At 36.1% G+C, this 72,089-nt stretch overlaps 1 protein-coding gene and 1 non-coding gene across 2 annotated transcripts; one reads left to right on the top strand and one right to left on the bottom strand.

Annotated features, from left to right (window-relative positions):
* Nucleotides 1-28,102: 28,102 nt before the first annotated feature.
* Nucleotides 28,103-30,113, top strand: LOC140006853 (uncharacterized). Its single transcript, XM_072049520.1, has 4 exons — nucleotides 28,103-28,406; nucleotides 28,600-29,033; nucleotides 29,136-29,494; nucleotides 29,744-30,113. The coding sequence occupies exons 1-4, from the start codon at nucleotides 28,103-28,105 to the stop codon at nucleotides 30,111-30,113; spliced, it is 1,467 nt and encodes a 488-aa protein (XP_071905621.1).
* Nucleotides 30,114-53,432: 23,319 nt separating this feature from the next.
* LOC113722776 (small nucleolar RNA R71) lies at nucleotides 53,433-53,539 on the bottom strand. Its single transcript, XR_003456825.1, has one exon. It is a non-coding gene; the product is annotated as a small nucleolar RNA R71 (small nucleolar RNA).
* Nucleotides 53,540-72,089: the final 18,550 nt, after the last annotated feature.

Raw genomic sequence — 72,089 nt, 5'->3', positions numbered from 1 at the left:
ATCTTCTGAGACTGCACATGTAATGCCATTGATAAGCACATGCTAAAGGCCAAAAAATATAGATTAAAAGATAAGAAATTAATGTCATTGGCCACATTTTTTGGAATTGCTAGGTCACTGTAGTCAACTATGGAATTTTAAAGATGTTTCCTTCAGTTATCTACCCCAAAGCCTGTTTCTTCCACCCCCCCCCCCCCCCCCCCCCCCCCCCCCCCCCCTTCTCTCCAACGAAAAAAAAACCACCTCATATTATAAATGGCTGCCCAAGGTTCAAGACAACACAGCAATGAAGCACAAACTAGTTACTTTGTATAAATCTATGACATTCCACTCCACTGCCAATGAACCATGAAATCAGGAAATTTTTCTCTGCTACAAAAATCCATAAAACACAGCAAAAATCAAATGACAGCCCTGTAATAACTTATGTTTTCGCAATAGCATTGCACCAACAATCTGATGCTCCATTTAGATTCAAAATATTTTTGTACTAACTTTTTTTTTTTTCTGATTAAACTCTCTTGATTCTAGAGATCTCAAAGAAGAAAGTACCTGAAAAGCTTGGGTCTGCCAGATAGCACTTTGTCTCTGTTATATAGGCTCGAGCAGAAAGCTCCAGACCGCCATGACCAAGAATCATAGGGAAAGCACTATGCAAGAGGGCTAAAGCCCTTTTTGCATGATTTGATCCCAGTGAAAGCCATAGGTCAGCAAGTGTCAGTGTTGCAGAGGCTTTAAGAAGATCCAAGTTAAAAGACTGGCAAAATGAAAGACTAGCCAAAGCATAAGGAATTCCGAGAGCAGCATTTCCTGATCTCTATAAGTGAGAATAGAGGAGGCATATCAGATTAAAAATCTTGGCCGTGATAAAGAAAACAGAGATGCAATTAGTAGAAACGTAATAACTATCAACAACAAAGCACATTATAAATAGACACATGCGAACTATGAACACTTGATATTAACAGTTTGAACAATGGCATATACAAGCAAGTACCAAAATACAGGCTTGTATAACATCCAAATATCATAGCAAATATCGTCAAAGGATTAGGAAGCAAACAGTTCTAAAAGCACCTGAATGGTGGAAATCATAAAAAATGACAGAAAAAAAAGCCAATAAATTTAATCCCAGCAAAACTAAAATCTAGTACCTTGTGTATCTCAGCAAGCAAAAGAAGAACAGTGGCATTCTCAACCTGCATATTGTATTTGTAACACATACAGAAGAGGGAGTTTGTGACAGCTGCAGCCTGAAACAACCTTTTGCATCAGACTTGGTACCAAATGAAACAAGAAAGAAGACAACCTTTATTAAACATGCATTTGAATCATCAATGATGAACAATAGAACCAGAGTGATTTGCACTATGCATCAGGGAAGATGCTTCAATCTCCACAGAATTAACTGTAGCACAAGACTCTGGAAGGGCAATGGTGACAATCCATAGCAAAGAGAATCAGATAAGAACATGAACTAAAATAGTAGAGATTCTGAAACTAATTAGTCAGGTGCTGTCAGTTTTATTTCGCAGAAACAAGTCTTCATCCTTGGCAGCACCATGGACTGAAATATGAAATACTGCAGAAAATATTCCTTCGCAAGCTTATAGTAATCCTGATATGCCACCAGAAAAAATCTTGCACTACTGCTTACTAAAGTTTATTAGAGGACATATCTAGACCACAGCCCCAAACACCAGCAAGAAAACATTTGCCTAAAGTTCTTTGATCAGGACTCTCACAGATCTAAACACCAAATCTGAAAGCTAAGCTTCTCTATATGACAAAACTTGTTCTTCCATACAAAATGATCGTGCATTTGTGGCAAACCAAAACTAATCAAACCTATATCCTTCATCTTGTCAATTTAGCATCCAAAGATGAACAGAATTCTTGAGTTGAATGGAAGAAGATTTTCTTTCGTGCTGGCTTCATATTATCAAATGGCCATGTATACACCTGAGGAGAAATGAGATCGCTGGCAAAATTAGAAATATCTTCTGAAGACTACATTGATTTAGTTTGGTCCAGGAACGAGTAAAGGCCCAACCACTAGTTGATCAATTGGTCAATACAGTAGTGAAGAAGCATTCTTGCAACCTTTTTGAAACAAGAACAAATCAAAGAAGATATGTTATTGGGTCTCGGTCTCCTGATGCTGCTACTTCTATCGAGACAGTCAAAATTGGAAGTGAATTGATAATCCTTTAACAGTGCTTGCATAAATTGTGATCTTTCTGTTTGCAGACAAATTAGCATTTGACTTTATCATAAAAGATGACTTTGGCAGAGCTCATTAACACAGTTCCAGCTGACATAAAAAAGTCCAAAAAGTTCTACACAAAAAGATGGCTATTAAATATCAGATAGCTATGGATTCACTGTTTAAAATTTGTTGGTTCAAATTGATCCTAAACTTGAGTAGTTTCAGAGAAGAAACTATGTACTCTTCAACCATGGATTGAATATACTTAGTGAAATTGAAGCTCCCAGAAATTCATTTTAAACAGCTCATTTTTCTTTCATACTCAAAGAAGACAAGGTGATGACCTAGCTGGCATGGCAGATTCTGTAAATTATCAGATCTTTGGTAGTTAGATCATGAATACATCATCCAGGATGAATAATGGTATTCCATCACCAAATTTGGATCTTTTTGTTGATTACAGCTAAAGACCCCCAAAAAAAAAAGAATAGAGAAAAAAAAAGGAATAAAAGGTAGTGATGGTAGTCAGTGATCGAACATAATTAACCTGGTTGAACTGGTTTGCTGCAAGCAGTGTTCGAGCATGTCGTAGACTTGCTTCAGTCTTCAGCTCCATGTCCACACCACTTACAGAAGAAGCTAAAGCTCCAAATTCATTGCATATTCGCTGAGCGAACTTCAAATCCCCTCTGCAAGATAACCAGAGATAATATATCATAGAAAATCAAGAACATAATGTTTGTCGTGACTCCATGACTAATTTTGAAAATACTGTCATAGCAGACAACAGCCTTACCTATGCAGGGCACGTTCATGAAGTAGCTGCAGTTTTACAAGGTGGACTCTTGACTTTGAAACACATAAGAACTTCTCTTCCGCTATTTTAAGAGCAGCAAAAGCTTCTGCAGGCAGTAATAGGAAACTTATATAATTATATGACAGCAAAAGCCACAAATATGCTCGACAAGTTGCATTAGGCACATTCATGCTTGTATTAGAAAAGGAAATTCTGTCTTTTCTCCATTTCTTTTATTTTTCCTGGATAAGTCAATGAGTGATAAGAGGGGAAGTATTTATCAAACAGGCTAACTGAAAGAAGACTTAGAGGGGAAGTATTTATCAAACAGGCTAACTGAAAAAGACTTCAGAGGGGAAGTACTTATCAAACAGGCTTGTAAACAGGTATCTTGGGAGGAAAACATCTAGTCACTGTATTATGAGTGACCAACTAATATTTATAGGAGTACAAACCTAACGGACTATTTACAAGAATACCCTTACTAATATATTATCTACAAGAATACTAATATTCTCCTAACACTCCCCCTCAAGTTGGAGCATATATATCATAAGCACCCAACTTGTTACAAAGGTATTTCACCCTAGAGCCCCCTAAACTCTTGGTAAACAAATCAGCCAATTGATCTGCAGACGGTACATGAGATGTCTTGATGACTCCATCAAGTAATTTCTCTCGAATGAAATGACAATCAACTTCAATATGTTTTGTCCTTTCATGAAACACTGGATTAGACGCAATATGGACAGCCGCCTGATTATCACCCACTAAATTCATAGGCTGTTTATACTCAAACCCAATTTCAACTAACATGCTTTTCAACCAAACCAACTCACACACAGTGTGAGCCATAGCACGGTATTCAGATTCTGCACTTGATCTGGAGACAACTGTTTGCTTCTTACTCTTCCACGACACTAAATTACCACCAACAAACACACAATATCCTGTGGTCGATCTTCGATCTGAGGCAGAACCGGCCCAATCTGCATCACTATATCCTTCAATATCAGTGTGTCCATGATTTTGATACAGCAACCCTTTTCCAGGAGCACCCTTAAGATACCTGAGAATCCGTATAACAGCATCCCAATAACTAGTACGAAGGGTATCAAGAAATTGACTCACAACACTCACTGCAAACGAAATGTCAGGTCTCGTTACAGTGAGATAATTTAACTTACCCACAAGTTTTCGATATTGCTTAGGATCATCAAGTAATGCTCCTTGATCTCTTGCTAATTTCACATTGGAATCCATAGGAGTATCCACAGGTCGGCAACCTAACATCCCAACTTCACTCAACATATCGAGTACATATTTCCTTTGACATAAATAAATCCCATATTTAGACCGAGCTACCTCAATACCCAGAAAATACTGTAAATGACCTAAATCCTTTGTCTGAAAGTTTGCCTGCAGATTGGATTTAAGTTTCTGGATCCCCACAACATCATCACCTGTAATCACAATATCATCCACATAAACAACTAATAAAATTTTACCAGCATTAGAATGCCCATAAAATACAGAGTGGTCTACTCCACATCTCGTCAGACCGAACTCCATGACCACACTACTAAACCGGCCAAACCAAGCCCTTGGAGACTGTTTCAATCCATATAAGGATTTTTTCAAACAACAAACCAACTGCGAATTCTCCCCCTGAACAACAAATCCAGGAGGCTGTTCCATATATACCTCTTCTTCCAAATCTCCATGCAGAAATGCATTTTTCACATCCAACTCATGCAATGGCCAATTGTAAGTTGCTGCCAAAGAGATAAGAAGGCGAACCGAGGTAATCTTTGCAACAGGAGAAAATGTTTCTAAGTAGTGTACTCCATACACCTGAGTAAATCCTCGAGCTACCAGACGAGCCTTCAATCTATCAATAGAACCATTAGGCTGCACTTTTATAGTGTACACCCATTTACAACCAACAACAGGCTTACCTGAAGGATGAGGGACAAGATCCCAAGTACCATTTTTCTCCAAAGCAAGCATCTCTTCCCGCATAGCTAACCTCCAACCAGGATCATTGAGAGCATGGGTAATAGACTTAGGAATGGATACCGAATCAAGAGATGCAACAAAAGAAGAATATGACAGAGAGAGACAAGAATAAGAGACAAAATTAGAAATAGGATGAGAAGTACAATGTCTCTTACCTTTACGTAAAGCAATAGGAAGATCTGACTCACAAGAGGGCGTCATACCTGGATCTGAAGATTGAGAGTTAATTGGTGAAGTGCGTAGCATATCAGGAGCTTTCTCAACCATGGAACGACGAGAATAAACTTGAAGATTAGGACGAGATAATCGAGTGGTGGAATCTGGTGAACCCGATAACTCAGGTAATAAAGATGAAGGGACTGGTAAAACAGGAGGAGAAAAAGAGGAACACTGGTCTAACTCACAAGACATACCTTGCTTCATAAAATAAGGAGTGGATTCAAAGAAAGTAACATCAGCACAAGTGAAAAAACGATTTAAAACTGGACTGTAACATCTATACCCCTTTTGCGTTCGTGCGTATCCTAAGAAAATACACTTAATGGCACGAGAATCTAATTTATCCACCCCGGGAGCAAGCTGATGAACAAAACACACACAACCAAAAATACGAGGAGGTAATTTAAATATAGGGTCCTGAGGAAAAAGAATGGAGTGAGGTAGTTGGCCTCCAAGAACATCGGATGGCATGCGATTAATTAAATAACATGCAGTTAAAACTGCATCACTCCAAAATTGTTTGGGTACATTCATGTGCAACAAAAGTGTCCGAGCAACTTCGATTAAATGTCCAATTTTTCTTTCAGCAACTCCATTCTGTTGTGGAGTGTGAGGACAAGAGGACTGATGAAGAATACCGGACTTAGTCATAAAGGTATCAAAAGGAGTGGAAAAATATTCTTTCGCATTATCACTGCGAAGTATACGTACAGGCACACCAAATTGAGTCTTTATTTCTGTAACAAATGCACAAAAAATGGAATATAGTTCTGAACGATCTTTCATTAAATAAAGCCATGTAACTCTGGAAAAATCATCAACAAAGATTACAAAATATTTAAAACCTAACTTTGAAGTTACTCGACTAGGACCCCAAACATCAGAATGAACTAACAAGAAGGGTTCCGAAACCCGTTTATTGACCCTAGGGACAAAAGAAACACGATGATGCTTTCCTAATTGACAAGACTCACATTCTAATGAAGACAACTGACTCAAGGTAGGGACCAACTTCTTCAAATTTTGTAGAGACGGATGACCCAAACGACAGTGAATTTCAAGAGGAGAAACAGTAGCAGGGCACGCAATCGGACCATTAGAGTTGAGAAAGTAAAGACCATTATGCTCATGTCCTCCACCAATCGTCCTCTTTGTCTTCAAATCCTGAATGACAACAAAATCAGGAGAAAAAATAACTGAACACTGTAGAGATTTAGTAAGCTTACTAACGGACATTAGATTAAAAGGCAAACTGGGAACGTAAAGAACAGAAGGCAGCGGAAGAGATGAGTTAATTTCTACAGTGCCTAGTCCTTTAACTTTAGTTGTAGATCCATCAGCTAAAGTAACATGAGGGAAGGAAGTAGACTCTTGAAAATTAGAAAAATTTCTAGAGGTACCTGACATATGATCAGTAGCTCCGGAATCAATGATCCATGAGTCAAAATTAGATGATGTGGAGAGACAAGCCATAGCATTACCTTTTTGTGCTACAGAAGTAGAGGGAAGAGATGCGTGATTTGCAATTTGGTACTGCAGAAATTTGATATAATCTTCCTCAGATATGGTAACAGTCTTCTGAGACCCTTGTGCTAAAGAACTTGATTCAGTTTGGTCAGTGGTAACCGTATTAACAAACCGAGGTGGTTTTCGATTTAAATCCCAACAAGTATCACGAGTGTGATTCTTTAAACCACAATGATTGCACTCACGGGTGCCTCGACCTCCTCTACCCCCACAACCTCCTCTACTTCTTCCTCCACGAGAGCCACGTCCAAAATTAAGTTGCTCTGTCCGATTATTGTTAGCAATTAAAGCAGATTTGTCATTAATTAAAGCACCATCACCCTGTGCATTGTCCTTAGATGCAGAACGTAAGACCCGAGCATACGCCTCTGCAAAGGATGGTAATTGTTCACCTGCTAAAATTTGAGATTTGATTGGTTCAAATTCTGGCTTGAGACCAGCCAGGAATTTGAGCACAAGCATTTGTTCTCTTTGCCTCTGCATAACCTTGATATCACTTGAGAGAGGCATTACAGCATTTAATTCCTCTGAGACTCGCTTAAGATCAGCAAAGTATTCAGTTACTGTCTTGTTATCTTGTTGCAACTGAAAATACTCCAAAGAAATATCAAACATCCGTGAGAGATTACTGCAATATAATAACCGGACATAATCCCAAACTTCTTTTGTTGTCTCACAATGAGAACACATGTAAGCAATTCGTGGCTTCATAGAATTCCATATTGCTCCAAGAATTTGGGCATCCTCTTGAATCCACATTAGTTTCTTGCTATCCTCCGTAGGAGAGTCATCTGTGAGATAACGTTGCTTTCCTAAGCCTGTCAGATAAATCTTAACAGCTTTTGACCACTGTTGATAATTGGTATCATTCAACTTCCAATTTGTGATTTGAGGCATCACCATTGGCATAATATTAGTGGACGTCACAATACTTTTTGATAAACTTTCAGCCATAGCGAATAGCACTTCAAACCCAAGAAAGGGTCAAAACTCGAGACGCGTGAACAGTACGCGTGAACAGTGCCGCGATGAACAGTGCGCATGAACAGTGCGCATGAACAGTGCTTTTGCTAGATGTTTAACCTAAACCCTAGGACTCTTGCTCTGATACCATGTAAACAGGTATCTTGGGAGGAAAACATCTAGTCACTGTATTATGAGTGACCAACTAATATTTATAGGAGTACAAACCTAACGGACTATTTACAAGAATACCCTTACTAATATATTATCTACAAGAATACTAATATTCTCCTAACAAGGCTGACTGAAATTCAGTCCTGAAAGCTCCAGATTATTTCTGGTTTGAGAAGCAGAAGGCGTTGTCATTCAACAAAAGCTTATACATGTCAAATGTCAAAACCTTTTTGCCAACAACAAGGTCTCTTTCACTAGAGAATATTGCATTTTGTGTCTACACAATAAGTGGAATCTGATGTTGCGAAGTTGGATTTTTTTTCCCTGGTATGTTTGGCGTGGTTAATGGTTTTCGAATATTTGTATAATCAAACAATCTTGGTCCTTGCTGGTTACCCCGGCCCCCCTCCCCCAACTCTTTTCCTGCCTGCATCAACATTCTCACATTCCATTCAGTGACAACACAGGATAATTCCTAAATTCATAAATCTTCCTCCTACTTATTATCCTCTTATTTGTTGCTTATTACTTCTAAAAAACTCTCCATCATGAAATAACCATCTTATTGAGTTGATTCTAAAACCATACTCAACTTTTGATATCCAGCATCGGGAATGAGTTCTGAAATATGTTCTTTTTCTTAATGAGTTTGTCTTCACCTAAATCTAATCTCTCTTTGGTACTTCTCAACTTTAAAAATCCTTGTAAGGATGAAGGGGTTCAGAGGGTGCTGGGGTAGTGGAGGGGAGAAGTTGCAAGGTAGTCGAGGGGAAGGATGCAGAAGGGAGGGTGGTCGGGGGAGGTGGCAGAGTGGAGGAAGTGAGAGGGTGGTGGGGGGGGGTGTTGGAGGGAGAAGGGTGGTAGTGTGTTTTTTGGGGTGTTTTTTGGGAGATTACCATAAATTTTGTTGGAAAGAAACAAGTTTTTGGAAAAACTATCAATCCAAACTGAGCTTATATTGCATTTCATCTGTTTTAGTGAACGTTTTTTTTTCCCTGGTGAATATGAATTTTCCTTTTTTCCATTCGAGAAAGACTTCAAGCCTTACAATGGGGAAAGGGGAGGTCTTGAGAGTTGAACCAGGAACCTCACGGTCACCTGGCTAATGGTCCTTATCAGCTAAGCTGGGTCTTGGGGACAGTGAATATGAATTCAAAAACTCTTTTTACCAATTTATTTCAGCAATATTACCAAGAACAACAACATATTCAGAACTGAAAAGCAAAGAAGTTGGTGTAGTATAGGATAGGTGTCCACAAATTCGAACACCACCAGGTGCATAATATGGACGGTAAATGAGGGATCATGTGAAAACCAAATGATATTGGGTACATCTGAATCTACCCAATTCTAAACAAGATTAAACTAAGTTGCAGAAGCAACATTATACAGTTTAAACTGAAAATTCGTGTATTTTACATTGCCTAGGTACTTGATTTCTCATCCCACATTTGTGGTGCTTTAACTGTTGCTTTTTGTTAATTTGTTGGTGATTTCTTTTTTTTCCCCTTCCCCCCCTTCAGATTGGCATGCCAATACTTAGACATTCAGAAGACTGGCACATCTAAAATTCAGAAAACTGGCACTTCTAAAATGTTTTGGAAACCAAATTCATGTATAATTCCTGTTTTAGTAAATTAAGACTTCTCCACCTTAAAAATTGCCTAAAAATATACATCTTACAGATACAGTAATCTTACCAAATGCATCCTCTGTGTAGCTTACCTTTCTACACCATGCCTACTCTAGAATATTATAATGATGTCATTCAAGCAAATCCTTATGCTCCTATTGATGAGAGGACAGGCGACACTTCACTCAAGTAAGCAGAGATGTAAAAACCGTCATAAAAGTGGCTCATATGTCAGTTGTTGCTAATTAAAACATGATAAAAGCCCTATATACTCTATAGCATTAGGAATTCCTACTTAATTGCAGAAAAACTAAAGGACAAAAGAAGGTGCATCCAAAAGAAATGTCCTCATTCATAATAGACTATGCTGATAATGAATATTTAAGGCGGTGATCAATCTATCATTTTTTAAGTCCTATTTTTGTCAAGCATGTTAGTACATTTGTTTCAGTTCCCGATCAGGCAACTGCCTAGCAAATATTGATATAGTGAGTTTGTTTGGATAGGAGGTTATCCGAAATATTTATTTGAAATACTGTAACACTTTTTGTGATGCGATGTATGTGAGGTAAAAAGGTGGTTGGAAATTGTGTTTATGATGTAAGTAAAATAAAATTTGAATTTTTTTTTTTTTGCAAATCTTCCTATCCAAACAAACTCAGTGTTTTAACATGTAGGAATGCAGGACAAATGAGATCCTCAAACACGGCAAGAACAGGATTTGGGTAAAGGGAGAAGTGAACTGTCAAACACTAATGAACCCTGGAGCTTTTCAGGTCATATTTTCCTGATTAGTTTTGAAAGGTTTCATATAGGATATATCTTTCATATCTCTTGCTAGTTGCTTACCCAAAGTAAAGCCTTTAGCATCATTTCCACTTGTCCAATGTGAAAATACACTTGTCCTAAATCTGCTTTCCCCCTTTCCTTGTATATAGGCTAGACCAGAATTTGACTTTTTCTTTTTTCAGAATTTGACGTTTTAGCACTGGACAATCACTAGAAACCTTAGGAGTGTAGAAACTAGAATTAGAAAAACCATAAACCGATCTCAATACTGTCTCTTTTACTTGAGTGCAAATTTCATTTCAATTTGATTTATGAGGAAGAAGAATACCATTAATTTAGCAACTGATAACAAATTGGTGATAGTCCGATAAGCAAAGAAAGATTAGACTTCACAAACCAAGAGAAGAAATAAAACATGTTCATCTGAGAACTGCATCCTACTGCATGCTGCAAGTTTAATTTATAAACACTCAAAGAACTGACCTTTGTGTCCTTTAAAAACAGCCAAATGTTGGATGAGCTTGGCATAAGCTAAGGCAGCATCAGCTGAACTGCAAGTTTAATACAGCAGTTGAATAACTGATTCATGCAATAATATATGATAAATGAAACAGGAACAGCGACATTTTTGGCATACAGTTTTGCGGCTTACCTCGATGAGTCAGCAAAGCATGCTGCAAAAACCAGGGTATTTATTCGAGCAAGAGAGGCACTGAAGAAACAAGATCCAAAGAGAGAAATTAATCAACCAAAACAGGAGATTCAAGTCTACTGAGATCACAAATGACAATCAATCTGGATTTCAATAGCATAAGATTGGATTCCAAGTCAAAACAGATTATTGAAAGAAAAGGTATATCATGATAGAACCCGCATGCATGCAAAGACTCAAACTTGCCGATATCTGTTGATGTCGCAGAAAAGTTAAGCATCTAGTAGCAGAATACCAAAAAGCAAGAGGAGGATCAGATCCCAGAAAGGTCAACAAAGTGACATCCAACTAGGAGAAAGGAAACCAAGAAGAGAGTATTCAACAGGTAAACAAGTACAATTGACACACACAGAGAATTGTGAACAGAGCCTGACACCTCCACAAACAAAGGGTCAAGTTTACCATAACCACCCCAAACTGTGCCCATTTTATGAATATGCACCCAAAACGTGCCCTTTGTACAAAATTTCCCTATCATCTGGCAATGGATTCTTAATGACTTGATTTACTGTATGATATTAGGCCTACATACTGACTTAACCGAGCTGCTACAAACTTTTGTGGAATTCACCAAGTGCTACTCATCAAGTGTCTACACATCAATTTGCAATTTCAAGAAACTTAGTTGTCCCAATGTGTAATACCAAACAAGTACTCTCACCCTTGGGGAACTTGACTTCTCAAACACCATAATGTAATTGAATTGCATAAGATTGTGGAAACTTGGCAATGTAAAATGGTATGACTACAGTGGTATGACAACTGAGGCCAATAACCTCTTCTTTAATATCCTTGAATATCTAGCTAAAGTTATAATCATATATTGTAGAATACAAGCAGCACATCAGTGTAGCGGTGGGCAAATTCAGCGGCAGCTCCAAAAAGACTGCTCTATGGGAAATTTTCAAGATAATTTAAAGCATATGCAAATTGCATGCAAATTGAACATAGAGTTCATAGCAGGATCATTGTTTTAGATCACCTGCCATATATCTCCCAGGCAGTTGCACGAACCAATGCTGAAGTCCCCAATAACTGGACCACAGAACCAGGAAGAGAATTTGGTTGTGCACAAAACTGGAAAGTATCCAAGTTCCGCCTGGATTCGTTTTCTTGAGAGAAAATCACTGAACCAATAGGTTTCTTCAAATTCTTAAGCCACATAGTGCACAAAAGACCATCAGTGTTCATTATAGAACTTTCATCACAAAATTCATGGATCAGACGGGAACTCGATCTCAGTTCCTGTAACAAGATAGGCAAGAGAAAAGAGTAAGAAAATGTTTCAACAGAACAGGGCCAGAAAATACTTCCGCACTGCAACAAATCAAACAATGAGAAGGCAAACCTTGCAGACATTAATGGGGCATGTTCTGAGCTTCATGGGACCCTTTGGACCAAAATATGATAATGGTCTTTGAACATGCTGCAAATGATACAAAAGGATTCTGGTTAACCAACTACAAACGTGGAGATAAAGAAAACAAAAAACATTTTGTACTGTTCCTGGGTATCCAGCATGAGCAGTATAGCCCAATGACTAGTGTCGCGATCAATAGTACCATGCTAGTACAGCCGTGATGGAGAGTAATTCTTTTTTCTTTTTCAAAAGCAACAACCTTTTTGCCTCCCAGTATTATGCTCTAATACCATGTCCAATTATTAGGGAGAAAAATCAGTAAACGCAATGTGGATCACCTACTTGTTTTTACATATTACTATAACATAACTATAGCATATGAAGATGCCTCTACTTCTCCAAACACTATACAACCTAGGCGCTCCAAGATGTATTGAGAACCTTTTCATTTTGCCCTTCACAAAGGGAACATATATAGCACTCACAGAAGAACAACGATGCCAATGTATCTTTAACGATCGATGACTAGCAGTTATATCAGATTTAGCCCAAGAGGGAAAAACTTTACCAGCTCTCTTACGTGTACAAAACCACCATCAACAAGAAGGGAGAAAAATATAAAATAGAAAATACTGAACACAACTTTACAATTTTGTCACAATCAAGAAGAATTGCAGCCAACAGGATATTAACTTATGCTAATCAAACAAATGCAGGCAGAAAGCGCCGTAACCTTCTACGAAAGGAATTGGCTTGAATTATTTCCCTAAAAGAAATTTTGAATCAACCTATTAATACTGTTCTATGAGTTCAAGTTCATCCCAGTTTATAATTTTTCTGCAACACAAAGATGTGCACTGACCATCATCTTGTGACATAAAAGAGTCAACATGCGACAGAAATTATTGTTCTTGTAAAATTGACGTGTTAAGAAAGTAAACATAAACGCCAAAATCATAGTTTTAACTATCTGATCCTTATTAAACTCTAATATCCATTTTAAGTGATGTCTTCACTCTCATTTAAAACATCCCAATGCTAATAAAAAATTAACACAGATGTCAATAGAGATTAGCCCTATTCATACCTCTATATGGCCTTTCCTATGCAAGTTCCACATTGCCTGAGCTAACATTCCAGCGCTCATTAACTTTAAAACACAATCTCACTTCCTTAAAACACAATCTCATGAATTTAAACTTTAAAACACAATCTCACTTCCTTGAGGCATTAAAAAATTTTCAAGTCTTAGATGTGTAATGCAGGCAAAACTCTTATAATCAACAGAAATTTGAAGCAGTCTGCATTTCATTCATAGTTAGAGTTCTTACTGTTAGCTCAAATTTTGCCATTGCAATATGATTGGAGGCCACCAGTCGTTTTAACTTTAAGCCTTCTGCTCTTTTTAAAGATCTCCTCAAAAGCACAAATAATTGCTGTTGAATGGACAAGGAAGTTCGCATGGTGACAACTGACGAGCATGCTGATCCAATAATTCCAGTCATTCTTGAAATACCAACTTCAGACAATAGGTTGCATATAGCTGCTAAAGTGTATGCTAGACAAGCGTCATCACTGTGCTGCAGATTTGAAATTTTGTGATATTAGGACAAGATGTAACATACAATTCCAACAGACAACAAACTAACATATATTTTGTCGCAGAAATTCCTGTCCTCTGCAGAAATTGCTGTCGCAGAAATTAGGACAAGATGTAATATACAGTTCCAAACAGACAACAAACTAATATTTATTAGGACAAGATGTAATATATATATATATATATATATATATATATATATATATATATATATATATATATATATATATTAGTGTTGCAGAAATTCCCGTCGTCGTCTGCAGTTTGAAGAAAGAGACTATGCAAATCAACAATATTGCACATAAAGACTACACATAAGACAGATGTGCATAAGAAAACAGCAATCGACCATCAATTATTAATTAGCACAAGTTTAATATTTTGTCTATCTTTCAAAATTCTAACTAAAAGAGAGACAATGCTACCTACATGATTTTGTTCTCTTTTAAAAACCATACTATAAGTAAACAAGTAAAGGACCTCAAATTCACACAAAATTACAAATTATTCCTACTGCAAACTCATGCACTCATAGTAAGACAACAGTTCAAAAGTAGAAATGCTAAGCTTTCTTCTAAGTGAAATTCATATAACATCAAGTAAATTTTTCCAAACTAAAATAATACCTGCTGAGAAACTCTAACTGCTTCAGTTAAGACCTGAAATTATTGAAGTCAACCAATTGTTAGAGTAACTTGCAGAAAAGTAAATCTTAAAGAACCAACTAACATGCCAATGAAAAGCACACCAACTCCATACCAACAACTGACAATATCTAAATGAAAATTGCAGAATGCAGAGAACGAAGGTATAGGAGACCAACATAACATGAAACAAAAGAGAAATCACAAAAGGAGATGGCCCTCTTATGGCTTACCTCCAAAGCTTGCTTTGGGTGCCCAAAGTGGAAATGCATCATTCCCAAGCATAGTAAAGCAACCTCATATCTCCCAAAACTATTGCAACCAGATGAAGGCAGACCAAAATCAATTCCTTCTGTCCCTGCACTTTAACACCGACATTTCTCAGCATCTTTGTCCGTAATAGGTTATGTTGAATTTTGACAAGCTTCATATTTCAAGGTATGCCAAGAATCCAGAAAACTCACAAGAGGTAAGATATTAAAGTTATGAAGCATTTAACCCAAAACGATGGGGAACAAAAACCATGGAACCTAGAGGATTTTAATTTCTGTAAATAATTAGAATCAACATATTATTTTATTCCAGACACAGTGGTTGAAGAATTGCACTTAAATAGCAATTAATATTGGTAGATATGACTTATCCTCTTTTTCCTTGAAAGGGACTAGAAAGTAATATTTCTGATAACGCACAACATATAGCAGCTAAAAGAGAATCCCTCAGACACCACATGGAAGAAATGTATAACAAAAATTCAAGCCGTCTTAACTTGCAAAACAAAGAAAATCGAAAACTCCAAAACCTTAGGGTTCACTTCTCCTGATGCTGCACCATCAGAAAATACCAAGCCGCCACCGCCGCCTCACGAAGGACGGGCAAATCGAGTTTTGGCAATTTTCGGCAATCTTTCACTGATTTGATTTCGAGCTTGTAGCTAGAAGGTATGGCTCAACCTTTCTGGTATAGTACACTTAAAGTCTTTTCTTGTGAGCTTATTGTAATTTATGTTTATTAGCACTCTAAAGAATCTACTGCAGATACAATAATTTAATCATTCTACCAGAAAAGAAAATTTATGACCGAAGGACCTCTAGTGCTAAATTTTCCAAGATTGGAAACAAGGAAATATCAGAGAAGTTATGATATCCTTTTTTCAATTAAAAATTTAGAGTATGTTTCTCCAATTCGTAACTATAAGCATGGAATTCTATCTCTTCCTTGGTTTATGACTTGTGACCTCAATCCTCTCTAGAACCAGGAAATTACATAGGGCAGAACTCTAGTCTGGCTTTAAACTTGATGTCCCATTCCTGTTGCTGGCAGACAACACCGAATCATCAAGATATGGATTATGTTCTCTTTGTTATGATCATATAAGCTCTTTGTTATGTTCTCTTTGTCAAGGGTTTCAACATGTACAAGATTTCTATTTTGTGAATTTTGTGAGTTTGGATGGATTTGGTGAATTGGATATGAATATGGATTTTTACTAGTGAATTGTATATGGTTCTTGGTTATATTTTGTGACTTTGACATGTAGGAAAAATGAATGAGGGTGTGTGTGTGTGTGTGTATGATGTCATGCTGAAGTCACCCTATTCTTAAAATCGGTCCAACTTGGTTGAACCCATTGATCCCTGAACCTTGGGCTCAACCGAATCGCTTGCTGATCCCAGTTTCAAAACATAGGTCATAACCCAAGAAATAGGAAGAGAATTCCACGTTTATAGTTACAAATTAGAGAAACATACTCTAAATTTTCAATTGAAAAAAGGAAATCATAACTCGTCAATATTTCCTGATTTCCAATCTCAGAAAATTAAGCACCAAAGGTGCTCAGGTCATAAATTTTCTTTTCTGCTAGAATGATAAAATTATTGTATCTGAAGTAGATTCTGTAGATTCTTTAGAGTGCTAATAAACATAAATTACAATAAGTTCACAAGAAAAGACTTAAATGTACTATACCAGAAAGATCAAAACCATACATTCTAGCTAGAAGCTCGAAATCGAATCACCGAAAGATCACCAAAGATTGCCAGAACTTCGATCTGCCCATCCTTGGTGAAGAGGAGGAAGCGGCTTCGTTTTTTCCTGCAGTGCAGCAACAGGAGAAGTGAGCGGCGGAGAGAAGTGAACCCTAAGGTTTTGGAGTTATCGATTTTCTTTGCTCAACTTTTGCCTTTTTGGTTTCAAAATGAGAATTAGATAGTTTTTTAAGATTTACCTTTTCTTTAGACTTTTATCGTTAGTCAAGAGTCAAAGAGTCAAAGACCCCAAAAAAGGTCAGAAAAAAAAAATTAAAAAACCAGGCTCTATCCGGTTCTCGATCAAACACAATCTACCGGGTTGGACCAAAATTTTGACTGCCGATTCTTTAAACTAACTCAGACCGGAATCCTAGCCAGTTCCCGGTTTGGCCGGTCCAGTCCGAGTTTAAGAACATAGTTGTCTGGTGAAGGAGGGTGGTGGTGTAGATGTATGTGTTTTAGGGTGGTTTTGGGTATTTTGAAGTGTTTGTTTTTGCGTGTTTTTATTAAATTTTAGGGTGTTTTGGAGTTGTTTTAACTATTACTGTAGATGATGGTTTAGAAAAACAAAAAAGTTTGTATTTCTAAAACAGGCCAGCCGAACAGGCCCACTAAAACTCATAAAACAGGTTTTAAAGGTATCAGACAAGGTTTTAAGTCCACCTCAAGCAACTGAATCTTCTATGGCCAGCTAGTCACAATTAAAATTGAAAATTTATCCAGACTTTTGAACCACTAAAATTGCTTGTGATGTTTCTAGTGCCTATGCTAGTCTGACAAGAAAATCCTAAGCAGTGCACCAAGAAAACCCTATGCTTTGAAATTGCTTATGAGGCTTTATATCGCCAAGTGTTCTTTTAACAATCCAACGCTATTCTGACAAATAACTCCGTGTACATAGGTACAAATAATGATCCATTTGGACTCCATGATTATCATAGCATAAGAGTTCCCAAAAAGAAGAAAAAACAAAAAAAAAAAGGAGAGAGAGACAGTCCAATGTTCTATAGCTCTCCATAATTCCACCCTAAGCATAAAATGTAAAGGAGCTCCATAATCTGTAAAAGACATGAACATTTTCCTTAATGCAAGACAACCTATATGCTTTGAGGATCAACCAGAGAACTTGGAAGCAGAACTCAAACAAGATAATGAGCGAATGGCAGATCAATCCATCTTCAGTTTAAACAAGAGGAAGGCATTAAATTCAGGGATACATAAAGCATTACAATGAAGTACATAAACAACCAAAGTCAGCTGTTGCCCATATAGTTAGAATAATGGATCCAATACAGTAGAATCAAGTGAAAGAAAACATACAGGAACTTCAGGTAAACATGAAAGACAACATTTACCTGTAGTCAAAGTAACGGTGAAGATTTTCCAAAGCCACAGGATAGTCATCATGATGAAGACTATTCAAATAGCGCAAGAAGTGAACCTGCATTTAAGTGCCCAAGGAAATTACAATTGTTGTAAGGAAAACAGTCTCCATTTTAAGGCAATCTGAAACCGTGTCACTGTGGAGTGTAAAGTACCCGATGCAGTTCTGGGGCCAGTTTCTGCAGCTGCTTAAGTATGGATTCAAAAGCATTCAAAGAGAATGAGCTGCCATGTCTGGTACACATGACATACAATGAATTCCCAGAAATCAACACTGAAAACTCATAAATAAGCTAGCTGCAAAGAAACACAAATCAAATACGAATGAGGAAACCCAAAAAAAAAAAAAAACCTTTCAATTGCATCAGCTTGATCCAGTAAGTTTCCCTGTATTTGCCAGTTTGTACGGAGGAAACTGCCAACCTGGGGATCAATGATTCTCTGTGAATAACTTGAAGAAGGTATACATGAGCTACCTGCTCTAAGTCTATCAAATTCTTTGACTTTTGATCCTGAAGAAATATCTGATTCTGCAAGCATCAATAACCTTCTAATTTCAATTACAAAAACCAAAATGACTGAAAGAACATGAAACAGATACATACAAGACCTCATCAAGCAAGCTCTGGATGAATCCTCAAAATTTACATGAATTTCAACAAGACCACTTCAAAAACCCATGCAGCAATATTGCAAAAGCGGTTGACTAGTGCAGAACTTCAGATTATAACATTACTCAAGTCATTTATTTGCACTCATCCTTTAACTTCATCAAGTGCATACTGACTGTATGACCTTGTTCATTAGAGATACAACAAATCAAATCAAACCAACATATCTGAAACTTTCTCAAATGGTAACTAAGACTTGATTGGCTGACAGAAGCCATCATTCATATAAGAGTGATTCTCTTCCTTTAACATCTACATCTGATTGAACCTTTCTAAGTCAAACAAGGTGCTAAAGACTACAGTTGAGCTGAAGATTTTTCCCCAGAAAGACAATTGCCACTCTCTAGACAACTGATTTTCATGCCACATAATTGAGAAAAAAAAAAAGAATAGGAATTAAGTTTGGCTTGCAGGAGCAATTCAAGTGAACCAAGTTGCAGGTGGAACATTTGCGCTATGTGCAGAAGTTGGTCATCAAACATACAATTGAACCGGATGCAGAGCTTTAACCAGCGGTGCAAGCCAGCAAATCCTTAAAATATGGAGAAGGGATGATGAGAAACAAAAAAAATAAACATAAGAATCAGACTTCTAAGTGAAAATTTAATGGAGGAGAGTTTATTGATGAGTTTACCATAAATCAGCACCAGCATTTTAATTATAACATAGCAAACTAAGTAATAAAAGGGCAAAGCATGTAAAAGCTCAATAAACTTTAATTACACAAAGAAAATGCACACCAATCATGCTTGCCAGTGGCTGATGCTAGTTTTATTACTCAATCTAATCCCTCAGCCACAATTAATTAGTTAAATTTATATGCTATCACATGGAACAAAATGTTCCAACTAATCAATCACCCATTTCAACTGTTTGAAACTTTAGAGGAGAATTTACAATGCACCACCAAACACAGCCAATGGAGGACAAAATAAGATTGTCATTGCGATACTATCCAATGAATCCAAAATTGCTGCTACAGTTTCTCCCATTAGGCCAATAACCATATTCAGCCAACATATGGCTTGAGCAATGCGCAACAAGGGAATTCTCACTGGTCTTTTATCTATTTATAAGCAATCAGTGAGAAATCAAACTCAATATGATTTCAACACATTAGCTCCATGAGAAGAGATGGAAAAAAAATAAAAGGAAGAAGTAGGTGTAACTTCTACCCTCAAAATGCCTCAAAATGTTCACCTACCCTCAAGTAGGTGAACACACATTGGAAGAATGGTCCTGAACGAGTACCTTCAATAAATCCGATAAGCATTTTGGGTGCATGATTATGAAAAACAAAGCTGTCATTAGCCCTTTTTTGTGCTTCAAACTCTTTGCTGACTTTGTCAAACACAAGACCCTCCAATTCCATATTCTCATATTCCATTGATGATTCCGCCTCATTAGCACAATCTTCTATATGTGACAATTCATAAGGACAACTTGAGAAAGATTCTTTACAGTATGCACCTACGTTTGTTAGAAGATGGCAGACACCCTGCACGCAAATGGCAGATCAAAATGAAAACCAAACAACCACATAATATTTCACTGCTTACTAGCCAAGAACCAAGAAAAGTGCCTGTATAAGGATGCTAGATGGTGTCAAGCTGATGAAGAGTAATAGCAAACTCTGGTAGCCAAAACTCATCAAGTCCCATATAAAGTCTCACAGTTCTTTTAACTTGTCAAAGTTTCCATTATGTGGAGATTAGAATGCGCACCTCAAATGGCAGAAGATTGAAAGAAAGTAAGCAACGGCGCACAAAGAGCCCAAGGTTGCTACTTGGATCCAGCATGATTTGATCATCATCCATGACATGGGATTCGGAGCCACCCAAAATTCCTAGTTAGAAAATCACAAAAATTCAGGATAACCGGTACACATTAATTAACACTCGTAACAAGTAATTTATACTTGAAGAGTAATCTATACTTGAAAAGTAATCTCTAATTCCCACACTCAAAACTCCACAGCCAATATTGACATTTTCAATAATCTGATACAGGCAAAGATCAAAAGTGATTACTTTCTACACTAAGACCATACCTCTCAAATCATTAAAGAAGTTAAACAAGTCATCAGGTGAGGCCAATGATGATAGTCTACGAGTTAAATGATTGATCAACCAATCATTTAGGAAGTCACCGAGTTCCTTCAACTGCCCAATGAGCTCATCCAGCTTCGGCTCAAAAATATCATCACATGACTACAATTCACCACCAAACACAAACATCAGGAGCAACCCTATCCCCAATCTAAATGCTGCAAATGTAGCACATCCTACAAAAATCGTGGTTTATTGCTCTGGAAGCATTAGCTCATTCTACGAAAAATGTCTCAAATTCTTTATTTAAAAAAAACTCCCTTTTTCTATAAATATGAAGAGTCAAAGACTACACATTAAAAATTTTTCTATAACCGTCTGGCAGTTGAATCTCTAGAGGACAAACTTAATCAAGCTGAAGAAAAAGAAAAAAAATTCAAGTGAATTAACCTTGTACATTGTGCATTGACTATCATACCTCCATATTCACTTGAGGGATAATTAATTCCTCACCTTAGAGAGAGCAAAAAGGAACAAGCCGAGACGGTTGTGATGAGAAACGGAAGAGAAGGGAAACGGAACAGAAATCTGAGTTGGCGGAGCATAGACTTGAATCAAAATGCAAATGGAAACCTTGTGCGGTGTAACAGTGAAGGCCCCCGGCGGCTTTAATATTCCGGCCATTGCAGATTTCACTGTTCTAATCTGCTCTGCTACAATAATCAGCAACCAAATTGAAGCTTCAATAATGGAGAATTGAAGATTTTGCAAATTGGCTGTATTTAGGGTTTCTAAAATGCAGGAGGATGAAGAAGAGGGATCCTGTATTGGCGCTATGAATTTAAAGCGGCATTCTACTTTAGTTTAATTTTAAACGCTCCAAGTCTAATGTTGGTGGACATTTTGGTCCTTAACGTTAAGAGCTGTCAAAATGAGATCAAACGAGTTTAAGCATGAAACAAAATGAGTGAAATAAATGACCAATAAAATGCACAACACATAAAGAGCTGTCAATAAAAATGCATAACACATAAAGAGTGAAATAAAATGAAATGATTAACTCCAAGGCTTTCATTGGACATGCAATGAAACTACGCGCTCGCAGACCACTTGATCACATGAGACAAAATATAAAGTAATTAACTAAAAATTGAGGAAAACAAAGCAAAAATTTTAAAAAAAAATTGCAAAAATTAAATGCACTCATGCCCCTTATGAGTTATATCAGGTCTAAAAAGAGAGAATAAAATTAATTACAACTTGACTTGGCAATTGGAAAATCTAATTGATCTAAAAGCTAACTAAAATAACTGCTAAGGACCTTATTGAAAACATAAAAATAAAGTTCTGGGGTCAAATTATAAAGTCCTAATAATTTGGGGAATTAATTACAAGACAAGTGAAAATTGAGGGGCTGAAGCTGTAAATTCCTGGAAATTGATCATCTTCTCCGCGACAATATTCCAGGTCGCTGCTGCGTTGATTCCCTTCAACAAGAATTCGCCAGAAAATGGAAATTATTACCTCCGGCTAACATTGGACTAGCCGGAGTTTGCCCTCTCTCCCACGCACAAACACACCATACACACCCTAAACCCTCACAAAATGCAGAAAAATAGCAGAAATGAAAAAGAAGAAAACGCTCAAGTTTCAACTCCCTCAGTCCTCTTGGTTTTCTGGAGACGCTCACAGGCTCCGATCAGCGTTGGACTGATAGGAACTCCTCCCTACGTGCACAGATTCAGGAAATTCATGCCTTTAGTTTAAGTTTTCATTTGGGGGTTCATTTGAGCATTTCGTCAAATATGTGATAGACATGACAAAACCCACAGCTGAACAAGTTAGAGTCAATCCAAAATTCTCAGAAACACAAGGGATTTCAGTCCAATTAGCACATAAAGCATGTATGTTCACAAAATCGTTGATAATCAATAGAAAAATTGCAAAGGACAAATTCAAGAAAAATGTGCTTTAAGAGCTTCAAGAATCCGAGCTTAAAGAAAAACTGAAATTAAAGGAAATGGAGAGCTTACAAGGCTCTCTCGGTGAAGATTTGCAGGTGGTGGTGGTGGTGGTGGTGGAAAGTTCCGATGGTGGCAGCGGCAACAGCAACTCCCTGCTGATTCCTCTGTTTATTTTCGTTTTGCTCTTTTCTGCCTTTTCGTTTTCTCTTTTTTTCCTTCCTTTCTGTGTTTTTTAATGGGGCCGGGAATCCCAGGTATTGGAAAGATTCTGAAGATTATTTCAGGAGCTGATGAAGAAACGCAACAATGATTTGAAGATGATCATTGAGAGGCGGTAGGCTCTGGTTTTTTTTATCGTGATTTTATGAATGGGAAAAAGGGATGTTCTTCCCTTGACTATGACCGGAAGAAGGAGAATTCCCGGACTGCCAGTGCAAAAGGAAAAATATGAAGATGATGACACGAGGGCAAATTTCGACCAAAAATGCTCAATTCAAAAATCGGTGTTTTGCGACAATCTCTTTTCCCGCCCAGAGTCGCCGCATATCTGAAATGCAACGACCATAAAAATAATTCCTTTCGAAGAATCAAACAGTATTGGATTATGATTCTAATTTCTTATTACAAAAAATGAAAAATAAATCTCATAAAAAATATTTTGATTTCCTTTGTCTTTGCTTGTTCTCATTAATAATTCTCTTTAATGTTTAAATATATTGATATTTTCTTTTTAAAATATTTGAATATCACAACTTATGGTAAAAATGTGAGAGTCCAAAAAATTTCATGTCTTATTTAAAATTTAACGCATGTTATATTTTCTTTTGTTATTAATTGACTTACATATTTATTACTCCTTTTAATAAACAAATGAATTGATACACCTTAGGAAAAATTCTTTACACCATGAATTATTAATACTAGTGGAACTAGGAATTTGTTGTGGCATTTGCATAAAAAAAACAGAGAGAGAGAGAGAGATGAAAGACAACTTGTCTTCTTGCATGAGATATTGCGTGCAAGTCTAGAGAAATATCACCTTCATTCTTGCCATTAAAAAGAAACAACCTTCCTTCTTGCCATTAAAGAACCATCTTCTTTCTTAAACAACAAGAGCCAACAGAAAGCTAGGAAAGGAACGAAACAACCAGTAGTATCTCCTCCTCTCTTTCACCCTTACACAATAAAACAAGAAACTTGTACTTAACCTAGTTCAAGAACCGAAAGGGAAAGCAGAAATTTGTTTCAACCAAGAAACTGTGAGGAACTAGAGGAATCAAATTTAGCCAAGATCCCCATGGCAAAAACAATGCGTGAATTGAACCTCTTGGATATGAGGGTGAAAGAAGTCAAGATAACGATAGCTTGAATATGAGGTTCCTATTTTGTATTTGTTGTAGACAAACTTGTACTATGAGAATTAGTGGAAAAATTCTTACTTTAAGCCTGTTGGTTTGTATATAAGTGTGAATGTTATGGTCAAATTGATGGAGTAAATGTTACTTTGGGAGTGTATTGTAGTGAGTTCTAGCGAGAGTCAGACAGACAGTTCGCTAAACCCTAAAGTATGCTCTAGGGTGAGGTAGGGCCGTCACAGCTGGTATCAGAACTAGTTTCGCGTGGTCTCTACGCAGGGTGAACCTAGGCCAGCGAATTAGGGTTCTGTCTACACAAAGAAGTGCAAGGAATTAAGTACTGTGCGGGACTAAGTGCCACGTTTGACGAGACCACCTCTAGCGCCTACGGCACTAAGTGCCACGTCGAACGGGGGCCATCTCTAAAAACCATACAAGCCAGTCTGAACATGGTCAAGTGGATAGTCTAAATTCCAATAGATTTTACAAGAATGCAAAATCCTAAATGTGGGGAGAATGTAGTATCCCACATCGGAAGTAGGAAGGAAATGGAATGGGTATAGATACTTGGGTCCAATGGCTATTGAGTAATTTGGGTTAATTATTTTGGACCAGTGGATTTCGATTGCCACATATTGACAAGTATAGAAAGATGGAGGATTGAAACTATGTATAGATCATTGGGGTTTTGGTTTAAATAATGTTACAATTAAGAATAATGACCTCTTGCCACATATTGCTGAACTATTTGATCAACTTCAAGGAGTTGTAGTATTTATAAGATAGATATCAGGTAGGGATATATTATCAACTACGAATTAAGGAGGAAGATGTACTTAAGATAGCCTTTAATACACAATATGGACATTATGCATTTGTAGTGATGCCCTTTCGACTAACTAATGCCCCAACAGCATTCATGGGTTTAATGCATCGGGTTTTTAGACCATACTTGGATCAATTCGTGGTAATTCATCGATGATGTTTTGGTGTATTCAAAAACTTGAGAGGAACATGAGCAGCACTTGAGGATAATATTGCAAACTTTAGAGGAGCATCAATTGTATGTTAAACTCAATAAGTGTGAGTTTTGGTTAGAGAAAGTGTCGTTTCTAGGGCATATCATTTTTAAGGATGGAAGCACTATGGATCCAACTAAAGTAGAGACTATTGTTAATTGGAAACAGTCAAAAAACCCTATTGAAATCCATAGTTTCTTGGGTTTAGCAGGATCCTATTTATCCAAAACTTTTACAAGCACAGGAGAGAATTTAGAAGACAAAATTCTTTTAAGGGGGAGAAAGTGTGAGAGATCGAAAATTTTCATGTCTTATGTAAAATTTAGTGCATGTTACATTTCCTTTTGTTATTGATTGACTTACATGTTCATTGCTCTATTTAATAAACAATTGAATCGATACACCTTAAGAGAAATTATCTCTTTTACACATGAATTATTAATGCTAGTGGAACTAGGAATTTGTTGTGGCATTAGCATTAAAAAAAAAGGCAGACGCATAATACACTTGTCTTCTTGCATGACATATTGTGTGCAAGACTAGAGAAACATCACCTTCATTCTTGCCATTAAAAAGAAACAACTTTCCTTCTTGCCATTAAAGAACCATCTTCTTTCTTAAACAACAAGAGCCAAGAGCAAGCTAGGCAAGGAACCAAAGAACCAGCAGCTTCTCCTCCTCTCCTTCACCCTTACACAATAAAACAAGAAACTTGTATTTAGCATAGTTCAAGAACCAAGAGGGAAAGCAGAAATTTGTTTCAGCCAATAAACCGTGAGGAACTAGAGGAATTGAATTTAGCCAAGAACCCCTACCCCGAAGACAATGCGTGAATTGAACCTCTTGGATATGAGGGTGAAATAAGTCATGATAACGATAGCTTGAACCTGAGATCCCTATTTTATATTTGTTGTGGGCAAACTTGTACTATGAGAATTAGTGGAAAAATTCTTACTTTAAGCTATTGGTTTGTATATAAGTGTGAATGTTATGGTTGAATTGGTGGAGTAAATATTATTTTGGGAGTGTATTGTAGTGAGTCTTGATGAGAGTCAGGCAGGTGGTCCGTTAAACCTTAAGGTATGTCCTAGAGTAAGGTAGGGCCGTCACAAAAAACCTATAGAATTTATTTAGTAAAAATAACTTATATAATTGCTATAATTACACCTGAGATTGTAATACTATTTCCTGGACATTAAAATATTTTTTAACTAAATAATATAATAATATCATTGTCTAAAGGGTTAATTCCACTTAGACCCCTCAAACTATGCCCTGAATCCCACTTAACTCCCTAAACTTCAAAATGGGACACTTAAGTCTCTAAACAAAAAATACCGTCTCACTTAAGGAAATATTTTAACAGAATCTGAGGTGTCGTCAGTTTTCCCAGAGCATGCAAACACTCTCTATTAACCGAGACAAGTGACTGAAAAAGGCGAGGACATGAAGGTAAATTCACCTGTAAATACTAGTAGATTGAATGAAGAAACTCCATTTGCTTTGCTACATCCGTCTGAAAGGGGACGAACAGAACGGGAAGGATAGGAATAGGAAAAGCAAAAACAAAAAACAAAAATCTACCATTGATCGGGATTCATGGCTGGTGATATGGGAAGGAAGACAGGGCATCGAAAGACAGGGCATCGAAAGGCATCTGCAGTGAAGGCAAAAAAAGGGAATGTGAAGATGGAAACTGGTAAGAACCTTCTAAATTTCAATTTAATACCATTAGGTGGTTTGCAATTGCAATAGGTTAATGGGTCGGGATTTGTATTGAGATAGAAAAATGATAAATAGACTGATGAAGTTAGGGATTAGTGAAAAATTAGGGTTTGTGAAAATATTTAAATATGTAATGTACTTACTTGAAAATTTTTTATTTAAAAAATGATCTGGAAATTTGTGATGTTGGAACCCCAATGCTCATTCGTTGGAATCCTAATGCTCCTCCATTGAAGACATTAGGGTCCTGATCGTACAACTGGAGTATTTTTAAATTAATTTTTCTAATTAAAAAATTCTTGCTTTTAATAATAGATGCTGGTAATGGAGCAAATTTCGGTCAACCATTCACTTTGGAAATACACCATCAAGGTGAATTCACAGATCCTCCCAATATACAATACTTAGGAGGGCAGGTGGATTATATAGACGGCTGCAACCCGGACGAGTGGTCCCTGGTAATATTGGATAAATGTGGGTGGAAACTTGGATACCCAAAAGACTCGGGTTTTTTATGGCACTGTAGAGTAGCAGGGATGCCTTTGGACACAGGGTTGTTTTATTGCTTGTGTGATAGAGATTGCGAGGTAATGGTGAATACATTACCAAATAATAGAGTCGCAGAGGTGTATCTAAGGGTTGTACCTGGAGCAATGAAACAGATGCCTCATACCCAGCAGGCATACGATGAAGCTAAGTCAAATCAACATAGGGAAGATGAAACCACACATGAGAGCAATAGTGACATTATGATATTAGAAGATTGGGGACCTGATGATGAAGTAGCAAAAGATGAAATGACAAAGAAAGAAAAAACTGCCTTTGGAGAGTCGAGAGTTGACAATAGCAAAGAAGTGGAAGGGGAACCAGTGGAGAAATATGACATCAATGAAGTTGATGTGAATGCTGAGAAGGGAAATAACAGTAGCAAAGATAGTGAAGTGCAACCTGCTAGAGGAAGCAAAAATGACAACTCAGGTGATGATCAACCCAAGGAGGCAATGGAAAATAATAATGGTGAAGGTGAAGACATGCCTATTGAAGAAAAACTAGAGGACTCAGACTATGAAATGGCAACAGACGAAGCTGATATCATGGATGAATGCATAAATGTTGGGCAACAATTCAGCTATAGCCCCACAGAAAACGAAGCCGAGCCTTCTAACCCAAATGTGAAAACAAGGAAGAAAGTAGGCAGAAAAAAATAAAAGGCAGTCGAAGACAATGGTTGTGAGGATGCTGATGGGATAAATATTGATGGCATGCAATCAGAATATGAATCAGATGCTTCTGCAGAGTTGAAGAGTGAAAGTGACTCAGATGAAGAATCTGGGCTCCGTAGAAATAAGAGACCTAAGTTTCCAGTTTTCAATGACAAAACTGATATGAAAAGTGCTAAATTTACTGTTGGCCAGCAGTTCACATCAGTGGTTATCTTCAGATTGGCAATTAGAATACAAGCCATTATGGATGGGAGGGATGTTTACTTCACCAAGAATGACACAAACAGGGTACGAGTGAAATATAGAGGCTGTGGGTGGGAGATTTTTGGCTCAAAAATGCAAGGTGAGAGCACTTTTCAAATTAAAACACTGAGTGATGAACATAGTTGTGGTAGAGTATTCCATAACAAGAATATGACCTCAAGACTGGCCAGTAAATTGTTTCTAGATGAGGTGAGAAAGACACCTTCAATATGTACATGAGCTACTTACCAAAGTGACTGAAGAGCTCAAAGTAGATTTTTCCTTAAAACAAGGATACAGGACACTTCGAAAAGTTAGAGCTGCAATTGAAAGGTCCCATGAGAAACAGTATGAATTGCTAGAAGACTTCTGTGGAGAATTGAGAAGAGCAAATCCAAGGTCTACTGTCTTTGTAGAGTCTGAGGTTGATGATGAAGGAATTTCTAGATTCAAGAGGTTGTATATGTGTCTAGAGCCATTGAAACGGGGATATTTAGCAGGATGTAGATGTTGGATTGGAATGGATGGGTGCTTCTTAAAGGGCCCTTACGGTGGACAGCTTTTGACAGCCGTCGGCATGAATGCGAATAATAAAATGTATCCTTTGACAATAGCAGTGGTAGGAGTGGAAAATTATGATAACTGGAGTTGGTTTTTGGGATTACTTGTCCAGGACTTGAGAATTTCAAATTCAAAGAATTGGTGCATAATGACTAATAAACAAAAGGTAAATGAAAACTGAAATTAGCATCCTAGACTTACTAATTAGCTATTAAACCTTGTTATCATATTGTAACTAACTATCTGCTTTTGACTTGGATTGGTATAGGGATTGGTCCAAGCAGTTAGAGACAAACTCCCGGAGGCTGAACATAGGTGTTGTGCTCAACATTTGTACTCCAACTTCAAACTCAGTCATAGGGGCTTGGCACTAAAAGATAGGTTGTGGAGATGTGCAAGGGCATCATATGTGAACCAGTTCAAACGTGAAATGGAGTTGCTTAGGCAACAATCTGAACTTGCACATCAATGGCTGGCTGACAAAGACCCTAAAACATGGTCAAGATCTCATTTTAGGGTTGGTTTGGATTGTGACATTCTGGTTAACAACATGTGTGAGTCCTTCAATGCTGTGCTATTAAAAGCTAGATCACTGCCCATAATAGGCATGTTGCAGACCATTTACCTGTATTTATTGAGAAGAATGGAGATAAATAGGGAGGCAATGGCTAAACATAAAGGTTAAGTACCTTGTTGTCATCTTTGTTGATGTGTTAATGCAATGATTATTAGCTGCCCTTATTGATAACTACAGTTGAAATTAACAAAATATATTTTGCTGCTGTAGGTCTCCTTTGTCCGAGAATTTTTGAAATACTTGAGAAAGCAAAAAAAGGATCAATGCATGTGTATTGCCTCTTATGCGGGGACAAACAGGTACCAAGTATCTTGTCCCTTTGGTGAGCAATTTGTTGTTGATATGGCTGGCAAAACTTGTAGCTGTCGCAAGTGGCAACTGAGAGGAATTCCTTGTGGTCATGCTGTTGCATGCATTAATAGAAGGCATGAGCAACCTGAGCAACATGTATCTCACACATATTTGAAGACTACTTATGTGGCAAGTTATGATCCCGTACTAAATCCTATCAATGGCCCAAATTTGTGGGAGCACATTAATTTACAACTAATGAAGCCTCCAAACTTTGGAAGATCACCTGGTAGACCCAAGAAAATGAGAAAAAGGGTCCAGGTGAAGAGGCAACAACTTCTAAATCATGTGTCAATCCAAATAAACCTCACAAAGTGAGCAAGGTTGGCACTAAGATGAGCTGCAGTTTGTGCAAGAAGTATGGCCACAATAAGAGAAGCTGCCAAACTAATAAGAAATCTGCCAATGAAACAGGTGCTGCCCAGCAACCTGTTACTACACAAGATGGGATGCCTAGTATGGCACATGGTGCTGCAGGAGATGAACTCCAATCTGGCTTCCCTTCTAACAACAATTCAACTGCTCAAGAGCCATCTAAGAGTGGGTTAACTGCTGATGTGGGTATACTGAATACCCAGGAGAGCATATCAAGTATGCCCCAAGATGAGCCATCCAATCAACCAACTGGTGCTGAAGGACAACCACCTATCAAAAAAGCCAGAAAATGCTCATTTGGTTGTAAATATGGCCACAGTAAAAACAATTGCAAATATCGACAGTGGACATTTAGAAACTCGCTTGATATGATAGGAGAACTTGGCTTGAAAGGGGCTACTCACACAGGTGCTGAGTCCTCTAACCCATATACAGAAGGTGCCAATATTGGTGTGAGTGCGAAGGAGGCTACTGGTAGTACACACGTAAGTCAAGTGGCTGAATATAATCTTAAATTTACTGCTACTTTGACCAATCACTTTCTTATTCATTTGTTATTGTTTAATGAATGCAGTTGAACTCCAATGCTGCAGGTATAGTTTATTCCCACAGTCCCGGAGTAACAATGAAAGCTCCAGAATCATACCTAGATGAGAGATACACAAAGGACTTATCTGCAAATTTCCACCTTGTACAAGGACTGCCTCCAGCACCATTCACTTGGAGGGGTAATATGTGCATTAACTTATCTATGTTACAAAGGGTTGCAGGCCACCACAAGCATTCAACTGGCATTGACAATGTGCAGCTCCATGGAGATGGGAACCAACATGTTAGTTTAGGGAATTTAAATGCCAAGAACAAATAGGGTTGCTTTTGGCGTTAGGGAATTAACAGATTGCTTTTGGTGTTAGGGAATTACTTTTGGAATTTGCTACTGGTGCTTAATTATGAGCAGTTTTTGATAGTACTAACAACAACCTGCTCTATATTTGTAAATGGTAACTATTTTTAGTAGTAACAGCTTACTCTTTTTTATTCGTGTAAGGCTAAGCTTGCCTTTTTGTCTACGAAATGCCCCGGTTGGTACCATGTTATAATGAACTTGATAACAAGGGACAATAGGGGACAATTTACAGGAACTATTGTATATAAATGCTGAGACATACTTTAGTTATAAATAGAATTCTAAAAGGATCATTTAAATACATCCATTTTACTTGACAGAGGACTTAAATCCCAGGTTGGTACAAGGGTACACTTAGGCTCCACTAATAATGCATTACATCCGAAAGTAAAAGCTGATACCGCAATTTACATAACCAGCAAAAACACTCATCCATTGCAGTATTGCAGTATCAACACCAGAACCAACTTATGTACATAGTTCACTACACCAACCTATTCCGAATACCTACAACTACGAAACTTGGATAACCTACCCCCTAATGACCTTTGATCCCAGCATTAGGCAAAAATAATAATTTCCCACATCATAGGGCAGCTTCTTCTCCAACTTCATTTTCACCTTTTGCCCCAGATTTTGAAAAAAAAGAGCCACAGGAGAATGACACCCCAATGAAGCATCAGGTACATCTTCAATCTCCTCGCATTTCCTTGCTGTACCTTGGCCATCTCCTTCCACGTCTCGACCTCAGCTGCAATCTTGTTCTTGGACCGTAACAGTCCAGGTATTATTTCTTTAGACCTTTGACACATCTCAGGATCAACCCAGTCCCAATATTTACAGCCTCCCGATTCCTATTTTCATACCACAATATCATCAAACAACTCACAAAACCACCTAAATTCCAGCAACAAGCCAAATTACAAAAACATCTTGTTCATTACCTTATACTGAGGACATCGCACAAATCGTCTTCCTGGGTTTGTGTCTGTCCATGATGTCATCAGTAGTGTTTGTCTTCCACAATTACAAGTTTCCCTGACCATCTGCCCTGTTTTGCCGTAGCGTGCTTCTTTTTCTTCTTTCTTCGTTCTTCCCCTCCCCGTTGATGAGTCCCAATTTATTCTCATTTTGATTAGGGCACATCCGACCCTTTTTATGATATGGATTTGGATCGGGTCATGTAAACACAATACAGGTATTAGTCATATGACGTGAAACTTTCCCTCTCTTGGCTCATTTTATTTCTTTTTTTTTATGAAAAATTTCATCTATGCCCTTCGGTTAACAGAGCGTGTTGCACGCTCTAGGAAAACTAACGACACCTCAGATTCTGTCAAAATATTTCCTTAAGTGAGACGGTATTTTTTGTTTAGGGACTTTAGTGTCCCATTTTGAAGTTTAGGAAGTTAAGTGGGATTCAGGGCATAGTTTGAGGGGTCCAAGTGGAATTAACCCTTGTCTAAAGTAAAATTATCAAAGAATTATTTATTTGAGGGAATAATGTCTTTCATAGCTCTCATCCATAGAAAATCACCCTACATGTTTGACCACTTGTCTACACTCTGGACAATCTATATGCAAATTCTTATACATTGACATTTACATAATTTTTATTACATAATTTTTATACATTTAAACGTCTCGGCTCAAAATATTACAACGCTTTCATTTATTTATATTAGACAGTTATAATTGAACTTGAATTATTAAAGTCTTATCAATAATATCCATAAATATAAAAAATAATTACGATACATTAATCCATGTTTGTAGTATGATCTTGTCTGTGTTTATTGATATTGAGTTGATATTAAGTCCCCAATAGTAAGTGACCTAACAAATTCCACATAAAAGCGAAAAAAATTGAAAAAAAATTGTGAATTGATCTAATGGAATTAAATTTGAAGTAAACATTGTGTTTTAAAACAGAACTTAAACCTTATTACTCGCCGTTGATCAATGATTAATCAATGGCTAGGATAAAAAAATTTACATTTGTAAAACAAAATTTGTGTTTTAAAACAGAGCCAAATCTATGTCACAAGTCATTGAGCGATGATCAATCAACAGTTAGGATAAAAAATTTTCAATTTTGAAACCTAAACGTCATTGTTTGGATAGGTTATTATTTGCAATATTATTTGGAATAATTACTGTAACACTTTTTATGATGTGATGTATGTGAGATAAAAAGTTGGTTGGAAATATAAAAAGGTGAGTTAGAAAATGTGTTTATGATGCAAGCGAAATATAATTTGGGATAATTTCACTATCCAAACAGTTGTTGATCAGTGGTTGATCAACGGCTAAGTTCTTAAAAAAATAAAATAAAATTCAGGTCGCCGCATCTAAATCGAATGTGACAATTGCAGAAATTTTTAAAAAATAATTTCTTCATAGCACGAAGGTATGAATTTAAAAAAAAAAAGCCTTTTCCTAGAAAAAAAATTTTCCACAACGTTTTAACACATAACAAAAAAAAAGAAAATAACAACTTAAGGTCGTCACATTTCAGACATACGGTGACCCTATGTGGGGAGAGATTTTCACAGAACACCAAAAATGTGAACTTTATGAAATGAGCATTATTGGTAGAAAATTGCCTGATATGAGGCTTTTCGAAAAATTCCTTTATTTTGGTTGGTCCAACCATGAATTGTGGTGCGTGTAGTACTAATTAGTGTGTGTGTGCACGCTTGTTAGTTGGTAATGGATAAGTGCGGAAAACTTCCTGGAACCTTCTCAAACTTGATGTTCAAACTTTTCAAAAAAAAAAATAAAGTGAAAATTCCAATTCTATTAATAAAAATACTAATTTACCCTCTTTCGTTTCTCTCTCTCTACCTTACAAGAGATGGGTTTGGGTATTAGGCTTTATTTTATCACCTTATGTCTATTTTTAACTTGGGTTTAATTTTTCCTTCACTACAAGATATTTGGCGATTAATGTCAACTTTCAAAGTGATGACCTACATATCGTCACAGTCTGTGTTCAAACATTGAAAAGTTTGGAAGTCGTCACTGATTAAGGAGCAATTGTGATGACTTTTTGTTATCACCATAGGTGTTGTCACAAAATCCTTTTACAGGAAGATTCTCGCGCTTTTGAGCTATCTGTTGTGACGACGGATTACGACTTGTCATTGATACATCATAAGGTATGACAACATTCCACATTGTCATTATCCAGAGACTTGTGATAACAACTTATTATCACTAACTTAGGTATGTGCCTAATGACAACATTTCTTATCACAAGTGACAGATGTCGGGCTTGTGCAATAATAAAATTCTATTGATAAGAATATTTATTCGAGTATATTGGTAAGTATGGTCGTTTCCATAGGAATTAAGAGGAAAATTTCTTTCTTTCTAATTGAAAATTAATCGGGAGAGTTTGGACAATTGAAAATAAAAATAAACAATCAATGCAAATTAAAAACAATTAAACTAAAGCAAATTAAACTTAATTCAAGGATAAACAAGCTCTAGCCAAGGAAATAACTCCATGAATGGTTCAAATAGCTGATTATCGATGCAATAATTATTTCAATTATTCGCTAATAAATAGATTATAGTTGTCATATAAACGATAAACAACCAACTTTTCCTTAGTATCTTGATAATTAAGGTACGCCCGTTAATTATTTCCCTAACCAAGAAATAACCCTAGGTACACCCATAAGATTTAATTCCTTGATTGCGTTAAAAATCAGAAAAGTTCTATTCTAATTAACAAACATACTACCAGGGTTTATTTAAATTAGATCATATGTCTCCCTAACATGGCCCCAATCACATTAGTTGTCACTAATTTACGACAATTAAACAATTACGCATTTAACTGTCCTAATTGACAATAGTTCATTAGATTGAATTAAATATCAGACGTCTTTGATATTCAAACAACTAACAACCATGAGAAATTAAACCAGAAGACATACAAGTACTAACTAATAAAAGAAATTGATAAAAATGATTAGATCTCACAAATGTTGATGAATCAAACCCTTTGTTATTTTTTGAATAGAAAAGGAGAATTTAGTTGCACATCATTGGGATAAATCCACACGAATTCATTGATAACCTTCGCATAAGTGTTTTACCAAAGAATTGACTAAGAAAGAAAAATAAGACCCAAGCGGCCTGTTTCGTTCCTCCCCTTGGCAAAAGCAAAGAGTCCACATTAAATATGTCTAGCCGAAATACTAATCAAGTGAGATTCTAGCTTTCCCTATTTTCTTGTTTCCTACTTCGTATCAACTACTTAACTAATAAAACATATTTCCTAAATAAAAGAAAGAAACTACAAGAGATAATATCTCATGTTTCCTAATCCAATACTACTACTAATAAATATAATCAAAGTCTTCCCAAATCTTCACCCAAAAGATGTCCATAGTTGACTCGAACTAGAAAATTCTGCGCGCAATAAATTCCCGAGTTTTCTGAACTTGAAAACAAGTTTCGAATGTGCCATCACCAAATTAGCTGAAAATTGTCCCTTTTAATCACGTTTTGCTTATTTTCCTATAATTAGCACCATTAACCAAATAAAGTAAAATTCATCAATTAATACAATATTTGACTAAAATTAAAGGAAAAATAATTATAAATTTAGCAGCAAATTGCAGCCTATCAACGAGTTAAAATTTTTCCCTAATTTGCATTTAATCAATTTTGTTTAACTTCATTGTGAAATGTTATCCTAACTCTAATATTATTGTATATTTATTAAACCTTATTTTGAGTTTGTAAATGTGAATCCTTGATTTGTAATAACCATTGCAAAATTGAATAGTAATTATATATTGTAAAAGTTTCAAAACTTTTTTTTAGCATGTATTATTTAGTAATAAACAGCTGTGAATCATTGTCCCTTGCTTTTTGATGTTTATAAAACAAATGGATGTTACTAATATCTCATCAAAGATCTTTTCAGCAATATTACAAATCAGGCTCAAACATTAAGTACATGTTGATAGAGACAAATGAGCACTGAAAGCTGTCGGACGCTCATAAAGCTTGGATCGAACGTCCGATAATAATTGCTCAACTTCGGACGCATGAAAAACTCCACTACCGGACGTCCGAAAGGATAAGAACATTCCCTCTATCTCACCACCTCGATCGGATGCAAAACATTAAAGCACCGGACGTCCGATAAACAATGAGTCACTTCGGATGCAAAAGCATTGTTGGTACCAGACGTCCGAAAGAATTGAAGAAAATCTGTGAGGACTCGAAAATTTTCTTATTTTCTAGTCATTATTTTATCCCCTTACATACATTTTCTATATTTTTCTTTATTAGACTAATTCCTAAATATTTTTATGAGTAAGTATAGTTTCTAACTCATTTTCCCAGTACAATTTAGTTTATGTGACGTTAGTAGCACTTATAGGACGTGGGACCAGCTAGTGCGTGAAGTGCGATAAATTTTGATCATTAGGTAAATTTTTGCATAAGGGATATTATTTATAAGGTGTTAAGGGACAATTAAAGGTGAGCAAGATTAATTAGTATTGGAAGACAAGATGATGACATTAAGCAAAGGAAATGACAAGTGTCATGAAATCAATGGAGGTTGGACTTTGACCAACTTTCTTTCACCTTTACTAAATGTAAAATTGACCAAAAATCTCCTCATTTTTCTTGCATCTTGGCCGAACCATAGAGGGAGAAAAGAGAGGGAAAACTTCAACTTCATCATCCATTTTCTTATCCAAATCTTGAGTTCCGACCGATTAAATCGCAAACCCTTCCATACAAGTGTTATCTAAGGAGGATTAAAGGTGTTGGTGGAGTGGTTTTTGAAGGAGAAACCCTAAACTACCATCTTTCATAAGTTTTCAAGGTAACTTACCTAGAAATCCCTTTTTTGCTTTTGATAATTGTAAATTAGTGGTTTAGAATTGTTAAATATATGGTTTTGTGAGAAAGTTTATGATTTGAAGTAGGGTTAGGGTAAATTTCAGTTTTATTAGTGAATTTTCTGCCCTCATGTGATGATTAATGATTAGCCATGGTTTTGTAGTTTGTTATGTGTAATTTTGAGCTTGGATATGCTAGTTTCACTTGCCTCCGAAGAATTTCAGCTTGTGTAGCTAAATTTCAGTTTAGGGTTTTGAATTTAGGGCTTTATTATGGTTTGTTTTAAAGCTTTTAATTGGCTAAGATTGAAGGGTATTGTGACCCTAGTTAGGTGTGGTTTATAACTTATGTGTTGTGTGTGCAATTATGGTTGAGTTGAGTTAAAGTTGGTGTTTGTTTGTAGGGTGAAAATAAGGAAATCTAAGGGGAAATGCTGTCCAATTTTTGACTCTATGTGATTCCTTTGAATTGGGTTTCTTTGAGTGGAAATGAGAGACTTTAGGGTAGTCTAAACCTTTGGCACCAAGTGTTCCTTATTTTTCACTTCCAAGTTCTATTTGGCCTTGCATTAGTAGTTTATTTAAATAGGTAAACGACTCGTAATCGAGTCTCAATTGTTTTCTTGGTTGTTCGTAAGACGTGCTAGTGACTCAAGACATACTTCGGGAGGAAACGTATAAAGTTAACTTTATTTGAACTGGTGAGTGTACCACTCACTAATTGTTGTTTATTTGCTTTATGCGTACTTGAAATCTGTGATTTGAATGACTGTAATCTTTGTTTGTTTTGGATGAGAAAAGGGTGTACTTTATCACACTCGTTCTCTATTGCTTACTTGACTGTTTACTGTATCGTTTGGAATCTCTTGGTTGTGCTTGAACTGGTGTCGTTTGGACGTGTATCCAACGACTTTTACTGTTAAATCTGAACTCAACCTCATTGGTAGTCAATTGAATCGAGCCAGCAAGAGGTTTAGTCAAGGAAAATTGACAAGCCATGGGGACTATTTCTGGAAATCTTTGGGTATTGAGACTCTAGATTCCGGTATACTCGAGTATTACCACATCTGTTCTGTTTGGTGTTCGGACCCGGTAACGGGTATGTGTGGTGACCGAAATTGAGGTAAAGTGGGGTCTACGGTCATGTTTGTTCGTTAAACATTGACGGGGAGTCAACGAGCTGTGATCAAGTATTGTAAAAAAGGAAATGGGCTCTTGAGAGTCGTTTATATCCTTTTCTCCTGTTTACATGTGGTGGATATTAACATTTGTTTGATGGTTATATTTGGATTGAGTACAATTTGCACTTTTATGATTTTCATATACTTGGTATGTGGTGCCTCATTGGACGAAAGCTCATTCCGTTGCCTTTGTTTTCCTTACAGGGCATAATATTTGGAACTGTGATGTTTTGAAGAAAGAGTCAAGCTAGTATACATATTCTTTTGTAAAGCTCCTCTATAATTGGACAAACCCTAATTGTATCTTGATCCGATGTTCTCTTTTGATTTGTAAAGTTACCAAAGTGTGTATTTAGAAGTGTTTCTTTATGGCTATGTGGTATAATTGCTTGAAAATGTACATTCTTTAGTGTTATATAAAATTTACTTGTACTTGATTGGGATTCGGACGAATGCAGAGTTTGAACGAGAAAAGAAAAAAAAATTGGCGGAAAACTGTTAATCAAATCCGGCCGTATATCCGGCCAGTTCTTGGCCAGATATTTGGCCGGATTAGCAGGGGTTTTTGAGAAAAAAATTTGGTTGCTCTCTGCCCCAAATCCGGCCGGCAATCCGACCAAGTCTTGGCCGGATTGTGATGTGGTAGTCACTGTTCACTTCCATTTTCGTTTTCGTTTTTTATTATTTGTTATCGTTGAATCAATTGATTGTGGTGATATCATTCAGACTGGTTTGGCATTCGTGTGTGCGACTTAGTAGTTCTGGCGAGAGTTATGTAGGCAGTTCGCTAACCCTTAGGATACGCCCTAGGAGAAGGTGGGGTTGTAACAAAAACTCTTTCGCTCACTGCCTGCTGTCGGACGCAAAAAACAGAACTACCGGATGTCCGACACTACCAACGGATAGTTGGTTCTTCAGCTGCTTTCTATCCATTGGAAGTATTAATGAATGAACTTTTCAACCTCATATAAATTGAGCAAAGTCAACCACTTTAGTACAACTTTGCACATTGAGATTACATCATATCAAGAGTGATTGTTGCAATAAAATACTCTTAAAGGAAGATTTATACTCTTAGTTGTATAAGTTTCTTAGAAGCTTTTCTTGTGTTAGAAAATTACTTCAATAGTGTAGCTCTGTGAGGGTTATCCGAGTGATTGTAAAACTTCCTAACTTGACTAAGTATGGCTTGAGGTAAGGAGGAAGTGATCCTTCCTTTGTATACAACGATTGGTTGTAATTGATCAATTTGAAGAAACTTGCTTTATAAAGTGATATTCAAATTCAAAAGGAGTTTGAAATCTGGTTTGCTATTCTATCTCTTTCATTTACTATCTTACAATTTAAAGTGCTCATCTCTTCTACTCACGAGCATTCGTGCTTTCTCACTATTTGTTCCTTTATATGGTCATCTAGAAAAGATGGTAAATTTCATATTTAATCAAAAAGGGTCTCATAACTTGGTTAGTTTTTAATTAACCTAATTCACCCTTCCCTCTTAGGTTGTTTTCGATCCTTACAATTGGTATCAGAGTTTGGTCTACTAGAAATTAAGCTCAATCGACTTTAGAGTAAAAATGATAACCAACAATGTCATATTTTTTGAAAGACAATCTGTCACTAGACTCCCAATATTTAATGGATCCAATTATGTGAGTTGGAAGGAAAGAATGATTATCTTCTTACAATCTATTGATATTGAACTGTGATTTATTGTTAATAAAGGTTCATTTGATGCCTCTACAATTGATGATGTCACTCATAGGCCAAGACCAAAAACCAGAAATGAGTTGACTGCTGAGGATAGAACTCATCTCACCTTGAATGCCAAGACTATGAATGTGTTGTATAGTGCTTTAGATTCAAATGAGTCTATTAGAATCAAAGATTGTAGGTCTACAAAAGAAATTTGAGATAAACTAAGAGAGATCCATGAAGAAAGTGAGAATGTAAAAGAACAAAAGAAATCAATTATAGTTACTAAGTATGAATCATTTAAGATGGAACCTTATCAAAAAATTGATAAGATATATTGTAGATTCAATGATCTCATTAAAGATTTAGAGGTGTTGGAAAATGAATACACCTTAGGTGAGAAAAACAGAAAGATTTTGAACGCCTTGACCAAAGTTAGGAGAGTAAAGTGACTGCCATTGAAGAGACTAGAGATTTAAATTTCATGTCTATTGAATCTCTTATTAATTATCTAATCTCTTATGAGCTGAAACTTAAGTCCAAGTTGCAAGAGGAAGAGGATACAAAAACAAGAAGGAGCATTGCTCTAAAGGCATCTTAAGATGAAGATGATTCAGCTTCCTTGGATAGAGAAGATGTGAAAGTTGATGATAGCGATCTAACTCTCATCACAAAAAGTTTCAAGAGAATCCTCAACAAACGAAAATTCAGAAAAGGAGGACATAGTAACTCATTCCCAAATCAGTTCAACAATGCAAGAAACAAAGAGAAACAAGAGTTCAATAAAAATAAACTGATAAATACTTTGAATGCGGTCAACTTGGACACTACGTAAATGAGTGTCCAATGAAGAAAAAGAATGAAGGAAAGGTTGAACGAAGACCAAAATTTAACAACTTTCAAATTACATGGAATGATTGCAACTCAAAAGGTGAAGTCGAAGAAGAAGAGGAATCTGCCCAAATGGCTTTCATGGCTATTGATGATGAAGAGGTAACTACCTGCAATTTTCAACTTGATAGTGATAATGAATCCGATGATGATGTTAATGCCTTCATTGAGAGACTACATAACAATTTGAAAGAATCCTATGCTAGTAACAAGGAACTAAAACAAAAGATCAATTTTCTTATTCAAGACAATGCAAGCCTTTTTCGATAAAAGAAGAATCTGAAAATTGAAAATGATAACCTGAAAATAATTGAGACTGATTTGCTTATCGAGCTAGATAAAAAAACAAAGTCTTGTGATTTGTTCAAAAAGGAACAAGGTAACTTGAAAAGAAGAATGGATGATCTTAATGAGTTGCTCCAACACAAAAAATAAAACTGTTCTCAAAGGAATGATTCAAAACCTCTTTTTTTTGGCATTCATAAGAAAAGGTTAAATTCTAGTGCCAACGAATTTATCATTTATAAGAGAAGGTAAATCAGATTTATTAAACCTGTCCATGCAAGTAGTTCACTAATCATGTGCAGTTTTTGTTGTCAAATTGGTCACATGATGAGTAACTGTTATGTTAGAAAGAATATGAGAAATGGCATGAAATGCATGTGGTTAATTAGATATAATGCTAACTCTCAAGAATCCAAAAAGTAAAGGGTACCATATATTATGTTGTGAACTCTTGTGTAGGTGAATTTGGTGAATATCGTTAAGGAATCAAAATGGTTCATAGATAGTAGATGTTCAAAATATATGACTGGTAATCCATCACAATTCATCAACCTCAGGCCCAAATCAAGTGGAAAGGTAACTTTTGGAGATGATAACAAAGCCAAAACTGTTAGAATAGGAGATGTTGGTAAGAATGGCCAAACCTTTGTTCACAATATTCTTTTAGTTGATAATTTGAGCTACAATTTGTTGAGTGTTAGTCAATTGTATGATAGAAATCTGTTTGTGTTATTCAAAAAGTATGAATGTCTTATTCTTGACTCAAAACTTAATACTATTTTCAAAGAAATAAGGATAAATGACATTTATGTAGTTGTTCTTGAAAATATTGATTCATCTAGTTTAAAATGTCTTAAAGTTACAATTGAAGACCCTTGGTTGTGGCACAGAAGGTTTTGTCATTTCAACATGGATTTGCTAAAAAAAATTTCTAAAAAAGATCTTGTTAGAGATTTGCCAAAAATTAAGTTTGAAAAGGACAAAATCTGTGATGCTTGTCAATTTGAAAAATAAGTCAAAGTTTTTTTAAACTCAAGAAATGTGTTTCTACTACAAAACCTTTGAAACTTTTACATCTTGATTTGTTTGGTCCTACACAAACTGCGAGTTTAGGTGACAAAAGATATTACTTTATTGTAGTTGATGATTATTCTAGATATACTTGAGTAATGTTTCTTACACACAAAGATGATGCCTTCAAAAATTTTGTTTCCTTATTCATAAAAGTTCAAAATCTGATTGGTTTGAAAATCATTAAGATTAGAAGTGATAATGGCTCGAAATTTCAGTTTTGTGGCTTTCCAGAATTTTGTGATAACAATGAAATTACACATGAGTTTTCAATTGCTAGAACTCCACAACAAATGGTGTTATTGAAAGAAAGAATAGAACTCTTCAAGAAGTTGCACGAACCATGTTAAGTGAATGTAACTTGCCAAAATATTTTTGGGTCGAAACCATTAATACCGCTTGCTATGCTACGAATAGAGTTCTTTTGAAACCTATTTTGAACAAAATCGCTTATGAGTTGATGTTTGATAAAAAAGCCTATTATTGGATATTTCACAGTTTTTTGTTGCAAATGTTTCATTTTAAACATCAAGAAATATCTTGAAAAGTTTGATAACAAAATCTGATAAAGGACTCTTCTTAGGTTATTGTGAGAATAAAAGAGATTTTAAACTCTATAATCGTAGGACTCTTGTTATAGAGAAAGCTATACATGTTACTTTTGATGAATCTAATAGTAACATTTCCAAAAGTTGTGATGAGGATGACGATGCAGGTGTTCAAGAAGGACTTAAAAAACTCACAATTCATGATCAAGACAATGTTTCACCAGAAAATAATTCAAAGGAAGATGATTCTCAAGATATTCCAACATTGCAAGATAATGACAGGGATGTTGGTACACTTAAAGATCTTCCAAGAGTTTGAAAGTTTGTTCAAAACCATCCGAAAGAGCTCATCATTGGTGATCTATCCGAAAAGGTAAGAACTCGCTCCTCTTCAAAACAATTGATGGACAATTTTGCTTTGATCTCACATTTTGAACCAAAAAATGTTGTTGATGCATTGAAAGATGAAAACTAGATTTTAGCTATGGAAGAGGAACTAAATCAATTTGAAAGGAACAAGGTGTGGACATTAGTTAAAAAACCTCAAAATCATCCTATTATTGACACAAAATGGGTGTTTAGAAATAAAATGAATGACAACGGTGAAATGGTGAGAAACAAGGCTAGACTAGTTGCTAAGGGATATGCTCAAGAAGAAATAATAGACTTTGATGAAATATTTGCTCCCGTAATTAGGCTAGAATCAATTAGGATGTTTTTGGCCTTTGCATATTTCAAAATTTTCAAACTATTCCAAATGGATGTTAAAAGTACTTTCTTAAATGGCTTTATTGATCAAGAAATATATGTTGATCAATCTCCCGATTTTGAAAATGAGATTTATCCAAATCATGTGTTTAAACTCTCAAAAGCTCTGTATGGATTAAAACAAGCTCCAAGAGTATGGTATGAACGTTTAAGTGATTTTTGGGTTGAAAATGGTTTTAAAAGAGACATTATAAATACCACTCTTTTCACTAAATAAAGTTTAAGTGATCTTTCAATTGTGCAAATATATGTGGATGATATTATATTTGGTGCTACTAATGAGGGTTTGTGCGAGAATTTTTTCATAATTATGCAAAAAGAGTTTGAGATGAGTATGATGGGAGAATTAAATTTCTTCCTTGGGTTCCAAGTGATTCAAACCCGAGAAGGAACGTTCATTAATCAAACTAAATACACCAAGGAACTGCTCAAAAGATTTGGAATGAAAGATTCAAAACAAGTTGAAACACCTATGTGCACATCTACCAAGCTTGACAAGGATAAAGAATATATAAAAGTTGATGAAAAGAAGTATAGAGGTATGATTGGTAGTTTGTTTTACCTAACTGCAAGTAGACCTGATATTATATTTGCTGTTTGCTTATGTGCTCGTTTTTAGTCTTCTCCAAAGGAATCTCACTTAAATGCAGTAAAAAGAATTTTTAGGTACCTAAAAGGAATTTTGAGTTTTGGTCTATGGTATTCTAAATGTCATGAATTTTCATTATATAGTTTCTCGGATGCTGATTTTAGCGATTGTAGGATAGATAGAAAAAGTACAACAGGTACATGTCACTTTCTTGGCAATTGCTTAGTATCTTGGTTTAGCAAGAAACAAAACGCTATTTCCTTGTCTACAATCGAAGCGAAATATGTTGCCGCCGGAGCTTGTTGTGCTCAATTATTGTGGATGAAAAATACATTGAATGATTTTGGATTAATGTATGATTGTGTGCCTATGTATTGTGATAACAATAGTGCCATAAATTTGACAAAAAATTCCATTCAATATTCTAGGACAAAACATATGTCTGTAAACCATCATTTCATTCGCGATTTTGTCCAAAAGGGCGAAATTTATGTTCAATATGTCTGCTCAAAAGATCAATTGCTAATATTCTCACAAAAGTCTTACCGCTGGATCAATTTATGTTTCTGAGAACAAAATCGGGCGTTTTAGAAAAAATTCTCTAAAAATTCGCTGGTCACACTTTATCGGACGTCCGATGCATCTGAACAGACATCCGACAGTGTTCTTGATCATTTTTCCAGAAAATTTTCGGTTCGGACGGCTGTGTCAGACGTTTCTCTTCGTTCTGCCGTCCGACACTCAAAAGAAGGGTATTATAAAGAAGTTCTCTCCTTCATTTATTTCACTCTTAACTGCTTTGTCGGACACAACCCTTCATATTCTCTCACATTCAAAATTCAAAATTCATCTCTCTTAAGAACAAGTTTCAAGAAAATTGATTTGCCCAACATCATCACATCCTTTTTGCGTGGCCATTAGCTTTCATAACATCCTATAACTGCCAACCAACCCAAAAATTCCAAATTCTCATCTGAAACCCTAGTGATTCAAAATTCACCCTCTGTGGACGATTTAAACATTTATTGTAGTCCATTCGCACTCTAAGATCATCACATACACACTCACATCATACTTTGCACCAATATCATCCTGCATTTCATCATGGTGAGAACGAGAGGAGGATCTGTAAGTACCAGATGCACCACCAGGTTCAAGTTGAGGGATGAAGATACTAAAATTATTGAGCCCTCTACCACTAAATCTCCAAAAAGGGTGACAAAAAATGAAATGAAAAAGAGAAAGGTTCTGCCCAAAAGAATCATTCTGCTCAAATTGAGAACAGGCAATCCACTAAGACTTCTACTGAACAAACTGAGGAACAGCCTACTGAATTGTCTCATGTAAGTGATGATGAAGAGTCAACTATTGAGCCTTCCACCACTAAATCTCCAGAAAGGGGGACTGAAACTCGTGGTAAAAGGGAAAACAGTCTACAAAAAGGAAGGGGACTGCTCAATCTGAGGGACAACAAACCACTGAACCTTCCACCAAAAAGTCACCAAGAACAAGGGCTGGTGGACAGACTGATGTACAAACTGCCCTACACAGTGGAAAGAGGAAACGTACTGCCAATGTGCAACCTGAGACTCAAATTGAAGAGGAACCTACCCCATTACCAAAATTCATTGATAATGATGCCCGGGATAGGTTCGAATGGTTTCTCAGAAGGGTTTCATTACCCAACGGACAATTGTCCCTCATGAATTCCGTAAGCTTGACCTTGAACCTGTCCTTAAACTCTTTGAATTTACAAAATGGACTCACATTTTGGCCATTTCTAACACTTATTACACTGACATGCTTCATCAATTCTTTGCCAACCTTAGGAAGGGTAGATCCCACACTGATCTAGTCTCACGAGTAAATTCTGTTGATACAGAATTAAATGCTGACATTGTCAACACTGTTCTGAAAACTAAAATTGAAGATGGTTTTAAAGAAAAAATTGTAAACTTTTTCTCATATGAGGAATTTCTTTCTGCCTACCATCATTTTCATGTTGCAAAACTAATGACTTATTTTCAAACACATTTTAACACTCCTACTGAGGCAAGATTGGCGGATCTTAGTTCTCAAAATTTGATCATCTTTTCTATAATATCAAATCTGTTGGTTCCTACTGATAGTCGTAGGACTGATGCCAACAAAATAAAGCTTTACCTATTTTATTGCTTTCTTGAAAAAATTCGAATTGATTTCGTCTTTGTTATGTACAAATTCTTATTCAAAATCAGCACTGATAGCCGTAGGAAAATTTCCTATGAAAGATTTCTGACCCTAATCTTTGCTTATTTTAAAATTTCTTTCACTGGCAAATTGCCAAATGAAAGTGTCTCAACTGTTTTCTCCAAGGTTTATTTTGAAAAGAAAAATCTGAGATTTTTTTAGGGTCATTGATGCTATAAGGAAACTGTTTTGAAAAATAGGACTAAGAGTCGTTACGAAACTCCTGTCACCCCTAGAACTCCTCGAGATTAGTCCATGTTTGTCTCACCCTTTACTAATCATCCTAGGAGGTCATCCACTAGACCCTCTTCATCTAAATCTGAGGTCATCTCCCTACTTGAGGACCTCCGACAGCATATTCTTCTTCTTGAGGATGGTCTGATGATGACCATGTCACATGCGCAACAAGCCTCTTTCACTGCCAAAAGGAACTTGCTTGTGCCCCCTATCCCTCAAGAAAATGAGCCAACTGAACACACTCCACATACTGAATCCAATCCAGATGTTCATGCTTCCAGTTCTTAGCCAAAGGATAAGGGAAAAACTCCAGCAACTGAAGACAATAATGATGATGAGGAGACTGAATAAGAGGAAGTGGATCCTGCTCAGTTTCGCCTAGCTAGGAGACGGCCTGGATCTTCCAAGATCAATATTTAGGCACCCTTAGGAATTTGCACTTCATATTTAAGATAGCACTTCATAGTGGACATTAGCATCTTTTGCATTTGAATATTTCAAGTACTCTGTACTCAGAATTTTGCTATTTGGTTATCTTTGTTGGTTTGTTATTTGGTTAACCTTTCCTATTTTGATCATTTCTAGTTACTTTTACGGATAATCTGTATTTGGTAAACTCTGTTTGCTTCTAGATCCATGAGTGCTGAATGGTTGCTATATCTATGCTTGCTGCATTGTTGTGCCTATCAACTGTATTTCTGCTATTCTGCTTGCAATGATGTTGGGTATTATTGGTAAATTCTCAATATATGATTTCTGGATTAACTAGCTTACATTAACTGAACTGATGCTATTGGTTGCTGATATCAATTAATGATGATAAAAAGGGGGAGAGAATGGATTTAAGAGGTCAGGGATGCAAAATACTTACAAATCGTTTGGATACATCAAGTGAGGGAGAGTTTCTTTTTATTTCAATTTTTTCTCTCTCTTCCATCCATTGTTTTGTCATCATCAAAAAAGGGGAGATTGTTAATCATTGTCCCTTACTTTTGATGTTTACAAAACAAATGGATGTTACTAATATCTCATCAAAGATCTTTTCAGCAATATTACAAATCAGGCTCAAACATCAAGTACATGTTGATAGAGACAAATGAGCACTGAAAGCTGTCGGACGCTCATAAAACTTGGATCGGACTTCCGATAATCATTGCTCAATTTCGGACGCATGAAGAACTACACTACCGGACGTCCGAAAGGATAAGAGCATTCTCTCTAGCTCACCCACCTCGATTGGACGCAAAATATTAAAGCACCGGACGTCCGATAAACAATGAGTCACTTCGGATGCAAAAGCATTGTTGGTACCAGACGTCCGAAAGAATTGAAGAAAAATTCTTTTGCTTACTGCCTGCTGTCAGACGTAAAAAACAGAACTACCGGACGTCCGACACTACCAACGGATAGTTGACTCGTCAACTGCTTTCTATCCGTTGGAAGTATTAATGAAGGAACTTTTCAACCTCATATAAATTGAGCAAAGTCAACCACTTCAATACAACTTTGTATATTGAGATTACATCACATCAAGAGTGATTGTAGCAAGAAAATACTCTTCAAAGAAAATTTGTACTCTTAGTTGTGTAAGTTTCGAAGAAGCTTTTCTTGTGTGAGAAAATTACTTCAATAGTGTAGTTCTGTGAGGGTTATTCGAGTGATTGTAAAACATCCTAACTTGAATAAGTGTGGCTTGGGATAAGGAGGAAGTGATCATTCCTTTGTACACAACGATTGGTTGTAATTGATCAACTTGAAGAAGCGTGCTTTATAAAGTGATATTCAAACTCAAGAGGAGTTTGAAATCTGGTTTGTATTCTATCTCTTTCATTTACTATCTTGCAATTTAAAGTGCTCATCTCTTCTACTCACGAGCATTCGTGCTTTCTCATTATTTGTTCCTTTGTGTGGTCATCTAGAAAAGAGAAAAAATTTCATATTTAACCAAAAAGGGTCTCATAATTTGGTTAGTTTTTAATTAACCTAATTCACCCCCTTTTAGGTTGTCTTCGATCCTTACAACAACCAATTAGTTAACTTATAAACCTGTACTTGCTAGCTATTTGGGTAAGTAATCAATTAAACTTGTTACTAAATAAATTAAGGATTATTGTGTAATATAGTAAAAGAGAAAGTATAATTGTTGGACTTAACAAAGTTTATTTTGTAGTTAAACTTGTTAACAAAATTTTTTTGATATAACAAATAATTTTTATCATCTTAATATTTATTGATTAAAACATTGAAAGTTTGAATAGTTTAATTTACTACACAAATTTGTACTCAAGTAAAAGAAAATCCCAATTTGCCCACCAAAAAAATCAATGGCGACGCTTTGTAGGAGTGAAGGAAAAAATGCACTATGTTTAATTCTTTTCATGGGAGCGTAAAACTACTTGATTTTGCCAAAGTAATGTCATTTTGGTCCATTAAGCACTAGGACAGATAAAAAGGACAAGACTTGTTGTCTGACAAGCCACTTTACCATCTTCTGATAATCTACAATGTCCATCATTCTCTTCTCTTATAGCTAGTTTGAGAGGTTGGAATGGAAAAGAAAAGAAGAGAAAGCTTAAGTTAGAAAAGAAAAGAAAAGAGAAGAAGAGATTGTAATATCTCTTCATATTGTTTGGGAGTTTTTAGAGGGAAAGATAATGAAGCAATTTTCCTTTGTTTGAGAGTAAAGAGAAGTTAAAGGAAAAGATTCTATTTTACATAAGTGCCCTTGAAACTTGAAATTCGCATAATATAAGTAAATATTACATTATAATATTTCTAAGGGCAAAATTGGTATATTAAAATATTTACTTAACTCACTTTCTTGTCTCATGCTTTTCGCCCAATTTTGGGCTGACAGTTTCGTAGCTTGAAAGGGTTGTGGGATCCCTTCTTTTCTTTCCATTTCTTTCCTAAGAAAACTCCCAAATGCTAGAAAGATTTCACTTTCTTAGTCCTCTCTTTTCTCACCAAATCCATCCTCCCAAACAGGCTATTAGACTCTATTGATTCCTCACCTTAATCAGCCATGTATTTCCATAACTATTGAAGCTAATCATCAATCCATTAACATCAACATACAAAGAGAAGAGATTGGGGCTTGGTTCGTAAATTCAGCTTAAAGCTCATGGAAGCTCGTTGTGGCCTTCATTGATTCCACATTTCATTCTGAAACAAATGATTAGCTCTACTAACCTTAATCATCAATTGGGAAAAATCATAGTGAAAGTACCAACAGATCAAGCTCTCAAGGTACTTTCAACCTAGAACTTAGAAACCTATTTTCAATTTTTGAGATTTTTTTGAATAAAAAATGCTATTTCCACTTGGTGATTTTGTTGTTGAATTTTGGCTCTGACTTACCATGTTTACTAGGTTTGAAATTCACTATAAGTGCATTGCTTGTGTTTTTTTTAGGACATGGATAAAAGTAGGATAAACATTGCAAATAGATAGTGCAAAGCGTATGAAACTGGTGTGAAAAATTTTATTAAATTTACATATTCTAGAAAAGATGAAAAAACAAAAATTCCTTGCCCGTGCACTCAGTGTAATAACTTTTGTGACCAAACTAAAGATACCGTAAAGGATCATTTATTTAGAATAGAATTAGTGGGTCCATAGTTATCCTGTTTTGACGGATTGAAATTTTTGGATGAATCATGTTATGAACGTGGACTGAGAAGTGCAGAATTTTTATATTTTGTTAAGACAATTGACTTAGATAGGAGTTATAGCAAAAACCTAACATACTACTCAAGCTAGTGAATTCTTAGACTAAAAAGTATTCATATAGGTTCGAGAATTAAGATAAAACTTATTATTTATATATTTGAATGCTTTGACTTTTTGGTTAATTTTGATGGTTTTACTATTGTAGACAAATCATAAAGGCAGGATTCTAGACTTTTTTGCTAAGTTTCTCACAAATCAAGCATTTCCAATCTATGTTCAAGTAATTGTTCTCTCCTTCAAATTATTGGATATATGTCATGCTTCATAGTGAAACCATTCTGCACTTTTTGCTTTTTATTATTTCTTTTGTATCATTTCCTCCCTTTGTAACCATTGCTCCTCCTTTTGTTTTATCAATTTATTTTGTAGTGGGCTTTTGCAATATGTTAGAACAACATAGACACATTTTGAAGATAAACACCTAAGTTTTTGGCAGAGGGATACTTTTGTACTTCTACTTTTCAATGACTGATATTGCATTTCTAATTACCATAAAAGGGCTGATGTACCTTTTAGATACATGAGATGATGGTTGATTAGTCTTTATTTTACCTATTTTTAATTAGGTTTTATGTTATGTTTTTGGTGTGTTTTAAGTTAAAATGAAATATTTGAATTCCTTTATAAGTTATTTTTCATACAAGTAGTGTTTCTTAACCAAAACATGCAAAAGTGTGGGTTAATATGCAAGTTTATGTTATTTTTGTAGGTTTTGGTCTCATATGAATTGATTGAAGACAAAAGGAGTTTCACAGTCTTGATACACTTTGGTATTTTGTTTATATCTTGAGCTACAAGTATCCAATTAAGGTGATTCTTGAATCATTTTGAAGTTAAGTCATAGCTCTACAATTCTTATGAGACATCATGATCCAGTTCATTGAGCTTCTAGTCAAAAAGTCAAAATACAGTGAAATTTTTTTATATCAAAAGCTGAAATAGGACTTCGACCAGTCAAGGATATTTTGGTCACTTATTAGCATACAAGCTCCAAATGAGATGATTCTTGATGCACTGAAAAATTAACTCAAATAGATACAACTTTTATGTTTTGTTCAAGAGCTAATTCAGCCTCCATAATCAAGAAAATTATAGTTGAAATTGGACAAAAAACAGATCAAAGTTGAGATTGAAGTTGAAAGGGCAAAACTGAGCACAAAAAAGATCTGCGAGGCAGATCCATGAGGCAAGGGTAGCAGATCCACCTTGCGAATCCCTGATTCAGAGCTGCAAGTTGCTCTGCAACTTGCATTTTGTTCACACAATATTTTTGACCAATTCCTCTGGAAGAAAAATGGTTGGAACCAGCTAGAATTGAGTTGGAGAAATAGAAAACAACTTTATGTCTACATTATGAGAACATCTTCTCTTCCAAAACATCTATAAATACCCTTTGAATCTCATTCATTTGAGGAGAATGTTAGCAAGAAATAGCTTTTTGTAGTGTAAAGTAGAATAGTGTAGAAATAGGGATAGGAGTAGTTTTAACTCTACTTTCATATTGAAAGTTTCTTTCTTAGTTTAAAAGTTTTGAGAGGAAGGTGAGAAACACTCTTGTATCAAACTTATTTGAGAGATCAACTTGTGAAGAAATTCAAGAATTCAAACTTCAAGATATTGAATAAGAATTTTTCTTCCCAAACTTTGTCTCTTGTTCTTATTTGCCATGCATTGTTTCATGTTTAGATGTTCTTAATATGATATTTAGCTAAGTTTTTTCATATTCTAGGGTGAAGATGAACTTGTTATAGTTTTGATTTGAAATAGTTAAGGGATGATTATATTTTTTTCATGATTTATTAGTTGGAGAACTTGTATTTATGCTTTATGGTTGTTTGGCCATCAACTATGTATGATTTGATAAAGTTAAGCAATGAAAGTTGCCTTTTAATATATCTAAATTCTTAAACATTAGCTTTATTCTCACAAAAGTAGTGAATAAAGGTTAATTGGATTCATATAATAACTTCATTGAGTATATCTAAGTTGTTTCTTACCTTTTCTCTATGAACATAGGTGAAGGATAATTCAAGAAATTAAAAAATTGGTGAAAGCAATTTCTAGAAGAATTAGCCAAGGCGGTTTCTTTTAAGAATGTCCATTGACGAAAGTAAGGACATAAATTTGGAAGTTATTTCTTAACAATCATGGCAGTATAAGCATAATCACCTTAACTAACTTCTATCCTGACATAACAAGGGATTCTAATCCCTAGGACCCTCTCACCTCATCTTTAAGCAACTCTAATCTAACTTATCTTTATTTTTATTTACTTTCTTGTAACGTACCGCCTGTATGGTTGGTTTTACTACATAATGGCCGGTTTTACATTATTTGCCTATAACTCTTATGGTCGGTTGTACCACCTAATCTAACTTCTAACTTTTATGGCCGATTGTACCGTCTAATTAACTTACTTTGCTTTTACTTAGTTAAATTTTGATTATTTGGATAATAAAGTAAGTAATTAAAACTTTAGTGATTTCCAAACTCTAAATCCCTGTAGGATCGACACCTATTATTTCTATACTCAACAAACGAATCGTATACTTGCAAAAATAAAATAATAAGGTTTTAAAATTTGTAGTGTGGTAAAACACCCTTATCAAGTTTTTATCGCCATTGTCAAGGACTTAGACTTAGATTTCGATGCAACACTAAAGTTAAAACAAACTTATAGTCTAGACTTTATCTTTATAGTGTTAATCTTATATTATATATCCTCTAGTTTTTCATTTTGAATATGTCTAGGTACTAAATTCTTCACCAAAGGCACAATTTGCCTTCAAAAATTAAACACGGCCAGAAGAGAAAGAAGACGTGTCCAATAAGAGCAATTTGAGATAGAAAGTATTGGTGAAACTTCCGCTGAAATGGAGGAGCAAAGGCCAAGATTTTTGAAGGATTATGCCTTGCGAAATGAGTTGGGAGCACAAACTAGTATTGCAAGGCCAGTAATCAATGCAAATAACTTTGAAATTAAGCCCTTACTCATCTAAATGGTTCAACGAAGTCAATTTGGAGGAAATGCAACGGAGGATCCTAACACTCATCTAACTAATTTCATTAATTTATGTGCTACAATAAAAAAAATGGAGTAAGTGATGATGCAATTAAGTTAAGATTGTTTCCTTTTTCACTTTGTGATAAAGCAAAGGTATGATTTAACTCTTATCAACCTAATACTTTCATTTCTTGGAGTGAGTTGAGCAAAGCATTCTTAAATAAATACTTTTCTCTCGGAAAAAGGGCTAAATTTCGCATGGATATTACAGGATTTACTCAAAATGAAGGCGAGTCGTTATATAAAACTTGAGAGAAATTTAAGAATTTTCAAAGAAGATGTCCTCACCATGGTCTTTCCGATTGGTTGGTTATTCAAATACTCTATAATGGTCTCAACTACCCAATTAAGATCAACATAGATGCCACCCCCGATGGAGGTTTAATGAAAAAATCAACCGAGAATACTCAAGTTTTGATATAGAAAATAACCTCTAACAATTATTAATGGGTAAATGAAAGAGGTAACTCAAGAAGAGCAGCCGATATATATGAAATCGAGTCTCACAACTTTTTAAGTGCTAAATTAGAAAACACGTTTAATTCTCATATGGATAACGTTGAGAGGTTGTTAAGTAAACAAGGGGGAAACAGTTCAAATTCTCATGTAAGTGTTGGTTATTGTTCAACATGTGGTGGTAATCATGATAGTGCTAATTGTTTTCATATGGAGCAAATTCATAATGTTAACAACTACAATCAACCACCTCAAAATAATCATTTTCAAACACTTACAGCCCCGGTTGGAAGAATCATCCTAATTTAGGGTGAAAAGACCATTCAAATGCACAAAACCTATCAATCCACCTGGTTTTCAAACAAGGCCACTTGAGTCACGTTTTTCAAATTTAGCTTTCAACTTTAGAGGCTAAATTTGAAAATCATGTTCATGAAACAAAACAAACATGAATAATATGATGACTATGATCATGGATATGCAAGATTAATTAGGCAATATAGCTAATTCCATTAATTTGTGACAACTGAGTGAATTTTCAAGTAAAATCGAAGTGAATTCTAGAGAACGTATGAATGCAATCACTCTAAGGAGTGGTAAACAATTAGAGGATAATCACCTTGGTATAAGTGAAAAAATGATGAAAATAGGGTTAAAAATGAACAAGAAGGTAAAAAAGGTCATGTTTTAAATGAACTAGATAAACCTTCTTCTCATGTTTCTCATAAGAATGATACTAATTCCGTTCCTTTTCCCATTAGGTTGAAGCAAAGTAATAAGGAGAAGAAATTTGAGAAATTTGTTCAGATGTTTAAGCAAATTAGAATTAATATTCCTTTTGTTGATGCTATCTTACAAATTCCCTCTTATGCTAAATTTTTGAAGGATATTATGTTAAGAAAGAGGAAAATTGAAAATCATGAGACAATAGCATTAACGAAGGAATGCTCAGCGTGTTTTCAAAACAAGCTTCCAACTATGCTTAAAGATTCGGCGAATTTCATTATACCTTGTACTATTGGACATTTGAATTTCACTAATATTATATGTGATTTAGGTGCAAGTGTATCATTGTTGCCACTTTTCATAGTAAGGAAGCTTGATTTGAGAGAGAAGAAAGATATAAATGTTACTCTTCAATTGGTAGATAGATCAATAAAGCGTCCGGTTAGTATAATTAAAAATGTCATCATTAAGGTGAAATCATTCTTTATACTAGTTGACTTTATAGTGTTTGATATGAAAGAAGACATAAATTTGCTTATTATTTTAGGTAGACCTTTCTTAACTACCGCCAAAACTTTAATTGATATTCAAGAAGATAAATTAACCTTTAGAATTAATGGTTAAAAGTTAACATTTAATCTTAATGAAAGAAAGGATCTTGATTTATGGCATGAAAAAGCTTTTAAGCCAAAGGAGGTTAATGTTATACAAGTACTGTATAAAGAAGGTTATCATGTTGAAACTCTTGATTTTCATGCTTATAACATGCCTAATATGAAGAGTAAAGGAAAAGAGATCCTTAATTCTAACGTTCAAATAGATAAATGCAAGAAATCAAGTAGTCTTTGGGATTGTTTAAAATGTTTCTCAAGGAGTCCTCATACATATTGTGATCATGCTAATTCTTCTTTGTTTGATGATGAGGATGATTTAGAGATAAGGGAAGTTCAAATTTTGATGAATGGAAAGAGAAATTTTAACCCTTGGGAAGGAACTAGTTCCTTTTCCTCTCCAAAGTGAACTTCAAGAAGAAACACTTTGAGTCGAACTAATGACTATAAGTGCTAATTGGGAGGCAATCCAATATTTTAAGTCATTTCTTTTGTTTTAGTGTGTTTTCATGTTTATTAGAAGTATTAAGTTGTATTTGTTAAGTCTCTTTTGTAGGTTTCAAAAGTTTAGGCTTTTTGAAAGCTGGCAAGGAACAAAAAAAATAAAGAACTCAACCTCTCATTTTGCATTTTAGAAGTTTTTGATTCGTTATGAAGGGTTAGATTGCATGTTTAGATCATTTGAAACTTGCTCTTTCTTTACATACATTGATGACAATATGCTCTTTAAGTGTTGGGGGAAGGTTTATTACTTTTTTAATGGTGGAAAATGGTTCAAATTTTTCAAAATTTTGTCAATTTTCAAAAAAGTTTCATAACCATTAGTAGTTAAATTCTTCCTTTGAAGAGAAATTGGTGTATTTTAAGAATCTCATTTTTTATTTGACATGGAAATAGTTATTATATACCTAGAATTTTTGCTATAAAGAAAGTATATCTTCTAAAGTGGAATAATTATGTCTTGAATTTTGCATGTTTGATAAGTTTTCTATCTTGATTGAATTTTACATTTTGAATGATGAATATGGTCAATATTGGCATTACTTTTGCGATGATCATTCTATATGAGGGAACCTCTAAAATAAAATAAAAAAGAGAAGAAAAAAGTGAGAGAAAAAAAGAAATAAACGTCTATTCCAATGATTCTTGAAATTTAGTAATCGGAAGTTTTCATTTACAAATGTCGATTTTTCCATAAAACAGCTCTTGAATTATGAGTATGCAAAACAACTCTAGTTAGTGATAAAGTTGAGTAACCGGAGGTCTTCATCTACCAATGTCGATCTCCGCATCAAAAGATATCTTCACTACTTGAGGAAACTATTTATTGTGTATTAAATAAATTCCTCTTTTGAATAATAAAGATGATCATGGAATTTGTATGCCTTGACTTGATCATATGAGTGGCTTAAAAATTAAATTGAGTTGAGGGAGGAAATGAGTTGAACAGGTCTTAATTCTTAATATAATTATCTTTTCTTTACTTGGTATGATGAGTATTTATAGCGAAATGCATGGTTGTATAATGGTGGTTTACTTGTTATTAAGAAATGAATTTGAAAGATACATGAGCATGAAAGGATATATTTGAACTATTGTGATGGTTTATAATGCTTAATTACTTGAAGACAAGCAGTAGTTCAAAAATGGGAAAATTTGATTAGTCTTTATTTTACCTATTTTTAGTTAGGTTTTAGATTATATTTTTGGTATGTTTTAAGTTAAAATGAAAGATTTAAATTCCTTTATAAGTTAATTTTCATACAAGTAGTATTTTTTAACCAAAACATGCAAAAGTGTGGTTTAATATGCAAGTTTATGTTGTTTTTATAGGTTTTGGTCTCATATGAATTGATTGAACACAAAAGGAGTTTTACAGCCTTGACACACTTTGGTATTTTGACTATATCTTGAACTACAAGTATCTGATTGAAATGATTCTTGAACCATTTGAAGTTAAGACATAACTCTACAATTCTTATGAAGACATCGAAATCCAATTCATTGAGCTTCGTAGTTAAAAAGTCGAAATACAGTGGGAAAAATTTTCTATCAAAAGCTGAAATAGAGTTTCGACCAGTTAAGGGTATTTTGGTCAATTCTCAGCCTACAGAACATCAAATGAGATGGTTCTTGATGCATTGGAAATCTATCTCAAAGAGTTACAACTAATTCAGCCTTCATAATTATGAAAATTGCAGTTGAAATTGGACAAAAAACAGAGCAAAGTTGACATTGAAGCTGAAAGAGCAAAACTGAGCACAAAGAAGATTTGCGAGGCTAGGGTCATGGATCCCTGATTCAGAGTTGTAACTTGCTCTGCAACTTGCATTTTGTTCACATACCTTTTTGACCAATTCCTTTGCAAGAAAAACGGCGGGAACCAGCTAGAATTGAGTTGGAGAAGTAGAAAATAACTTTATATCTACATTAAGAGAATATCTTCTCTTCCAAAACATCTATAAATACCCATTGAATCTCATTCATTTGAGAAGAATGTTAGCAAAAAATAGTTTCTTGTAGTGTGAAGTAATGTAGAGTAGAAATAGGGATAGGAGTAGTTTTATCTCTACTTTCATATTGAAAGTTTCTTTCTTAGTTTAAAATCTTTGAGAGAAAGATGAGAAATACTTTTGTATCAAGTTTATTTGAGAGATCAACTTGTGAAGGAATTCAAGGATTCAAGTTTCAAGACATTGAATAAGAATTCTTCTTTCCAAACTTTGTCTCTTGTTCTTATTTGCCATGCTTTGTTACGAGTTTGTTTCATACTTAGATGTTCTTAATATGATATCAAGTTAAAATTTTTCATATCCTAGGGTGAAGATAAACTTGTTATAGTTTTGATTTGAAGTAGTTAAGGGATGATTATGCCTTTTCATGATTTGTTAGTTTGAGAACTTGTGTTTATGCTTTATGGTTGTTTGGCCATCAACTATGAATGATTTGATAAAGTTGAGCAATGAAAGTTATCTTATAACAGATTTAAATTCTTAAACATTAGTTTTATTTTCACAAAAGTAGTGAATAATGGTTGGTTGGATTCATATAATAATTTCATTGAACATATATAACTTGTTTCTTATCTTTTCTCTATGAACATAGGTGAATGATGATTCAAGAAGTTAAAGAAATTGGCGAAAGCATTTTCTAGAGGAATTAGCCAAGGCGGTTTCTCTTAAGAATGTCCATTGGCGAAAGCAAGAATATAAATTTGGAAGTTATTCCTTAACAATCATGGAAGCATAAGCATAATCACCTTAACTAATTTCTAATCTTGACATAACAAGGGATTCTAATTCTTAGGATCCTCTCACCTCATCTCTAAGCAACTCTAATCTAACTTGTCTCCACTTTTATTTATATTCTTTTAACTTACTGCCTGTATGGTTGGTTTTACCACCTAATGGCTGCTTTTACATTTTTTGCTTATAACTCTTATGGCCGGTTGTACCACCTAAACTAACTTCTACCTCTTATGGCCGATTGTACCGTCTAATTAACTTTATTTGCTTTTACTTACTTAAAATTTGATTATCTAGATAATAAAGTAAGTGATTAAACTTAAATGATTACCAAATTCTAAGTCCTGTGAGATCGACACCTATTATCTCTATATTCAATAAACGAACTGTATAGTTGCGGAAATACGGTAACAAAGTTTTAAAATTTGTAGTGTGGTAAAAAATCATATCAATGGTGTTATGGTGTATGTATCATTGTATGAATCTTTTTGCGCTTTGGCTGCTAAATGTATGAATCTTTTGGATGACTTTGGTTGTTAAAAATATTTCACAGATCACTATGCGTTAAAATATTTAATTTTTTTTTACTTATAGCCTTTTGTTTAGACAAATGCTAGATGCTCATAGTAGTTAACAACTTGTTGCTATCACAATTGGAAAAGCCATATGACATATATGGTGACAAAGAGTTGTTGTCACAACTACACTAAGTTAGAATGACAACATGTCGTCGCAAAATATATGCAATTAGTGACAACGAGACAACTTGAGTGACAAAGCATCAAGAGATGTAGTCACAAAAAAAAGGGTCATCACAACTCTATCTTACAAGTTGTGTTGTTACTCAAGTTAATGATAGAGTAACAACATTTTAACCTTGTCACAAGGTACCTTTCGTGACACTAAATTAGCAGTAACCTTGTGACAAGTAAAAAGTCGTTACATAAAGTTTTCTGTGACGACTTTCTATGTAGTAGTGATAACTTTTGTTGTGACTAGAGCTACATTTTCTTGTGGTGTTTTGATTTTCTTATTATACACTTTTCCTTTGTTTTTCTTCTCTTTTTTCTTCTTTTTTTTTTGAAAAACCTACAAAAATAAGAAAAAGAATGTATGAAAATAAATGACCAATAAATAAGTAGAAACCTCAAGAAATTCTTTGAAAATTAGCAAAAATTTAGTATCTACAAAGGGAATGGAAGGGAAGATGCAATTCAATGGCAAGCAGATTGATAACTCAATTCAACTTAATTGGAGAATATACGTATGCTCTCTACCTTACCTAGTTAAAAGTAGGAGTACTCCCCTGAGTGCTGCCTCTCCAAATGCACTTTCAACTACTCATTAAAGTCACCAATCTTTATCAAAACAATTTTAAGATAAAAAACTCGATTTTTGAAATTCTATAACTTACCCACTAATTCTCTATTCCTTGTTCTTTACTGTACAAATCTCCTTCAGAAAAATTCATCTAATTCACAAGTGTTTTTGGCATTTTGAACCTTCTCCCGATTCCCTTATCTTCTCCTCCATTTCTTAACTTCTAATACTCATCATCTATTATAGCTCTATTTATTCATATGTCCTCCCTTTCAATTAATTGTATTTAAAGAGCCTTGGGCTCATGATTTTCACATAATTATAGTGCTCTTATCATCAACTTAATTGTAATCATCTCCAACCAAATTGTTAACTAAATATTTGTATATTCTTACATGTATTCTTCCTCATTCTCCGAAAGATTCCTAACTATGTTAAGTGAATTATGGAGCATTTCTAGTGTTGATATTCATTGTATGATTATTTCTCTAAAATGAGTGTGTGAAAAAATTTTCTGAATGGATAATCCACTACAATATATATAGCAGTGTATAAATATATTTCATTTTTTTTCTGTGAAAATTGTGTCTGACCCAAACTTATTTTTAGCGATTCCTTCCACTTTTAAATGAAAGTGTTCAAAATATTGTGGACATTATGCAGATAATCTCTTGACATGTTGAGTTAAAAATGCCAAGATTTTTTTTTTAGGCAATTAAAGCCAAGATTATTTTCTTGTCTTGCCGATGTTCGGTTAAAAATGCCAACTTACCTCTCCAGATTTTGCATCATGACAAAGAATGTGTTTGGATTGGGATATATGGGTTTCAATATTTTTTTTGTTAGAATTATTAGAGCGTCAAAATGCATCCGTGTCCTCTTAACTCAGATACGTGTTCCAGTTTAGAGAGGGACTGTCATGGCAGTTCGATTCAAGTAGAGGACTGAATGGTGAAGATAGATTGAAAATAAGATATAAATTTTTAAGAAAAAGGAGAAGACATAAAAGGCACGTGATATAGATATACGTGTCAGTGCCTTATGAGTGCGACTAAGGTGATTGCTAAGTGCGTGCAATCGAGAATTTGATCCCAATGAAATATGAACAACTTGCCAAATATTAATTGGTTATGAAGAAACATTAAAATCCAAACTAGATTGATCTTCCTTTTTAATCTCTAATATAACTAGCTAGTTGAATTTTTTATTTCATTTAGAATTAGATAGTGTGGGTGCCACTGTAAAGAAAAAAATCTAAAGTAAATATTATCATCAAAAACTTCTTTTATGAAGAATTTACTTTATAGATTTGAATTGAATTCACAATTTTGTCACTTAATTCAAGCTATACACCACACTTAATATCCTTTATTCAATTGTAAATTAATCCCATCTGAACCATTTATTATATTGTAGCGAAATTGTAGATAGTCCATTTTGAATCTAAATCTGAATAGTGGCAGCGGCAAAAGGGAGAATGAGAGGGGTAGATGGGGAAAGAGGGAAGAAAGAAATAAGGAAGACGAAAGAGAAGGAAGAAAAGAAAAGAAGGAAGATGGTATTGTGGCAAAGATAATGGTGGAGGGAGAGGATGGGGAGGGAAGGAGATGGAGATAAGAAAAAAAATTTAAAAATTGTTATAACACCCAAAAGGAAATAATGAAAAGAAAAAATAAAAAAGAGAAGTGAAAGAAAAAAAGAAAACAAAATATTAGGGCAAAATAGTATTTTTTTACTCACATGAATAATACTTGCAGGTAACTTAGCAGTTAATAGGCCAATTTCCAGCATTTTTTTTTTTGGGTGCTAAGGAGAACCATTGGCTCATTACATGTTAATCAAATGAGGGAAAACCACTCCACACACGTCCGGCCCTGGAGTTCTTTAAATGGCTGCGGTGGGTCCCCAAACATTGTCAAGCCATAGTCTAGACATCTCCCAAATTTAGCTAAACGATCCGCACACCTGTTCCCTTCTCTCCAGATATGTTCCAAGCTGCAATCCCAATTCCAGTACAACATGTCTCTAATCTCTACTATTATATTCCAATTTAGACTCTCCTTTAAAGCTGACTCTAGCAGTGAAACAGCAACCTTAGATTTTGACTCAATGACAATTTTTCTATATCCAGAATTCCAAGCAATTCGTAATCCCATAAGAATAGCCCAAAGCCTTGCAGCCACATTACTTGCATGACCCAGGTTAGCAATAAATCCTACAGTCCACTGACCATATTCATTTCTGATCAACCTTCCCACACTAGCCCTCCCTGGATTGTGCTTAGACGCTCCATCTACATTTAGCTTAACCCATCCTTGGTTGGGTTTTCCCCAACTAATGTATTGAAGCAGTTTTTTTCCAGTCTCGTGGAATTTTGAGTTTAGTTCCTGAACATCCATCATGCTTCACAAGTTGTTCTACATTGACTCCCATTTTCCTATCTAGGCCTTGATGCATCCATTCGTTCCTAGCTGTTCATGCCCAATGAACCACCCGTTGAACCAATATAGGCCAGCACAATTTAAACTATAAGGATAGTTTTGTGAATATTTTTTAACAGTAAGAATAATTTCTTACTTTCAGTGACACCATTGGAAAATTTTCTAGATTTTACCCTGAAATATATTCTATACCATAAGAAAATTGCTACTCAGGGTTTCCTTTGAAAAACAAAATTATTCTTAAATTACGTGCTTATTCTAATTACTCCTTCCTACTATTGATCCAAGAGTTCAATATGTGACAGCCCCACCTCCCCCTAAGGCGAACCAAAGGGTTCGGCGGACAGCCTGCCTAACTCTCGCCAGGACTACTAAAAAGAAATGCATGAAAACCCTACGAAACGTTAAAAAGGACTTCAAGAAAAATGAACTTTCGGAAACTAAAATAACTAAAGTGAAAGATGCAATAGAACTTTGATATAACGTTCCAACGAAAATTGAAAACGAAACGAATGCACTGAGGCAACGTCACAATCCGGCCAAGATCTAGTCGGATTTTCAACCGGATTGCTGGCCGGATTCAAGGCAGTGGTGGTACCCAATTTTTTCCAATCTCCACTAACAATCCGGCCAACTATCCGGCCAAGAACTGGCCGGATTCGGTGAACAGTTTATCGCCAAAAACTTTTCTTTCTTCGTTCAAATGTCGTACTTGCCCGATCTTGCCAACAGGTTCAAATAAAATTCAAACAATCATAAAGACATGCATTAATCGAGAGATAAACATAGTATGTACTTGCCAAAATATATAAATTGGTGTCGTCAACGATTTACTTGAAGTACAAGTCAAAATATCCGGGCTTATACAAAAGAACGTTTATACTAGGTCGACCCCTTTCTTCAAAATCACGGTTCAAAATTGTTGTTCCCTGTAAGGAAAACAAAGATAACGGGAAGGGGATGACCTTACGCTCAATGAGGTACCCAATATACAAGCAATCAGGAATCATAGAATCAATCAAATGATCATGTCAAATAAGGAAATGAATAACCATCTCAAATAGAAAGGATACAGGTGGCTTTCAAGCGCCAAATTCCTTTTTTCTTCACTAGTGCTTGATCAAGTAGTAGTTGACACTCCGTCAACTTTCAAGTACAGTAACCAGTCCAGTAGAGCACCACTTTACGCCAAATTCCGTCCACCAAACATACCCCTTACGTGCCCGAACACCTCAACAGTAATAGTGAATGGTAATACTTGAGTATACCGAAAATTCAGAGTCTCCAATATCCAAAGATTTGCTAGAAGTGGACTACTGTGGTTCGTTATCTAATCAACCAAACCCTTGCCGACTTGACTCGAGTAACTAGCCCCGGGTTTTGAGCTTAAAGGTCATAGAATGGTCGTTGGACTCAACCCTCCAAACGACATCAACAAATACAAATAACAGATACAGAGAACAAATACAGACTTATACAGTATACAAGAACCAGAATAAACAGATGAGAGAAACGAGTGTGATAAAGTACACTCTCGTTTCATACAGAGTATACAGAAGTCACAGATAGCCCAGATAAGCAATAAATTAGGGGAGTAGTACATTCACCAGTTCAAACAAACAACTTCAAACGTTTCCTCCTGAAGTACTTGGATCACCGGCACGTCCTAAACCACCAAGGTAAAACAATTGAGACTCAATTACGAGTCATATGCCTAACCAAGTAAATTACCAATGCAACACAAAAGTATAGTTTTGAAGTGAAAATGTGGTAGTTGGTCCTAAAGACATGAACGATCCAAAAACCCTTCGCTTCTAACCAAAACCATACCTATAATGATTTACTAACTCCAAACTTAAGGTGCAAAATGAAAGTAAGAATAATTCTAGGAACACAGGATTTTCCAGTTTTGCGCACCACCATTTGAAAAATCATATCTCAAGATTCTTACGTCCAAAATTGAGAAAATTTATACCGTCGGAAAATAGACTCAAAAGGGTGCAATTTCTCAGAAGAACATTTATAAGATTCATACCACAAGTTAGTCAAATTCGAGCCTCAATTCGCTGCTACATCCAGTAAAAGATAGAACAGGTATGTAATTTCAGTCAATTTTGGAAAATCACTATAAATCACACAGATAGAACTAGGGTCTGAAATTTTCATGGTTTGTAGCTCTATGAATCTAGTTTCAAACGCAATAAACGGAACTTAATTCCAATTTTTCTTCATCAAGATACAACAGATTTCTCAAAACTGCTCAAAGGTCCTACGAAAATTTCAGCAGCACTTCCCTTGTTTTTCTTTACTTTCCACCCTACAAGTCATCACCAATCTCAACTCAAATCAACCACAATTACACACACAACACATAAGTTAGAAACCACACCTAATTAGGCCACAATACCCCTTCAATTTGAGCCAATTAATAGCTCCAAAACCAAACACAATGAAGCCCTAAATTGAAACCCTAATATGAAATTTACTCCCAAAATCTGAAATTTTCTTTAAGCAAGTCTATCTAACCCATAATACCCTAGTATTTCACATAATAAAGTTATCAAATCATAGCCAATCATTACTCATCACATAAGGGCAGAAAAATCCCCATAAAAATTGAAAATTTCCATAACACTACTTCAAACCATCATATGTCTCATAAAATTACCTATTTTGCAACTATAATCTACTAATTGACAATTAATTGAAGTAGAGGGAAGATTCTAGCCACGATTACCTTGTTCCTCCAAGAAAGATGGAAGTTTGGTGCTTTCTTTTCCAAAATTACTCCACCAACACCTTTACTCTTCTTTAGTTAACACTTTTATGGAATGGTTTGCAAAGTAGTTGGCTAAATCTCAATATTCAAGCAAGTTTGGAAGTTCAAAATGAAGTTTCTCTCTTGTTCTTTTCTCTCTTGAGGGCCAGCCAAGAAGCAAGAAAATGAAGATGTTTTTTGGTCAAAATTTGATAATTGGTAAAGGTAAAGAAAAATTGGTCAAAGTCACATCCAATTGGGTCGCGACACTTGGCACCTCTTAGGGTTCAAGCTTATCTTCTTTTCTCCTAATGGTTAATCTATCTAACTAACCTCTAATTGTCTCCTAATACCTTGTAAAATAATATTCCTTAATACCTTTTCACCTAATCATAAAAATTTTATCGCACTAGCGGGTCCCACATCCACAATGCACTTCAAATTTAACGTATACTAACTTATACCAGAAAAATGATTTAAAAACTATACTCACTTTAAAAATCCTTGGAAAATTAATATAGTAAAATAAAGTAAAGAAAATGCATGCGAAAATAAAATAATATAAACTAAGGGAATTTTACGAGTCCTCACACAATAGACAATACTACTTAAATTTTGTCTTTTATATCTTCTGAAATTTATAAAGCACTCAATGCTTAATATCTACTGCCTCCATCGCACTTTGATAGGTCTAGTTTTTTTTTTTTAAACATAGATTAAGAAAATTACTTAATTTTTTTGGAAGAATAAAATTGGAAAACTATTTTTCTAACATACCCTTACATTCATTGGGATAGAGGGATAGCCTTACATTCATGATTCATAGAAAGTTGATTACATTAAATTCATGGAAAGTTGAAATGAAAGAAGAATCAATTGTCACTTTAAATTTGCAGTCAAAACGTTTTCAGCCACCTAGTGCTCCATTTCATTCTCAAATGAAGGCCAAGAAAGAGTCAGTCATCACTTTTTTTTTTTTTTCAAAGAAACCCCATCATTGGGGTTGGGCCCGCCCAAGTTTTATTCCAAATCCAGAGCAAATACAACAAAAGCATGCGCTATGAAATAGACGAGGAGTACTACTCCCTTACAGAAAACGATGTAAAGGAAGGCACCTGCCTACTGTCCAACTGCATGGGGACCCGAACCGTTGGAGGGAGCTCCCCGGCCGAGAGAAAAATCGTGTCCGATGAAAGGTCCAGGGCCGCGAGCCTGTCCGCTACGGCGTTCGCCTCCCGGCAAATGTGCTCCACGTGAACTTCGGCCAATGTCATCAGATGCCGTGCCCGACGCAGAATATTACACAACGGCCATACAGCCACTGCGTTAGACTGAATCAGCTGCACTAACGCCTGGGAGTCCACCTCTACTTGAAATGCCTCCAAGTTCCTTTCACGACAGAGCTGGAGACCGTGGACGAGGGATAGGCACTCCGCCGTAAGCACCTCCGCCGCCCCCAATACCTTGTGGAATGCGAACACCATTTTGCCTTCATGATCCCGCAGGATTCCACCCCCAAACGCTTGCCCATTGCGCACGCTCGCGTCCGTGTTGAGCTTGAGTTGCGGCGAGCGCGGCCTCTTCCATGCTACCAACGTCCATCCCCTACCGGACGGTCGAGGGATCGCCAAGCTCGCCTATGTGCAGTCCCGATCCCCCGTGAAGTGAGACTGCTTAAGTGCCCGCGCCGCCCCGAGCTGGCCCACCAGCTCCTGAACCAAGAATACTATCCTCTGAGCACTAAATCCCTCCCCACGAAAGCGTGCATCATTTCTACATTTCCATAGAAACCAGAGCACGGCCGCCGGCACAATCACCCGAATGTGATTCAGGGACCCCGACGGAATGGATAACAACCAAGAACTGAGCAACGCAGATATCGAGGAGTACATAGGTTGCACCAACCCAAACTGCTTGCCAAAATGCTGCCAGACCCGGCTGGCAACTGGGCCCTGTAGGAACAGGTGGTGCACAGTCTCTTGGTTTCCAAAGCAGCATACGCATCTAGACGCCAAAGCTATACCCTTGCCTTGCAAGACCCCCTCTATCGGGAGGAGATTTCTCCGCAGTCGCCACACAAAGAAGGAGATCTTGAGCGGGATGGTGTTACTCCAGGAGGCGATGTCTACCCAGGAGGTACCCCTCCGTTGCCGTAATTCCTCCCATGCTGATGTAACCGTGAAAACACCCGACGGCGATGGATTCCAAACCATACAATCCTGCTTAGATGGGTCGAGTACCAGTTCTGTAACTTTCTCCACCAACCGTCCTGGTAAGAACTGTCGTAATCGATGAATGTTCCATCCGTTAGCACAATGAAATTCTGCTAGTAGTGTATGGGGTGGTTCGGCCACCCCTAGGTAAACCGCCAGGGATGCATCCGTCAACCATCTATCCCACCAGAAGTCTACAAACCCCTTCCCTATGCACCATCTAATGTGCGATTCCGCGACATCCCGAATCTTTTCCAGCCTCCTCCAGCAGGGGGAGGGCCTCAGAACTACCGCACGGGAAGGATGGTCCCCCTTAACATATTTCCTGTGCATGAACTCCGCCCAAATACCTTCCCTGCTCCTTAATTTCCACCATAACTTACATGAGAAAGCCCTGACCATGTCTCCAAAATCCCTAAGCCCAAGCCCACCTTCTGCCATGGGGAAACACAATTTTCCCCACGAGCACCAATGCACCCCCTTTTCCGTTGCACGATCCCACAGAAATTGGTTGCATATCTTTCCTAATCTATCTATGACTTGCTTCGGCGGCTGTAGAACTTGGAATAGATATCCGGGTATCGATGCTAGGACGTGCCGTAAAAGGATGATCTTGCCACCCGAGGATAGAAGCCGCGAACTCCAGGTCAGCAAACGGTTGCGCAGCTTGTCGATAACACTATCGAAAAGGTCGCAGCGAGACCGTCCTCGTGCGATCGGCGCTCCTAGATATGTAAACGGAAGGAGCTGCTGCTGGAACCCTAGTATTGAGGTCACCAAGGCAGCCTCTCCCGTTGTGCCCCTATTCGATAAGACAAAGGAGCTTTTCCTCGCATTCACCTTTTGCCCAGAGAATGCTTGGTAGTCCAACAGAAATTGACTGATGCCCTCCAAACATTCCACCGAGCATCTCGAGAAGAGCAGGGTATCATCCGCAAATGCCAGATAGGGCACCCGAGTGCCGCCGCTCACATAAAACCTCCGCTCACTCTCTAGACACCAGTGGTGCCATCCCCGCCCTAAGTACTCTGCCATTATCAAGAATAATGCGGGAGAGAGAGGGTCTCCTTGATGGACACCCCGTGATGATTTGAAGAATCCCGCCGGTACCCCATTAACCAGCACCGAGAACCAGCAATTGGAGAGTGTTCGGAATAGTAAATCGACCGCCCATTCCTGGAAACCGAATTTCCTCAACATGAATAGCAGAAATTGCCATTCGACCCTGTCGTATGCCTTCTCCATGTCGAGTTTAAGCATTATGTTAGGTTTCTCCAATTTTCTGTCCAGGTCCCTTGCCAGTTCTTGGCTATCAGGATATTCTCACTTATTCCCCGACCCGGTACAAAACCTGTCTGCCACGGCAAAATTAATTTTGTTAGTAGGTGGTTGACTCTGTTCGCCAATATCTTCGAGATGATTTTTGAGCTAACGTTACAAAGGCTAATCGGTCTAAAGTCCCGCCATTGTGACGCCCCCTGTACTTTAGGGATGAGGGCCACCAGCGAGCTCGCGAATGCACGCGGTTGTTGAGCCCCCTTAAAGAAGTCATGGACGGCCTGTAACAAATCCTCTTGGATTATTGCCCAACAGCTCTGGTAAAATCCTGCTCCGTAGCCGTCTGGGCCAGGGGCACTATTCACACTCAAGTCAAACACTACCGACCGCACCTCCTCCAATGACGGCAGACTCTTTACCATATCATTATCCGCCTGATCCAGTTGCGGCAGTTGAAACGGAAGGACAGGAGGCCGGAGGCCCTCACGTTCCGAGGTGAACAACTTTGAGAAAAACTGGACCGCTGACCATTGGATGAGTTGTTCCTCTTCTAGCCAATCACCGCTCTCATCTTTTATCCGAAAAATGCGGTTGGCACATCGGCGCTGTTTAACAAAGGAATGAAAGAACTTTGTGTTGGCATCCCCCTCCTGAATCCATCGGATCCCCGATTTCTGGCGCCAGAATTGGCACTCCGCTGCTAAACAGTTGGTGTACCGCACCCGTGCTTCGCTCAGCGCAACTTTGGCTGATTCATTCCTCAGGGCATCATACTCCATTTCTCGTGTCTGTACCGTCTCTTCCGCCAGCTTGACGTTAGAGAAAATATTCCCATACGTGGAGTTGTTCCACGCCCGCAGTTCTTTCCGTACAGCCTGCAGCTTTTGTGCAAATCTCACCATCCCTACTCCTATCACCGGCTGCTCCCATGCCTGTTTCACCCTGGCCAGGAACTCTGGGTGTTTGGCCCAGCAGTTTAGAAATCGAAATGCACCCCTGGTCCTCGCCCCTGACCCGAACCGAATTCGTAGTGGAGAGTGGTCCGATCTCCCGCGCTGCAGGTGTGAGACGTTAGTGAATTCAAACATTTCTAACCATGTCCCATTAACCTTTCAAACCTTTCTAACCATGTGAGACGTTAGTATAGACTCTATCCAACCGCTGCCATAGTACTTATTACTTCTATTTTAGTACTTATTACTTCCAATCACTTTAAACTTTCAATCAAAATGTTTCAGCCGTTTTGTGCTCCATTTCATTTTCAATCATTCGCTAATAGTGCATTCAAGTTTTTACCACTACATTGGACTCTATAAATATGACAGATAATTAGGCTTGAACAAAGGCAATTAAAAAAGGATAGTTTATCCAAAATTAGTGCCATTGATTTGAATGTTTTACTAGAAAATATTTCCTCACCTTCCCAACAAAATACTTTCATTGATTTGAATTATCTTCCAAAAGATGATGATTTTCTAGACAATATCTAATGATACTCCTATCTATCCATCTTTACCACAAAATACTTTAGTTGATACTTTCATTGACTTGAATCAATTTTCTGAAGATGCTAGCTCTCTTGGAAGTGACATTCTAGCATCAGAAGGTTCACATCACCCATTGAAAAAGAAAATTTTCACTACTGCCATGAAGATAGCCATTTATGAAGTGCTACTCAAGGAATGTGAAAATGGAAAGTTATCGAAGGGAGTGATTGCAAAAGTTGCAAAACATTTTCATATTTATAGAAGATCAGTTTCTCAAATTTGGCATTACAAAAAGTGTGCTACTACTGAAGATATTTATCTCCAAAACTTGTCAAAAGGGTTGGTCGTGAGAAAATTCAGGTTAATTTAGAAGATATAAAAGACATTCCTTTATGTTATCGAACAAATATAAGATCTCTAGCAAAAGCTCTGTGAGGATCCGAATTTTTATCTTACTTATTTTTATTTTATTTTATTGGCTTATTTAATTATTTATTTATTTGTTTACTTCGATTAATTTATTTTATCCATTTTAATTTCATTTGCATGGAACAATGTCTCATACATTTTAAAACGTTTCGCTAGTAAAATTAATTTTTTTGCGGCTCGTTTAGTAAGAAATAGCGATTACACATTTTTCGAGACAAAATTCGGTCCGAGAGTGCAATAATTTTGAAGAATTAAGGATGACCAATAGTAGACTAAGAAAAGTTAATTGAGAGATTAGATGTGAATGAGTTATATTAAGTTCAATTAGGAGCACTAATGGCCTCCTATTCATTTGTTGATTTTTGGGTACCAAAGCACCTTTATGTCATTTCTTTCCTTCACTCCATCACTTCACCAACTACCACACAAACCCTTTCTTCTCCTTCTCCTCTTGGCCGGCTCTTCCTCCACCATTTCCTCACCAAAATTTCAGCTAGCATTCCTTCCATTTTGGTCCAAAAAAAACTTACACCAATTTTGCTTGTTGTCTTGGAACATTACTCAAGCTTGAAAGGGAACTTGGAGGAGGAAGGTACTTGGAGTCTTAGAGCTTGGTTTCCTTGTAGTCTTGCACTCTATACTTTGAAGAAAGGTAAAACTTCAAGTTCTCATCTTTTCCTCTTAACTTATAGTAGTTAGAAAGTTATATCTAATTAATCTTTGGGTTGTTGATGGGTTCACAAGAACCTTGACACTAGGTAGAGGACTTGAGGTGACTTCATAGGTAGAGGCCTTGAGGATTATTGCGTGTTTACTTGTTTGTTTGGTGCTTATTTTGAGGAATTATGGCTTAGTTTTGGTTGGGAAGCTGAAAAGAAAACTTGAAGAATGATAGAGGCTTGCTGTCTGAAATTTGGCTGGTTGAATCCCTCATGTTAATTTCGAATTTTGTTGTTGTTTTGGTTCTATAATGTTTGTTATATGATGGTGTTTATGTGTGTTAAATTTCTCCCAAAAAGCTTTACTATTGGTTGAGTTAAAGTAGGGGAAAGTGAGGTTGCAAATCCGTAAAATTTTCTGATCAGGAGACCCGACCAGTGTTCACATTTTGGATCATAACTTTTTGTCTGGGAGTTGAAATCAAGTGCCATTTGTGGCATCTAAAAGTAGACTCCGAGAGATTTTCAACGGTATAAAATTCACCTCCTAATTCGTTTCCTATGAGCCGTAGTGAACCGGCAAAGATGACTGATTTTCCTCACTATTTTCATTCGAGAAACAAGCATAGCTGCAGTTTGTAGCTCAATTTCACCTATCTTGCAAAATGAATTTTAAGATGATTCCTTCTAATGATTCCTAGACTTTTGAATCTAGTTTTCAATGCCATAAACCATGATAAATTTTGAGCTGTGTAGCTTTAGTTATGACCAGATTTTGAAACTCTGTCAAGTACTTCAGAACTGGAAATTCCGTGAATTAGGTTCCAAAAATCAGTTTTCTTAAAACTGTTGTATCTTGGTGTAGAAGGGTCCAAATTGAGTTCCATTTATTGCATTTGAAACTAGATTTGGAGGTCTATTTGCGGTATAAATTTCATGGGCTGATTCTATTTTTTTGAATTTTACCAAATTTCCAAAATTTACTGAAATTGCAAGCCTGTTTTGCCTTGTCCTGTCTGAAATAGTGAATTTGAGCTAAAATTTGAATGATTTTGAATTGGAGTCTAGGAAAAGTGTTTTCTAGAGAGTTTTAGTGTATTGAGTCTAGTTTCCAACGGTATAAAGTTTCCAATTTTTGGACTTACGAAACTCAAGATATGATTTTTCCAAGTAGTGTCGTACCAAGCTGGAAATTTTCTGGTTTCAAACAAAGTACTCTTTTA

The sequence above is a fragment of the Coffea arabica genome, chromosome 5e (assembly GCF_036785885.1).
Source record: "Coffea arabica cultivar ET-39 chromosome 5e, Coffea Arabica ET-39 HiFi, whole genome shotgun sequence".
Lineage (NCBI taxonomy): Eukaryota > Viridiplantae > Streptophyta > Magnoliopsida > Gentianales > Rubiaceae > Coffea > Coffea arabica.
Note: the sequence above shows the minus strand (reverse complement) of the source record. Positions and strands in the feature narration are given on the sequence as shown.

Excerpts from the sequence above, each read along its gene's own strand:
- LOC140006853 (XM_072049520.1), top strand. The coding sequence starts at position 28,103 with ATGCAATCAGAATATGAATCAGATGCTTCTGCAGAGTTGAAGAGTGAA. Across the intron at positions 29,034-29,135 it reads TAATGACTAATAAACAAAAG|GGATTGGTCCAAGCAGTTAG; the intron begins GTAAATGAAAAC and ends GGATTGGTATAG. Across the intron at positions 29,495-29,743 it reads ATGTTGCAGACCATTTACCT|GTACCAAGTATCTTGTCCCT; the intron begins GTATTTATTGAG and ends GGGGACAAACAG.